The sequence below is a fragment of the Schistocerca serialis genome, chromosome 9 (assembly GCF_023864345.2).
Source record: "Schistocerca serialis cubense isolate TAMUIC-IGC-003099 chromosome 9, iqSchSeri2.2, whole genome shotgun sequence".
NCBI lineage: Eukaryota > Metazoa > Arthropoda > Insecta > Orthoptera > Acrididae > Schistocerca > Schistocerca serialis.
The window spans coordinates 209,442,277-209,514,365 of record NC_064646.1 but is presented as its reverse complement, the minus strand read 5'-3'; the positions used below and the strand labels follow the sequence as shown (position 1 = coordinate 209,514,365).

Below are 72,089 nucleotides of genomic sequence, written 5' to 3'. Positions count from 1 at the left end.
GGTGTTGACGGGACTAGGCGAGGCGTAAAGTTTTGTGTCGTGCACACATAAAGGGTACAGGAGTGGGCCTTCTTGCTCAGAATGACCATATCGATGATCGTTGAATCGGTCACTAACTGACACTTGTTGACGGCCAAGCATGTGCCGAATGATGCACTTCTCTTGCTTGAACGATTCTCTTCAGTCGTCGTTGGTGCCGTTCCTGCAGGATCTTTTTCCGGGCGCAACGATGTCAGAGATGCATTGTCTTACCAGATTCCTGATATTCACGGTATACTCGTGAAATGGTCGCAAGGGAAATCCCCATTTCATCGCTACCTCGGAGATGCTGCGTCCCATCGCTCGTGCACCAACTATAACACCACATTCAAACACACTTACATCTTGATAACTTGCCGTTGTAGCAGCAGTAACCGATCTAATAACTGTGCCAGACACTTGTTGTCTTATATAGGCGTTTCCTGGCGCAGTGCAGTATTCTGCCTGTTTACATATCTCTGTACTAGAATACGCATGCCTATACTAGTTTCTCTGGCGCTTCAGTATATATCATTCATTCAAATGTCTGGAGTAACATGATGCTTAGATGACCACACAGGAATGAATTAAAGTTTAGGTAGCGTCGACAATTGTAGAACATATATCTTCTTCTTGTAAAGTATCGTTGTAATTCTTCTGGAAGTTACAGGTCGACAAATGAGTCGATGCTGTAAACGTTATTTGTATTTTTCTAACGAATGCTACCCATGTGGGTTCCATGTCCTCTTGCTACATCTAGATTCACAGTTCCGCATTCTCCCGATTTCCACATAGTCTTCGTAATGATTTCCGCATAAACACACCTCGGACTCTCAGAATTCTGAATTTCTTCTGAACTCACTTAAGCAGATATGTATTCGTAAGCGCGCTGTATGGTAGTACTGCTAGGGGGATATTTTTTGTTTATGAAGGTAGCTTGTCTTTTCTTACATGGTTTCAAGTTCAGTCCTTTTCCGTTGGCTGCTGCCTCCATCATTCAGTTATGTCTTCATGCCTCCTGCATTTGCTCCTGGGAGTTTTGTGCATTCCGTCCTTGCAATAGCCGCAACGCCCCCACCAGTGAACCTACCGCCGAGAGACCCAGTAGGGCAGGAATGAGGAAGAGAATAAATCCACTTTACATCTTGGGTATTGGTAGAACATTGGATGTTATTTTGCTGCCCACAAAGCAAAACTCTTCCACTACTTTCAGTGTCCCATTTCCTAATCAATTTCCCTCAGCATCACCTTAACATTTCATTACCGTCGTTCTGCTTTTGTTGATGTTCACCTTACATCCTCCTTTCAGGCACGGTTCATTGCGTTCAACTGCTTCTCCAAATCTTTGCTGTCTCTGACAGATTTACAATGTCGTCGGCAAACCTCAAGGTTTTTATTTCTTCTCTCTGGATGTTAATTCCTACTACAAATTTTTCTTTGGTTTCCTTTACCGCTTGTTAAATGTATAGATTGAATAACATCTAGGAAAGGCTACAATCCTATCTCTCTCCCTTCTCAACCATTGCTTCCCTTTCGTGCCCCTCGACTCTTCTGGTTTCTGTAAAACTACAAAAGACCCTTCCGCTTCTTATTTTTTACCCCTGTCACCCTCAGAATTTAAAACCTGTTTTTGGAATATCTGTCTTACCATAATATTAGTCTGAAACCTTCCATTGTCTGCCAATCTCTTCCATGTATACAATTTTCTTTCATGAATCTTAGACCAAGTATTAGCGATGATTAAGTTACGCTCAGTGCAAAATTCTACCAGGCGGCTTCCTCTTTAATTTCTTACCCCCAGTCCATATTCACCTATTAATTTTTCTTGTCTTCCTTTTCCTACTATCGAATTCCAGTCCCCCATGAGTATTAAATTCGCCTCTCCGTTTGAATAATTTCTTTTAACTCATCATACATTTCTTCAATCTCTTCATCATCTGCGGAACAAGTTGTTGTATAAATATGTATTTCTGTGGTAATAGTGGGTTTTCTTGTCTATTTTGGCCACAATAGTGTGTTCACTAAGCTTTTCGCAGTAGCTTATCCGCGTTTCTTCTTTTCATTATTAAACCTACTCCTGCATTACCAAAATTTGATTTTGTATTTATAACCCTGCATTCACCGGACCAGAGCTCATGTTCCTCTTGCCACTGAACTTCACTAATTCCCACTACATCTAGCTTTACCCTATCCATTTCCCTTTTTAAGTTTTCTAACCTACCTGCCCGATTGAAGGATCTGACATTCCACACTCCGATCCGTAGAACGCCAGTTTTGTTTCTCCTTAGGACGACGTGCTCCTGAGTAATCCCCTCAAGGAGATCCGACTGGGGGACTATTTTACCCAATAGGACGCCATCATTATTTAACCATACAGTAAAGCTTCATGCCCTCAGGAAAAACTACTGCTATAGTATCACCTTACTTAATAATAATAGTTTTATGATCTACTTTCTCTAAAAAAAGGGGCACTAGGAAACAAAATAAGCACAGGAAGGAGAACTGATATAGATGTTTGGATGTAAATAGACATTTCCCATGACAGGAATTGCATACACAATTTTTAACGACTTGGTAACTTGTTTGGTAGAGTAAGTGATTCTGATGCATCACTCTAGTGATAATATGTGACATAGGTAGGCCTATTAGACGTTTACTATCTCTACTGTAATATTTTTTCTGCTTGAGCTTTGTCATGTTTAGGTATAGTTTATTGCTTTTGTTGCTGCTGTTTGCCAGGCATTGTCCTACTGATCTTTACGATGTATTAAGCCAGTTTTACTACTGATTTATTTTCTTGTTGCTGCACATTGGCTCATATTAATTGTAATGCTGCAATTTCTTTGATAATTTACATTTATTGCTGCTTGCTTCGCCACTTTGCATTTTTTCCTCATTCTTGTTTGTGTTAATGTCCGTGCTGCTGCAATGCCTCATCCCTTAGTTTATGCGTCTGAGCTCAGTAAATTTAAGTTAGTTTAAGGGGGGGGATGCTATATAAGAAACTAACTATGGAGAATAGGTAATAAAAGTATTGAGAAGTTATATTTGGGCCAAAATGAGTATTGTACAATGAGGAATAATTATTTTGAAAGAGGATATGAATAGATAAGTAGGGTTTATGGACAACATTGTTAGGTAGGATTTTCTTGAAAACACATAAGGGGGTAATAAATACGTGAAAATACTAATACAGAAATCATGCGTAGATAGAACTTTTTGGGAATATTGATAAACTAAGGGAGACCTCTGAGAAGTAAAGAAAGTTTTGTTTGCAAACGAAATACGATAAATACTGCAGTACCATACGTTATACTGATAACAAACCCTGTCCTTCCCTCTTGTGTTATTTCACTATGTGTTTATGTGTACCCTTGTGTGTCTATGTCCTTCCTGTCTTCACGTGTATATCTGATAAGAGTTATGTTGTAGGATTTTTCTAATACTAAGGTGCATTTACTATGATGAGGAGTACTGTTATCCTCAGATACAACCTTTTCTTTAGTTTGAAAAAATGTTTGGATATTAGTTATTCTGTTATGTTTTCCTTTTTATTTTCATGTATCAATTTGATGTGCACACAAATATTCTCACGTTTTTCAATTACTTACTTATGTCACAATTCCTATAATACTCATGCATATGCTTATTTATATTCTTCTGTAACGCCTGGATTACTACTAATGTTATTTTTATGTTTTTAACTAAGTTTCTTTTGTACCTATGTAATTGTATTATCATGTTATAAAATTATACACCAGTTCTTCAAATTAAGTGTATCGTGGGGTTTCGTTTCACTGCAGACATTTCTGTTAGTCATAGTAGCCTATATGCACAATATGTGAGAAGTTAAAAGAAAACAAAAAGGACTGTTGGTGCTTGCACGTGTGTTGATAATTCAGCAAGGGACTCGTTAACAGCATTGCTGGTTCTAAGAACATTTCAAAAAATTTTTTGGGAATGCTCAAGTGGTGGTTCATGTACTTGCTATATTATCCGCAAGTCTCTTCGTTGGTGATTGCGCACCCGCGCAGTTACAATGGATGGCTGATAGCCATATCTACAAGGACTACAGTGGGTCTGCACCTATGGTGGCCCTCCAACACCATTATCTCTACAAGGACTAACGTGGGTCTACACCTGTGGGGGCCCACAGTACCATAGTCTCTAGCAACACTACAGTGGGTCTGCACCTGTGATGGCTGACTAATACCATTATCTCTCTGTGATGATCTACCTACCAATATTCTTCAAAACTTCGACTGACTCTGCTGTGGGTTTGCCTTGTTGCGGCCCATTACCGGTCTGCATGTCAAGAGTCAGCACTGTCTTTCCGTTGGAAGGACAGCACTACTTCTTCAAGACTGCGTGGAAATACACTAGTTCCATGTGCATTTTCTTTTACTGCTCAGACTTTGTGCATAAGACTGCAGTTACTACTCTGATGAATGATTAGGACTGTCTTTATGGACTGTGAGGACAATTTTTACTTTTGACCAACAGCAAACGAATAAGTGTGTGGATTTGATATATTTTTTATCGTTAATATGAAAAATTTTAGCATATCAGTATTGGCCACTGCACAAAACAATTTGTAAATTTTTTGGGGGGAGCATGGGGCGATGTAAGTAAGCTGTTTAGGTTTTTATGTTGGTGGCGCCTCGTAGTACTCTGTATTACAATCGCTGACTGCGTCTGTCACTGGTTGGACTCACTGTTGGATTATTCGCTAGTGTAGTGTTAGGCAGTTGGATGTGAACAGCCTGTAGCGTTGGGCAGGTGGAGGTGAGCCGCCAGCAGTGATGGATGTGGGGAGAGAGATGCCAGAGTTTTGAGACGTTAATATGAGCAGACGATCTGGACGTGTGTCCGTGAGGAAAAGGAAATTTGTCAAACTGGATGTCACGAATATAATGACTTTTGAACATTATTAAGTTAAATGGTAAATACATTATTTGTTCTCTATCAAAATCTTTCATTTGCTAACTGTATGCCTATCAGTAGTTAGTGCCTTCAGTAGTTAGAACCTTTTATTTAGCTCGCAGTATTGGCGCTCGCTGTATTGCTGTAGTTCGAGTAAAGTAGATTTTGGTGAGGTAAGTGATTCATGAAGGATAGGTTACTGTTAGTCACGGCTATTCTTTTGTAGGGATTATTAAAGTCAGATTGCGTTGCGCTAAAATATTGTCTGTTAGTTTAGCAATGATCAGAATAAGTAAAGAGAAAACTGTCTGCGTACGTTCAGTTTTACTCAGCTGTTTCAGTGTCAAATAACGTAGACGTTTACCAGCACAGTCATTCTTTACATACAAAGGGGAACTTTCAATACTGTCTTGGTCAGTGGGACTGCAAGATTTTCCCTCAGCGTGTCATATAGTTTGCCTACGCACTTACGGTTGGCAGTTACAAGTTTTACTGCTCCTAGGACACTTTACTGTGCATCAACCTAGGGTGGTGATAAACGTTTTCTTTGCGCTTTGGACACTGCTACGTACAGTGTACTATTGGCTCCCTGTACTAAGAGTCCACACATGTGATGCAGTGTGCACTACTTTGAGTGTACAATAATATTTAGCAAATAATATACTTCAACAATATGTTTATGTCAAGCAATGATTTGTACCTATTTTCAGTTATGCAATTGTTTATGTCAAGTAATGATTTGTACCTATTTTCAATTATGCAACTGTTTATGTCAAGTAATGATTCGTACCTATTTTCATTCATGCAGCTGTTTTTGTCAAGCAATGATTTGTGCCTATATTCAGTCATGCAGCTATTAATGTCAAGTAATATTTTGTACTTATTTCCAGATATGAAGCTGTTTATGACCAGCAATAATGTTTACTCACTTTCTGTCATTTACAGTTTTATTATTAATTGTGTACTCGTATTGTATCATTAAACTTTTTTATTCACCTTTCTACATCTCTCTATCAGAATTATGTTTTTGTAAAGTAAAATTTCCCAGTCTCAGTAATGCCACTGAAATCACTTCGCATGTCAAAGTTTGGTCCGCCGGACCGCGAGGTAATGATAAGTGTTATGTATAATTTTTGTATCTGAATTTTTGGTAACTGAATCGATTGTGAGTGAGCAGCGAAGTTGGAAGCTGTATCGCAGAAGTTAAGTATCTTTGAGCAGTGCGAGGGCGCAATGGGGAGCAGACAATGTTTAGCTTTGGTAGAGGGTGCTGTCGAAGTTCATCTGTGTTATGCAAGTTAGGAAGCTACGGCAATATTATGATGTTTCAGTCGACCTGATTATGAGACTGATTTGTAAAGGAAGAAAACTAATGGAATGTCATGTAAATACAATAATAATGTTATGGTTCTTATCACTACTGCTTCGCCACCGAACTAACTTGGTTATTTTAATGAAAGTTGTTAGATTTGGGAGATAGGAAAGCGTATTGTTTGGATGTTGAGAAGTTCATTAAACATAAAATGTGCATTGAGCCCATTTTCTCAAGGTAGTGCCGTAGGCCCTCTGCTGTTCCTGATTTACATAAATGATTTAGGGGATAATCTGGGCAGCCCCCTTAGATTGTTTGCAGATGATGCTGTAATTTAGCATCTAGTGAAATCATCAGACGATCAGTTCCAATGAAAAAATGATGTAGAGAGAATTTCTGTATGGTGCGAAAAGTGGCAAGTGGCACTAAACGAAGAAGATTGCGAGGTCATCCACATGGGTACTAAAAGAAATCCGATAAATTTTGGGTATTTGATAAATCACACAAAACTAAGGGCTGTCAATTCGACTAAATACGTGGGAATTACAATTACGAGCAACTTAAATTGGAAAGACCACATAGATAATATTGTGGGGAAGGCGGAACAAATTCTGCGCTTTGTTGCCAGAACACTTAGAAGATGCGACATACCCTCTAAAGAGACAGCCTACATTACACTTGTCCGTCCTCTGCTGGAATATAGCTGCGCGGTGTGGGATCCTTACCAGGTAGGATTGATGGAGGACATCGAAAAAGTGCAAAGAAGGGCAGCCCGTTTCGTGTTATCGAGTCATAGGGTTGAGAGTGACACAGATATGATACGCGAGTTGGGGTGGCAGTCATTGAAACAAAGACGATTTTCTTCGCGGCGAGATCTATTTACAAAATTTCTACCACCAACTTTCTCTTCCGAATACGAAAATATTTTGTTGAAACCCGCCTACGTAGGGAGAAATGATCATCATCATAAAATAGGAGAAATCAGTGCACCAGCGGAAAGATTTATATGTTCCTTTTTCCCACGCGCCAGTCGAGAGCGGAATGGTAGAAAAGTAGTATGAAAATGGTTCGATGAACCCTCTGCCAGGCACTTAAGTGTGTATTGTTGAGTAACCATGAAGACGTAGATGTAGGTGTAGACAAAAAAAAGAAACACAGAGTTGTAATTTTGCGCATATTTCATTTTTTTACCAACCTTTCTCGTACAATTCTTTTCAATGAATCATCCAGTCCAGCATGTTCGATAAACTGTTCGATTTGCAATTAACAGAGAACTCATGGCACCTCTCGAGTGTCTCTCTGTAGATACAGTAATCTGTAGGTTTAGCATAGCGGTGCACAAGACAGATCAGTAATGCGACGCGTTATCCAGATTTGCGCAGAATAGAGGTAAGGGGAAAATAATATGATTTTTTTTCTTTACTCAATCAGGGCCAACTTAGGTTATTAGGGGACAGTTTTTCTGATCAATTTTGCAAAACCATTTACTCTAGGTTTCATGTCCAAGTTAATTTTTCAGGCAATTTATACTGTTTAAAATTCTTGCAGTCTTGTACAGTGAAGCTTGTCTTTCACATTACGACAGTACAAGTTTCATTACGACAGTTCATTTATTACTACAGCGCTGGCTTACGTTCAGAAACATTGTACTTCCGTCAAATTTTTAGTTTTTTATATACCTTTCCGACATATTTTTATTTATTTACATAACTATCAACCTGTTACTATGCAAAGACATGATACGTAAACATAGTGGGAGTAACGATGAAACCTAGCTAATGGCAGAACTATATCATGTTCATTGTGTTTCCACTGCTCTGCATGATACAATTGTGATCGATTAAAATTTTATTGAGCTACGATTGTTTATGGTTAGTTCGTTATTGTTTAGTTATTGGTTATCGAAATGTAAAATTCGAAAATCAGCAAGGCGAATGGGCAGTTCCCGCTGCCTTTTCCTCAGGCGGCAGTGAGAAACGAAATTTCCGAAAGATTTACGAAAGTTAGGTAATTCAGAGTGGTCCATGGTGAAGCTGAACCAGCTATGAGTCAGGTTGGGCGAAACGAGAACACTTTACAAATAGGGATACTGCAATGATTCGTAGTATTTTTTCTGTGCAGTGGTGAAAACTATAAAACACATATGTCGATGTTCATTTAGCGTCTTGTCTTACAGTGAGGAGGGGTTCCTGATTCTGTTAGAAGGCCGATTGATATTCTCCATCCCGTGATATATTAAACAGTGTAGTTTGATCAGTTTTGTGTATCTCACAATAAAAATTACGAATCTATACAGATAAGCTCGTGTATAATTTTTTTGTGTTTTACAGTTTTCTCAAGCTTCTACTGTGCCTAGGTTTCACAATTACAGCTGCAATCAAACAGATTATTCTGTTTAAGGACGAACAGTGGTTTCAGTTGTGTTTGTTACAGAACAAGACTGCTTGGACATTATGATAAACTAAAACTGTTAGTCAATGCGTTTTTCTGTAAACTTTTCTGGTATTTTACGCTGTTCCTTCAGTTGTGGATATTATCTGAGTTAATATTCAGATAAAGCTTTACTACGTTAAACAGCGATCCGTCACTCAGGGAACTAGACAACATATGCTCTCTTAAGAATAATGTTTCCTACCTATAAGTTAAAACCTATAAGGTTTCAGTGAAAGATTAAAGAAAAATTTTATTGAAAACAACATATGGCACTGCGCTAAACATTTACTGTTACTTTTTTCTTGTTTGTATGACACTTTCCAACAAAGTTACACTACTAAAGTAACAGTTATAGTTCTTAAACCAATTTTTCAAATAATAATGAACCAAGCTGATGTATTACCTTTCCAAAGTGTAACTTTGTCGTAGTTGGAAGTATATTGATCCATGCCTTTAAAACTGTAGTATTTATATGTACTATTAGCAGTAGTAATAGTTAAATTCATCTGCAGCTTACTATTACTGAGATTTAGGACAATCGTAGTATTACTACTTAAGAAACACAAAAGTGACATAATTCATATGTTACATATTTACAGTTTTAGTTTGACAGGGGCGCCACATGTACTCAGCCCTGTGGTTACACTATGAACCAACCCAGCATTTGCCTGAGGTATTACGGGAAACCACAGAAAAGCTAAATCAGGGGAGTGGAATCTTCATCTTCCTGAACATAAATCCAATCTATCTGAAACAATCCTACCTCATTCGGTTTATGCCTAATGTACAGTACTGTTGTGCAAAGAAGTTATTTATTGATGTAAGAGACAGGTACTACGCTGTTCATTTCTCATTCCCAGTCACTGTACTCATTGCATATACTACACACACTTAACGGAATACTATACACACCATCAGTTGACATCAGAACTGTTGTATTGTTGTCTGGTATCTGTTTTGCTAACACAACTTCATGCTAACCCGAATAATTTAATCATCGTTACTGTGTAATGAATAAGATGCTGTGCTGAAATAGCAGGAAAGGTGTCAGTATTATAAATTGTATTGCTTTGGGGATGAGGTTTCCAGAAAGGAAAAGGAGCATAGTGTGAAAATGTTATATGAATTGACACACGTTATAGTGATCGTTTTTTATGTTATTTTATAGTTTTACACTTTTTTTATCAAACTACTACTCCGCTTTGCCTAGGCTATCCTTTAGTCTTCAGAACGTTTTGCTTAACACTTACTTCTTAACACTGTTCTTAAATAACTTTCTTTCACTGATCTCTATAATCTCCTTGGTCAATTTATTGTAAAATTTCATAACTTTGTAGAAAATGCAGTTTTGAGTTTTACGTTTATTCTTTCTTGGTAAATACAAGTTCAGTCAAGATTTTGTTGCAGGTATTGGAGAGAGCTGTCTCTGTAGTAATTATCAGATTTTTACGATGAACTCTATCAGTATTTTTGGTTATGGTTCTTATGGCCCTCTGCGTTGATTGGACATTTTGTTCATATTTTCTGCATTTGCTCCCCGCAAAAAGAGTTATATATATGAGACATGACTGTTCAAATGAACTCTATCTACTTAAAAAACACACTGGCTGTTACACACTGATGAAATGCGAATACAACTTCTTATCAAACACTGCTATAAACACTAAGTTTACACTTTTTTTGTGCAGAACGTTAATTGCGGTCTGTATCAAAAATTGATCTAACACTACATCTACACCTATATCTACATGGATACTCCATATATCACATTAAATGCCTGCCAGAGTGCTCGTCGAACCCCCTTCACTACAATTTTCTATTATTCCACTCTCGAACAGTTCGCGGAAAAAACGAAAATCTGTTTATTTCCGTGTGAGTTCTGATTTCCTTTATTTAATTATGATGATCATGATTGATGACGTAGGCCGGCGTCAACGAAATAGTTCCGCGTTCGGAGGAAAAAGTTGATGATCAAAATTTCGTGATGTACACCACGGACCCTGTGTCGCTTTCGTGACAAGTTCTCTCATATTTCTCGATAACACAAAACGTGCTTTACTTCCTTGAAATTTCTCGATATATTCCTTTAACCCCATGTGGTAAGGATTCCACGCTGCGCAGCAGAAATCCAAAAGAGGGAGAACAGGCGTAGTGTAAGCACTCTCTGTAGTAGATAAGTTATATTTTATAATTGTTCTATCAATGAAAAACGGACTTCGGTTTGGCTTCCCCACAACATTTTCTTTGTATTCTTTCCAAATTAAGTTGTTCGTAATTGTAATTCTTAGGTATTTAATTGAATTTATGAACTTTAGATTTGACTAGTTTATTGCATAACCGAAGTTTAACGGATTCGTTTCAGCACTCATTTGGATGACATCACACTTTTCATTATTTAGGGTCAGTTGCCAATTTTAGCGCAATACATATATCGTTTTGCAATTTGTTTTAATCTTCTGATGACTTTACAACCTAAGACGGCTGCTCAGATTGTGTCCTAAATCGTTTATATAGATCAGGAACAGCAGAGGGCCTATAACAAAACCTCGTCATTCCTGTTTTACTCGATAAATTTCCGTCAGTTACAACAAAATTGGATCTCTCTGATAGAAAATCACGCATTTGTTCGCTTAATTGAGACGATATTCCATAAGCACACAATTTGATTACAAGCCGTTTATGATATACGGTGTCGAAAGCCTTCGGGGAATCTAGAAACACGGATCAATTTGCAATCCCTTGTCGATAGCACTCAACAATGTCCGTGAGTAAAGTTCTAGTTGTCCTCCACATTAACGATGTTTTCTAAATGAAAGATGACTTTGTGATAATATAGTGTTCCCTTCGAGCTGATTCATAATGTTCGAAAACAATATATGTTCCAAAACCCTGCTGCATATCAACTTTAATAGCATGGTCCCGTAGTTAGTGAATTACGCTTATTGCTTTTCTTGAATATTGGTGTGACCTGTGCAACTTTCCAGTATTTGGGTACGGAGCTTTCATCTAGCGAGTGACTGTGTATGATTGTTAGGTATGGAGCTATTTTATCAGCACATTCTGACAGGAACTTAATTGGTATAGAGTGTGGACTGGAAGACTTATTTAAGTTGCATCACTACTCCGAGTATACATACTTCTAGTTACTCATATTGGCAGCTTTTCTTAACTCGAATTCCAAAATATTAACTTCTTCTTCATTGGCAAAGGAATTTCGGAAGGCTTTAGCAGCGCTGTCATCCATAGTATTTACATTGCTATCGTGCAGAGAAGGCATTGTTTGTGACTTGATGCTAGCATACTTTCCATCAGAATCTCTTTGGATTTTCTGCAAAGTTTCGAGCACGGTTTCGTTGTGGAAACTATTATAAGCATTTCGGTTTGAAGTCCATGCAAAATTTCGAACCTCTGTAAAAGATCGCCAATCGATGGGATTTTGCGTTCGTTTAAATTTGTTTTTCGTTGTTCTTGCAGTAGCATGTTAACCAGTTTTGTGTATCACGAGGGATGAGCTCTGTCGTCTGTTAATTTTTTTGGTGCAAAACTATCGATTGCTATCAATACTAGAATTAAAATCACATCTTGTCTACTCTTACACTGTTAATTTGGAAGGAATGGAGATTGTCTTCCAGGATGGCGTCAGGTGAATTTCTATCTGATTTTTGAACAGATGTAATATCGTCTATTTCTGGAGGGTTTCAGAATTACGCTACGACTATTCTATGTTCACTAATCCCCGTCTCCGTTTTGATGTTCGTTATTAGCTCAGGATTATTTGTTGCTAAGTTGTCAGTGTGTTTTGACAACCATGTATTATTAAGATAGGCTTGTGATCTAATTGTTAAAAATAGTTTTCAGAGAATGAGTTTAGTACAATTTAGGATGGTGTTTTATGCGAACCTCCGGATTTAAATACATATTTTTGCCAACGTATCGAGGGTAAATTAAAGTCACCATCAAATTCTAGGATATGTGTACATGTTTGAAATCATATTCAAGTTTTCTTTGATCATTTCAACAATTTTATCATATGATTTGGCTGATCCGTGAAAGTATCCAGTTATTATATTGTTTTGGCTGTCAGGAATGACATCCACCCATAATAACTCACAGGAACTATATATCCCAATTTCCGTGCAAGAGAAACTACCGTACTTCTAATGGCACCGCCAAAATTTGGTCAACTCAAGAAAACAATTTTAGTTATTCTCCCTGACACACTATCAGCTTGAATAGAACATTTTTAATCTTCAGTAGCAGACCACACTATATATCTGCAATATTCAATACCAGAGGCTCCTAATGTATCTGACTGAAAATCATAGCAAAGCACAAAAATATCTGTTGCTTAATTTGAAAATGACGTAACAAGCCCACATGCACTCTGTGAGAAAATAGCTAGAGGTTACTGAATACAGTATAAGACAACATAATCGAATGAAAAAGTGAACACTTGACGTAGAGTTACTCGTTTTAAGAAGAACATTATCGCAAATTACGTGCAGCAATCACTATAGTCAGCCCTTCCGCTCGTGATTACTTGATTGCATCTGAAGATATTCTACGCCTATAATAATAGGTTTTGTTTGTGAAAATTATTACATAAATGAGGATAACGGATAACATTTCTTTCTGAAAATGGTAGACCTACGACCACAGCTTTTTATTCTCTTATTTTTCTTTTCTTTCTGTTTCATTCGGTTTGAATCTCTTTCTCTGGTACTCTCAGTATGTTACACTTTCTATGATTACTTTCCAGTATTAATATGAGGAGTAGTTTATTTCGGGGTACATAGCTAAATAAGTGTTTTCCTAGAAACAGCAGTGCCAGAGTTATAATTTATTTATGATTTACATTTCTTGGCACAAAGCAAATATATATAGGAATGTGAAGTGTAGCTCTGGAGGTACAACCAGGAAAGCCTTATCATCTATAGGAAGATAGCACTCTATTAACTTCGAATCTACAAAGAATCTTGAATCTAGTTACCATTTAGTTTAAAATTAAAGTAACTGGCGTTGAAACAATATAATAGTAAATTGTAAAAATTGAATACATATTTTATTCAAAAAAGTCTCTCACATTTACAATTGTTTCTATGTTTTCAACAAAAAATGTAAATGAAATATTGAGAACAATAAGTAAAGTTAATTGAGTGATTAATTGGCTACTCAGCGTGAAACATATTACCTCACTTGGTATTATGTAAATCTGATCCTGATGTAAAGCAATGATAGCAGGGAAAGCAAACAGTTAAAAGCGTGAAAAAACTCAAAAGAAAGATATTCATGTTTACCTTCCTTCAAAAAATATATTTCTCATTTCCAATGTATAGGACAATCAAAAGATTTGTATGTATTTCTAGACATATTTGGTCCTCTGTCTTAAAACTCTGGAAACGTGTGGGAAATACAAAATTATTTGATAAAAGGATTAATAACTATTTGTGAATCATAACCGACATTCATCATCCATGTAAAGGTAAAAGTATGTATCTGTAGTGCCACAGCAATTCCAGTATTAGAGGAAACATTTTGAATACTACGAATAGGCTACACAACACAGCCTTTCGTTCCATTACACAGGTTTAAATTATTCTGTGTTCTTTGTTGTTTTCTCATGGTTTTATTATTTTACATATAAATTCTTCATATTTACTAATTACAGTAACGTAAGCATACTACTTAGTAACTGACGTTTTTTCTAAACATGCTACATTAGGAAAATGGGCTGCTAAAACTCGTAACAATTCGAGGAAAATATGGATATTAATATCCATGGCTCCTCAGTTTGTAGGGCGCTTGTTCATTTGACCCAACAGTGCGTAGTACGTATAGGAGGCATTCACCAGCTGCAAGGAATGAGACAACAATTAGAAAACAGTCAAAGAAAATCCATAATAAGTATAAACAATTTTCATGACATATCAAGTGGCAAGTCAGTGTCACTGGTTATGTAGACGTAATAGTCACTGACATGAACATTAGTTGTATATCAAAACATCAGTTACAAAATATTAAAAAGAAAGGTATTGGTTAATTTGTAATGTTATTTTGCTGTATTTATCAAGTCCGAACCATATTGAGAGATAGATTACAGAAATGTTACACATGCATTTTGCGTCTTTTACGCAATCACCAGTACTATGCATGCTGTGGCGATAACAATAGTAGTGGGGTTAACAAGGTATGTAATTATCTAAACGGCCGAATGATATGTGAACAAGGTATAATCTAAATGGGTGTTATACTGTTTTCGTAACTAAAATGAATCTGTTTCGGCGAACACTTGCTTGTTATAGAATTGTAAGTATTTGCGTTTGTTAAGAATATTACCAGTATGTGTAAGAGCCAATATTAAGCTATCTTTTTTAAGGTGAGAGGTCTTCATTGTATTTAAATGTGTGTGAATTTCTTTAGGGTTTTGAGACTAGTAGCTGAGGCTAGACAGTGTGTTAGAATAATTTAATAATGAGTATGAGTGTGGAGATCTAAGCAGAAGGGGAAACCCCTTTCTGAGGCGCAGAGTCTAGTATGGAATTGCTTCACAGAACGATATCTAAATGACTGCTTTGTTCCATCCTGAGATTTATGGGGAATTACGAAGCACGATTAATCGCACCAATATCCAACGCTCCAGACCGGTGAAAGAAGCTGAAAGTGCCTGAAACAAAGTTCATTCAGCCGCTTGAGGCCAAGAAAGAAGTATTTAGGAGAAAATAAACAGCAACATTGATACCCGAACCACTGAAGCGGCATACAATCGGAAGGCTTCCACCGAACAGAGAGCTAAATCACCATAGAATTTTAAAAAAAGTGGGTACTTAGAAGGAGATTATTGTCAACGAACGATTGTGACATTTAAGCTCTGAGTACGAGACGTGGACTAAAATCTGCGCTGTTCAACCACACGGGTTCATCAACGAATTCCTTCGAAAGAATGTTTCAAGCCGTTTGGGAGTCTGTGCAATTGGTAGAGAGAAATCTAGAGGTAGAAGGCTAGTGTGAATTCTGTTTGTTTCCTGTTATATGTTTGTCTGTTCGACACATCGATCCGCTGCTGTTGAGCATTTTCCTTTGCATTATTTTGCATTTTAATTCAACATTCGGGATCATGAGGCTCAGCAGTTTGTATGAAATTTCAGAAAAGACTTGTTATTTCAAGAAACACTTCAAACTGTGTTACAAACATTGTCGTTCGATTATTTTGGCCTTAGCCCGCAATCATTAAAACAGATTATCTCTCTAGCATGGATTTTCGTTACTTCTAGGGTTATTAAGTACAAGGTATCTTTACCATAGATACGTTTTCTTTGTAACAAGGATTCTGGTAAGTTGACAGTGTAATGTTACATGTATTTACGCGAGCTAATCTGCTGCTCAGTACTGGTATGGGGTAATATGAATTTCTTAAGCATTGGCGGCCGAAGACTTCCGGCATAAGAAGTCAGCATCATTCTGCCAACGGCTTTGTCAAAGAGGGCGGAGGAGCGGATAGAGGTTCAGGGCACTCTCTTGTCCTAGGGGTGGGAAATTGCCCCTAAAGGCGGAAGAATCAGCAATGATCAACGACATGAGGATGCAGAAGGCAATGGAAACCACTGCATTAAAGACACGTAACGTGTATCCACAGGACATGTGGCCTGTAATTGAAGATGTGTCATGATGATCTCTCCATTGGCAAAAGATTCCGGAATAGTCCCCCATTCGGATCTCCGGGAGGGGACTGCCAAGGGGGAGGTTACCATGAGAAAAAGATTGAATAATCAACGAAAGGATAACGTTCTACGAGTGGGGCCGTGGAATGTCAGAAGCTTGAACGTGGTAGGGAAACTAGAAAATCTGAAAAGGGAAATGCAAAGGCTGAATCTAGATATAGTAGGGGTCAGTGAAGTGAAGTGGAAGGAAGACAAGGATTTCTGGTCAGATGAGTATCGGGTAATATCAACAGCAGCAGAAAATGGTATAACAGGTGTAGGATTCGTTATGAATAGGAAGGTAGGGCAGAGGGTGTGTTACTGTGAATAGTTCAGTGACCGGGTTGTTCTAATCAGAATCGACAGCAGACCAACACCGACAGCGATAGTTCAGGTATACATGCCGGCGTCGCAAGCTGAAGATGAACAGATAGAGAAAGTATATGAGGATATTGAAAGGGTAATGCAGTGTGTAAAGGGGGACGAAAATCTAATAGTCATGGGCGACTGGAATGCAGTTGTAGGGGAAGGAGTAGAAGAAAAGGTTACAGGAGAATATGGGCTTGGGACAAGGAATGAAAGAGGAGAAAGACTAATTGAGTTCTGTAACAAGTTTCAGCTAGTAATAGCGAATACCCTGTTCAAGAATCACAATAGGAGGTATACTTGGAAAAGGCCGGGAGATACGGAAAGATTTCAGTTAGATTACATCATGGTCAGACAGAGATTCCGAAATCAGATACTGGATTGTAAGGCGTACCCAGGAGCAGATATAGACTCAGATCACAATATAGTAGTGATGAAGAGTAGGCTGAAGTTCAAGACATTAGTCAGGAAGAATCAATACGCAAAGAAGTGGGATACGGAAGTACTAAGGAATGACGAGATACGTTTTAAGTTCTCTAACGATATAAATACAGCAATAAGGAATAGCGCAGTAGGTAGTACAGTTGAAGAGGAATGGATGGTTCAAATGGCTCTGAGCACTATGGGACTTAACATCTATGGTCATCAGTCCCCTAGAACTTAGAACTACTTAAACCTAACTAACCTAAGGACATCACACAACACCCAGCCATCACGAGGCAGAGAAAATCCCTGACCCCGCCGGGAATCGAACCCGGGAACCCGGGCGTGGGAAGCGAGAACGCTACCGCACGACCACGAGATGCGGGCAAGAGGAATGGACATCTCTAAAAAGGGCCATCACAGAAGTTGGGAAGGAAAACATACGTACAAAGAAGGTAGCTGCGAATAAACCATGGGTAACAGAAGAAATACTTAAGTTGATTGATGATAGGAGGAAGTACAAACATGTTCCGGGAAAATCAGGAATACAGAAATACAAGTCGCTGAGGAACGAAATATATAGGAAGTGCAGGGAAGCTAAGACGAAATGGCTGCAGAAAAAATGTGAAGATATCGAAAAAGATATGATTGTCGGAAGGACAGACTCAGCATACAGGAAAGTCAAAACAACATTTGGTGACATTAAAAGCAACGGTGGTAACATTAAGAGTGCAACGGGAATTCCACTGTTAAATGCAGAGGAGAGAGCAGATAGGTGGAAAGAACACATTGAAAGCCTCTATGAGGGTGAAGATTTGTCTGATGTGATAGAAGAAGAAACAGGAGTCGATATAGAAGAGATAGGGGATGAGTCTGGCGATATACCATCTGACTTTCGGAAAAGCATCATCCACACAATTCCGAAGACGGCAAGAGCTGACAAGTGCGAGAATTATCGCACAATCAGCTTAACGGCTCATGCATCGAAGCTGCTTACAAGAATAATATACAGAAGAATGGAAAAGAAAATTGAGAATGCGCTAGGTGACGATCAGTTTGGCTTTAGGAAAAGTAAAGGGACGAGAGAGGCAATTCTGACGTTACGGCTAATAATGGAAGCAAGGCTAAAGAAAAATCAAGACACTTTCATAGGATTTGTCGACCTCGAAAAAGCGTTCGACATTATAAAATGGTGCAAGCTGTTCGAGATGATGAAAAAAGTAGGGGTAAGCTATAGGGAGAGACGGGTCATATACAATATGTACAGCAACCAAGAGGGAATAATAAGAGTGGACGATCACGAACGAAGTGCTCGTATTAAGAAGGGTGTAAGACAAGGCTGTAGCCTTTCGCCCCTACTCTTCAATCAGTACATCGAGGAAGCAATGATGGAAATAAAAGAAAGGTTCAGGAGTGGAATTAAAATACAAGGTGAAAGGATATCAATGATACGATTCGCTGATGACATTGCTATCCTGAGTGAAAGTGAAGAAGAATTAAATGATCTGCTGAATGGAATGGACAGTCTAATGAGTACACAGTATGGTTTGAGAGTAAATCGGAGAAAGACGAACGTAATGAGAAGTAGTAGAAATGAGAACAGCGAGAAACGTAACATCAGGATTGATGGTCATGAAGTCAAATTTTGAATGCTCTGAATAACCGAACACCACCCATTGGGATTTTTTGTGATCTCTCAAAGGCTTTTGATTGTGTAAATCATGAAATTCTGCTAGACAAGCTCAAGTATTGTGGCATGAGTGGGACAGTGCACAAATGGTTTAATTCGTACCTAACTGGAAGAGTGCAGAAAGTTGAAATAAGTAGTTCTCGTAACACGCAAAGATCAGCACATTCCTCAAACTGGGGAACTATCAAGAATGGGGTTCCACAAGGGTCAGTCTTGGGTCCTTTGTTATTCTTATTATATATTAATGACTTGCCATTCTATATTCATGAAGAGGCAAAGTTAGTTCTCTTCGCTGATGATACAAGCATAGTAATCACACCTGAGAAACAAGAATTAACTGAGGAAATTGTCAATACTGTCTTTCAGAAAATTACTAAGTGGTTCCTTGTAAACGGACTCTCACTGAATTTTGATAAGACACAGTACATACAGTTCCGTACAGTGAATGGTATGACGCCATTAATAAATATAGACCTTAATCAGAAGCATATAGCTAAGGTAGAATATTCCAAATTTTTAGGTATGTCCATTGATGAGAGATTAAATTGGAAGAAACACATTGATGATCTGCTGAAACGTTTGAGTTCAGCTACTTATGCAATAAGGGTCATTGCAAATTTTGGTGATAAACATCTTAGTAAATTAGCTTACTACGCCTATTTTCACTCATTGCTTTCATATGGCATTATATTTTGGGGTAATTCATCACTGAGGAATAAAGTATTTATTGCACAAAAGCGTGTAATCAGAATAATAGCTGGAGTCCACCCAAGATCATCCTGCAGACATTTATTTAAGGATCTAGGGATATTCACAGTAGCTTCTCAGTATATATACTCTCTTATGAAATTTGTTATTAACAACCAAACCCAATTCAAAAGTAATAGCAGTGTGCATAACTACAATACTAGGAGAAAGGACGATCTTCACTATTCAAGATTAAATCTAACTTTGGCACAGAAAGGGGTGAATTATACTGGCACTAAAGTCTTTGGTCACTTACCAAATAGTATCAAAAGTCTGACAGATAACCAACAAGTATTTAAGAAGAAATTAAAAGAATTTCTGAATGACAACTCCTTCTACTCCATAGAGGAATTTTTAGATATAAATTAAGAAAAAAAACCAAAAATATTAAAAAAATAAAAAATAAAATAAAAAATAAATAAAAATAAATAAAGAAAAACACAAAAAAATAAAGTTGTTATATTAACTTAAGTATGTTGTTAAATTAACCTAATTATGTCATGTATTGGAAAATTCGACTCGTTCCACATCATTACGAAATATCGTATTCATGATCCATGGAACTAGTATTAATCTAATCTAATCTAATCTAATCTGGGAATTCTGCTACCTAGGCAGTAAAATAACCAATGATGGACGGAGCAAGGAGGACATCAAAAGCAGACTAGCTATGGCAAAAAAGGCATATCTGGCCAAGAGAAGTCTACTATTATCAAATACCGACCTTAATTTGAGGCAGAAATTTCTAAGGATGTACGTCTGGAGTACAGCATTGTATGGTGGTGAAACATGGACTGTGGGAAAACCGGAACAGAAGAGAATCGAAGCATTTGAGATGTGGTGCTATAGACGAATGCTGATAAATTAGGTGGACTGATGAAGTAAGGAATGAGGAGGGTCTACGCAGAATCGGAGAGGAAAGGAATATGTGGAAAACACTGATAAGGAGAAGGGACAGGATGATAGGACATCTGCTAAAACATGAGGGAATGACTTCCATGGTACCACAGGGAGCTGTAGAGGGTAAAAACTGTAGAGGAAGACAGAGATTGGAATACGTCAAGCAAATAATTGAGGACGTAGGTTGCAAGTGCTACTCTGAGATGAAGAGGTTAGCACAGGAAAGGAATTCGTGGCTCGTGGCGGGCCGCATCAAACCAGTCAGTAGACTGATGACCAAAAAAAAAGAAAAAAGCTAGAGGTCCCAGGTCTCAGGGCGTACCGCTTTTGGCTTCCCGATAGGTGGCCGGCACGAGCGAGTCCAGGTGCAGAAGACAAGGAGCGCATGGCCGGAAATGGGGAAAATCCCTAAGCTGGAAATTTGGATAGCTGTTACTCACATGGCCGTTCTGAAGGATTTGCTCCAAGGAATGGCGAAGTGTCAGACAATCTTAAAGATGACTAAGTTACAGCTCTTTGAAATTCGACAGTAACTCAAATCAAATATTAATAAAAATTTGATTAGATCGGGGATTTCAGAAAATCTCTGAATGCTGCATATATGAATTTATTTCATTTATTGATTTCAGGTGTCTTTATATCTGTTCCAGTATGCAAAATTTGTCAGAACATCATTCTGGCCACAACTACACAGTAAATGAACACAGCATCGGTATCTCATATTGTCCTAATTGTGTAGTTATTTAATGAACAGATTACTATTCTGCCAGTATGTTGATTGCAAGTATTGTGAAGAAAGTGTGCTAATTTAAAAGTGGTCAGTCCCATGTGTTGGCAGACACTGCAGTTGAAAAGAGAACGAAAAGAGACTTCTGTCAAGAAGGTATGAATATATGTTTAAATTATACTTTGAGACAATCTGTTGTAATTTATGAAGAGCACACCTGCGCAAGAATGCTAGCTTATTTCTTTACGAACCAATTATTACTTGAATTTATTGCAAATGTCTTGAGTGTAACCAAATCTTTATGACATTTCCTTTTTTAAATATTGTTGTAATACATTAGTGTAATCTGGGAAGTGGTCGGCTTCAATCAGATCGTGTATGCAGAGCATGAAGACCTAATTCTGTATTTTTAGTGGGGATGTCCTTCATTCAACTGAAAAGCAGATAGTGTCGGAACACTAGAGCGGTCAAGTGGAGACTGGGACTCAAGGGAGCGATTCTGCACAGTTTCGTGCGAGTTCTGGAAGAAGGCACACCTGTCCAGAGTAACGGGATGGTCTCTTCGTCAAAGTGATAGATTCTGGGCAGTGAACAGCCGCTACCATTCTTTAACTTCGGAAGGGACGTCATATTTCGAGAGTTCTGACTGTGCTTCAGAACAGGCCTCTACTTTCGCTTGTATTACGGAATTGGGTACAGACAGAGTGTGAGTTACTATTCTGTACATCGTGTGTGTTAATTTGTGAATCATCTTGTTGAACTCTGAAGAGTTTTGAGCTGGTGAATATTTTGTGTACAGTGATTACGAAATGAAGTTAATTTTCACGTATCTTTTATGACTATTTAGTATGGGATTTGGCTACAATTTTCTTAACGCTGTCAACGTAACTTTACTGCAGTTGACAAGGCTATTTTCTACGTAGATTTTAATTTGATATCGTAGGATCACTTCCAGTTACCTGAGATGTCATTTCCTGAATAAAGATTATTCAGTGTAATTCTGTCAACGAAGTCAGTTGTAGACGTTATAATAAAACCATTTTTATTACATTATTCATTTATCTTTTCCTTTATATTTATTCTTTCTTCTTTTTTTAAAATTCGCAATTCTATCCAATGTATAGACTATTTGACAATGAGGGATGACAGCTACAGCCTATTATTTTTTAGCGAATTAGCTGCAGGGCATGAAACCGGACTTGTGCAGCTCGACCGTATGATTACTTCAACCTAATCCTGCATAGCTCAAGTACCTAAAGTACGAATAACCAAAGGTATAGACACAACTAGCTCGCTGCGATGTTATTTGGAAGACGGACTACTCAACAGCGGTATCTGTTAGGCACCGTCGCAGTTGAGGGCTCGTCAGGGATATGAACCTAATCCCTGTAGAACTGTATTTGTAATTCTGACATGTCACAATATTCCGTGTTCCAGGTCCCAAATCTATTGCGTGAAAGGCAGTTTGCGTGGTGGCTCTGACCAGAGGATTTTGCAGCAATCGAGTGCTTGAGAATCGGTAGCAAAAGCTAGGGGTGCGGAAGTTCGCCACAGAACTTCAAGAAAAAAGAAGAAGGATATGTAGAGCCGTCCTGGGTTCAAGTCTGCAGCAGGCAGCTGCAGCGGTGGTCTCGACGGCGGCATAGTGGCAATAGCGGCCACGGCAACAAGGACCACGGTGGTGACTTCGAGTTCTTCAGCATCGACACTTCGGGCAGCATCAATACAGCAGAAGAACCCATGTGTGAACCCACAGAGTTATAGTCAGTAGTGGACTCTGAATGAGTAAGCTGTCACTCAGTGCATGTGGTTCAGACAACGTGAGTTGTCCACTCAGACCTAAACCTAAACGTGGTAGTGTTGATAGAGGCGATACTAGTGGAACAGAGAAGGAATATCTAATTGTGAAAGCTTCAATGGCATGGTTAAAGGAAATTCTGACAAATTTGAACTCTAAAAACGGTGGTATTGGATGCAGAGATAGGTTCGATATAAACGGAGATAGTTCAGTAGAGATAAGTCTCACAGAAACAGAACAAGGTGAGGTGGAGAAAATTGAATCTCACATACAAGGAATGACGTACTCTAAATTAGATGCTATAATCGCAGAAGTAAAAATTTCTGAGGAGGTGGGCCTCGATAACACCAGAGTTGACAGTGTAGAAAAAGATTTTTTGGACAAGTTGGAAAAGATCCTTTATGAGCTGCATGGCGAGGTGAAAATTTTTGTGTGCAAAGTCAAGATGCACTTGAAGACGTGACCAATATGCTAACAATTAGTCAGGTAGGTTAGCAGAATGTGAAAAGAAGGTGCTTAAAAATAGAGGACATTATGAACACGATTAAATAAAGAAGGTGTGCAGCATGTACAGTAATTTAAACACATGAGGTCAGAATTAAATTCTTTAGCAGCAAATCAGGCTACTACTATTACAGATGTTCCACGGGTTAATTGTGTGACGATAAAGTGTTCTGTAAAAGATGGAAAATGCCATACAGTTGATGTTCTTGCTTCGTGTAGAGATGATTTTGTGACAGGAATGTTGAAAGAGGCAAAAATTAAATTAGTTAAAAGTCATCATGAAGACAATGCACAGTCATGGGCAAATTTAATGAGTGCTTCATTTACTGTCTGTGAAGTGTTTGAGAGTGGTTTCTTGTATAAATTAAAGACTGAAGCGAAACAAACGCCACTTCAGAATGAGTTTATAAACGGACCAGGTTTCTGACACGGAAGTGGGTAATGCGGAATTTTTCTGTACGTGAAGTAGCTAAATTGAAGCGTATAAATCATCTGCTGGAAGTGAGATTACGTCGCTCCAGAGACGACTACCGTAATTTTTAGAATGTTATCTTTTCGGCAGTCCGACAAATTCAGTTGAAGAGTTTTTAGATTTTATTGAGAAACTTGAACTGGTGGTGAATGTAGGTGAAAATACGATGCGTAATGTTTCAGATTTCGATGTACAATGGGATAGGAATGATGATGGAAATAGGATCACATTTGAGGAAGTGGAGAAAATGGTCAATAGATTGCAGTGCAATAAAGTAGCTGGGGTGGATGAAATTAAGTCGGAACTCATCAAATACAGTGGAATGTCAGGTCTTAAATGGCTACACAGGATAATTGAAATGGCCTGGGAGTCGGGACAGGTTCCATCAGACTGGACAAAAGCAGTAATCACACCAATATTTAAACATGGAAACAGAAAAGATTGTAACAACTACAGAGGTATCTCTTTAATCAGCGTTGTGGGTAAAATCTTCTCAGGTATTGTTGAAAGGAAAGTGCGAGTATTAGTTGAGAACAAATTGGATGAAAATCAGTGTGGGTTTAGGCTTCTTAGAGGTTGTCAGGACCAGATCTTTAGCTTACCGAAAATAATGGAGAAGTGTTACGAGTGGAACAGGGAATTGTATCTCTTCTTTATAGATCTAGAAAAGGCATATGACCGGGTTCCTAGAAGGAAGTTATTGCCTGTTCTACGAGATTATGGAATAGGAGGCAAACTTTTGCTAGCAATTAAAGGTCTTTACATAGATAGTCAGGCAGCAGTTAGAGTTGACGTTAAACTGAGTTCATGGTTCAGAGTAGTTTCAGGGGTAAGACAAGGCTGCAACCTGTCTCCACTGTTGTTCATATTATTTATGGATCATATATTGAAAACAATAAACTGGCTGGGTGAGATTAAGATATGTGAACACAAAATAAGCAGTCTCGCATATGCAGATGACTGAGTTGTGATGGCAGATTCGATTGAAAGTTTGCAAATTAATGTTTCAGAGCTAGATCAGAAATGTAAGGACTATGGTATGAAGATTAACATCTCCAAAACGAAAGTAATGGCAGCGGGAAAGAGATATAAACGAATTGAGTGCCAAATAGGAGGAACAAAGTTAGAACAGGTGGACCGTTTCAAGTACTTAGGATGCATATTCTCACAGGATGGCAACATAGTGAAAGAACTGGAAGCGAGGTGTAGCAAAGCTAATGCAGTGAGCGCTCAGCTACGATCTACTCTCTTCTGCACGAAGTCAGTACCAAGACTAAGTTATCTGTGCACCGTTCAATCTTTCGACCAACTTCGTTGTGTGGGAGCGAAAGCTGGGTGGATTCAGGTTACCTTATCAATAAGGTTGAGGTTACGGATATGAAAGTAGCTAGGATGATTGCAAGTACTAGTAGATGGGAACAATGTCAGGATGGTGTCCACAATGAGGAAATAAAAAAAAAACTGGGAATGAACTCTATGGATGTAGCAGTCAGGGCGAACAGGCTCAGATGGTGGGGTCATGTTAAACGCATGGGAGAAGCAAGGTTACCGAAGAGACTCATGGGTTCAGCAGTAGAGGGTAGGAGGAGTCGGGGTAGACGAAGGAGAAGATACCTGGATTCAGTTAAGAATGATTTTGAAGTAATAGGCTTAACACCAGTAGAGGCATCAATGTTAGCACTGAATAGGGTATCATGGAGAAATTTTATAAGGGGGACTATGCTCCAGACTGAACGCTGAAAGTCATAATCAGTCTTAAATGATGATGATGGTGAAATTCAAGCCTCGTAATGGGGACAATAGACAGAGAAATGGGTACCAGAATGGCGACAACAGTAACATCCACAATAACTGCAATGATCATAACAGAAATAATTGTCGCCGTAATAATAATATACAAAGGGCAAATAGTAGAGGGAACTTTCATAATAGAAATCAAAAACAGCAACAAAGATACGATAGGAAGGAGCCTCATTAAATAGAACACCAGAATAAGAAATCGGGACGCTAGAGATCCCCGCATCTCAGGTCCAGACGTTGCGAAATAAAACAGCACTGAAAAGGGCACGTCATTTTCAAAATTTTGTATGTGTCCAAAATTCGGCAAATAAGCCACAAACGTTTGAGATGGAGGTTATAAGAGATAAAAACTAAAATGGGGAATAATGTTAAGCAGCGCAACCATAATGTGGGCGTAGGAAATATTGTAAAGTGTGTGCTCGATAAGAACGATATGGGTCTGGAGAATTTATTTGGTGAAAGGGAAGTGATTGATGGATTGAATGAATGTTTGTTGAGAGAGTCTATGACCAGAAGAGAATCAGTAGTGTATCAGAATTTGGTGGAGGTGGAATGTATGATGAATTCTAATGAGGCACTAGTCAGTAGCAACAATTGTAGTAATGCATGTAAATGTAATGAATTATAGCGGAGAAGTTGAGTGATTCTCGCTTCCCGCGCCCGGGTTCCCTGGTTCGATTCCCGGCGGGGTCAGGAATTTTCTCTGCCTCGTGATGACTGGGTGTTGTGTGATGTCCTTAGGTTAGTTAGGTTTAAGTAGTTCTGGGGGACTGATGACCATAGATGTTAAGTCCCATACTGCTCAGACTCATTTGAACCAAATTGAGTGAAAGTGTTTATGAAGGTAGCGTAGCAATAGTCTTCTCAGATGGTGATGAATTTCATTTGAATTTTGTTATGTATCGGCGTAAGTTGGTGATTTATTGTTATAGCAATGGAAAGGTGATGTTTTAGAGGCTGAAGCTGCAGAAGTTGAGGCTACTGATTTAGATATCTCAGAGGAAGGAATCTGTGCGTTTATTTCTGTTGATGGAAGTGAACTGATACCTCTTGATGAAAGCATGAATTACGAGTGCATGTGGAGGAAGAATGTGAAAGTAAAGTGTTAGATGGTAGAAAAGAATCTGAGAAAAGAAAATGTAAACGAGAAAGGGTTATATTCGTGTTTGGCAGAATTCATGTGTGCTGCTCATTTTAGTGTGGAACGATGTAGTAGCGGTTATTTATATGGTGTATCGGCGAAGGTTGACGGAGTTACTGGTAGTGAATGGAATTAACTGTGATAACGTTTGTAGTGATTCAGTGGACGTAAGTGACATTTTGTGTAAAGGAGACGATGTTTTAAGTAGTGTGATTTATTGTCTGAATGTACTGCGGCTGATATCGTTAATTTGGAGGAAGGGGAAAGTATATTTGATTCTGAAGAGGACGATGAAACAGACAGCGAATTCAGCAACAGGTTTAGATGCTAGAGATGGTTTGAAGGTGGATCAGGAGAATCTAGGAACGGGCAGTGAATTGCGGGTTGGTCTGAAATTATAATATGTGTTACAAATACGGAGAAAATGGAAGGAATGCTGGAAATGATCCTTCCAGAGCTAAGTACTTATAGAGGGTGAAACTAAAAACTTGGAGCGTGTAGATGAAATGAATGATGTGGGTGAAGAAAATAAGTGTGTTCTCAGATTTAATAATGGTGTCATAGCGGTAGTCACAAATATTATGTATAAACACAGGATTCCATGCTAACTAGGAAAGAAGGCTCGAATATGAGCAGGTGGAAAAATGCAAAAAGTTGAAATTTAAGAGATACTCATACTGGTAAGAAAAATACCGTAAGAGGCAGCAGCGGCAGAGTTTCATCTTGTGAATGAAGAAAAGTTGTGTAAAAATATACATATGTAGGTGTCATTTCATGTGTACCAACTAAGAATTTTTTTTTGGGGGGGGGGGAGGGGTTTTTATTTCTGTTTTGTGTAAGCGTCCACTTGCTAAAATTAAGATGTATGTAACAAACTACGGACGCAGAACATAGTGCAAGAAGGGAGTAAGTATTAGCCTCGTGACTCTTGGTGCGCGGATGTCGGCAGGCAGTAATTAGTTGTGTAAGTGAGGAATGTAATTTGTAATGTAGATAAGATTTGAGAGAAATGACAAGGGGTTATTTGAATGCGTTACTTGTATTATTTTCGATTGGCTTTACGTGTAATATGTGTAGTTTATTCGTACTGTTCGCACAAAATTTGGTGCGTGGAGGTCATCAGACCTATTAAAAATTTTGTTTGCTAGTGGCAGTAGAATATGGCACTATGTGCAAAGCATGAGTTAAGTTTAGGGAGTATATTATGTAGTTTATTTATATAATCTATGTAATTCTGCAAGTGTTTTGAATAGATTTATTTTTGAAATTTTGGAGACAGCTCCGTAATATGATTAAGAGAATAATTTTAGCGATACGCGTTTTATTATACAAATAGGGTATTGATGAACTTATAATACAGCTCTCTGCGGGGTTGAAAGGAAAGTTACATGGGAGATATCTGTATAGGGTAGTATTAGTTTTAAAGCTCGTATATTTTTTTTTTTTTTTTTTTGAGTCATCACTTTTCTGACTGATCTGATGCGGCCCGCCACGAGTTTGTCTCCTGTGCCAATGTCTTCATCTCGGAGTGACACTTGCAAACAACGTCCTCAATTACTTGCCGGATATATTCGAATCTCTTTCTTCCTCTACACTTTTTGCCCTCTACAGTTCCCTCTAGTACCATGAAAGTTATTCCCTTATGTTTTAACTGATGTCTTGTCGTCCTGTCCCCTCTCCTAATCAGTCGCAACAAGGAATATCGGCAGCAGGGGGTTAATCTGACTGGGTGGCATAACAGGAACGTGTGTGGCTGCTAGTGGCGCGATCCAGCTAAAACGAGGAAACTATCTGTGTAAACTGAACTAATATGGCAAGCCGTTTGACAGTGACTACTGATAAATGGTCCATGAACGTTAAAATTTAAATTAATACCCAAATGAAGTTTCGCAAGCGATGTGGCCACAAATTGTTTACTTGCAGCCAAAAAAATGCACAATGAAGACGAATACAAGCAGCACGAAGACAATGAATAAGGTGTGAGAGACTAGGTGTAAGTAGTGTGGCTGATGCATTTATTAGAGATGACAAAATTCGGAAATTGAAATGAACAAATGGAACAGCTTTCGAAAGATATTGACCATGTTAGTGAAAGGGTCGAAATTTAATGGAAGTCATTCGGTGACTGGCAGTAACAGCAAAAATAATTTATTGACGGGTATCAGTGACGAAACAGTGCAACGGTGTCAGCAGTTTGAAGGTGTGTGCACTGAGTTTTATTCTTTCTTTCAGATAGTTATAATACCGTGGCTTCAGTCCTTTAGTGTAAAATGTTTTGTGAAAAATAGGAAGTGACATCTAGTTAATTTTTTCATTGCTTACAAAGAAGGATGTCAAGTGAAACGAAAGTTAAGTTCGTAAAATGGCGTAATCCTGGGCAAATGTAATAAATGATATGTTTACTAGGTATGAAGTATTCAAAAGTTATTCCGTACGTAAGTTCCAGAGAGAGAGACGAAGTAAACTTCAAAACAAATTTTTAAATGTATGGGGACTGGGAAATATGGTGCTCATAAATGGGCCTTTTGGTGTGTTGACTGACATTATAGTGCTCGAAAGACGATTGTCAGATCATCTATAACGAAATACTGTGCTTAGTCGACCACCACCTTGACGTACGAAATTTTAGATTTATAGAAAAACTTAACAGGAAGGCAGGGTAGAAAGTGAGCGACTGTGTACAGGTTAGTGGTAGGGTTGTTCTCATCAGATTCGCCAGCAAACCGGCTTCGGCAACGATAATTCGGGTACAGGCGACAAGGTCGCAAGCAGCATATAAAGAGATCGAGAAAATATATGACGATGTCGAAAGGGTAATTCAGCATGTAAAGGGAGATGAAAATCTAATAGCCAGGCGAGATTCGTACGCAGTTTGAGGGGAAGAAATCGAAAAGACGGTTACTGGAGTATATGGGTTTGGCAGTACCAGTGAGAGAACAGAAGGGATAATCGAATTCTGCAGTAAATTTAAGATGGTAATAGCGAATGCTCTGTTGAAGAATCGCTAGAGGAGGAGATATATTTCGACGTGACCGGGATATACGGGAGGCTCTAGCTGAATTACTGTATGGTCAAACACAGATTCGGAAATCAGATATTGGGTTATAAAGCCTACCCATGTACAGATCTAGACTCATATCACAATTTACTAATGATGAACAATAGATTGAAGTTTAAGAGAATCGTCAGAAAGAGTCAGTGTGGAAGAAAGTGGGATACTGAAATACATAGGAATGACGAGACGTGTTTGAAGTTCGATAAGGATGCGGTAAGGAAAACCAGAGTTGGCATCTCAGTTGAAGAGGTGTGCACAACTCTGAAAAGAGCAATCTCAGATGTCGGACAGGCAAAAAAGGTACAAGGAAGGTAACTCTGAGGAAACCTTGGATAACTCATGAAATATTGCATTCGGTCGACGAATGAAGTTAAGTAAAAAAATGTAGAGGAAGCGCCAGAAATACAGGAATATAAATCTTTTAGGAATGCAGGGTAGCCATGGTGAAATGGCTGCAGGAAGTATGTGAGGAAATTGAAAAAGAACTGATCGTCAGGAGGACTGATCCATCGCATAGAAAGGCCAAAACATATTTCGGTGAAACCAAAAACAGGTGTGGTAATATTAAAAGTGCTATGTGAATTCCACTATTAAACGCAGGCAATAAAGGAAATAGGAGGAAAGAGTACACTTAAGGCATCTACCAGAGGAGAACTTGTCTGACGACAAGTTAGAGATCAAATATTACTGCCAGAATTTAAAAGAGCTCTGGATGACTTTAGATCAAATAAGGAAGATTCCACTAGAATTACTAAAATCATTGAAGGAAGTGGCAAGCAAACGACTATTCAGGAAGAACCGATGAGACTGACGATGTACCATGAGATTTTCGTAAAAATATCAGCCACACAATTGAAAGATAACAAGGCCAGATAGGTTTGAAAGCCATGGCACAATGAGGTTAACAGCTGAAGCATCCAAACTCTTGACAAGAATAATACGCAGAAGAATGGAAAACGATAGTGAAGAACAGTTAGACGACGATCAGTCGGTTCTAGGATATTCGATGGTACCAGAGGCAGTTCTCACGTTGTTTCTGGTAATGGAAGCAAGGTTGAAGAAAAATAAAAATATGCTGATAGCATCGGTCGATGAAGAAAAAGCGTTAGATAGTGTAGAGTGATGCAAGTTGTTCGAAATTCTGAGATAAAATGGAGTAAGCTATAGGGGAAGGTAGGTAATATAAAATATATACTAGAACCAAGAGGGGACAATATGATTAGAAGGCAAGGTAGGATGTACACTTTCGCTCCTACTGCTCAGACTAGAAATCGAAGAAACAACGATGGAAGTAAAATAAAGGTTCAAAAATAGGATTTGAACCCAGGGTGAAGGAATGTCAATGATAAGATTCGCTGATTACATTGCTGTCCTCAGTTAATGTGACGAAGAGTTATATAATCTGTTGAATGGAATGAACAGTCCAATGAGTCACGTAAAAGACAAAGGTAATGATATGCAACAGCTGTGAGAATAACGAGGTTCGGCGCAGAGAGGATGGCACTTTGGGACATGAAGTGTATCGGAAGCCGACGCACACGGATTTGTATTTACGTGCAAATACTTGCCACTATCCTGCCCAGAAGATGAGTGTTCTTCGGACTTTGACCCATAGAGCGCATATTATCACTGACTAAAGCAGTCTGCAAGATGAACTTTCCCACTTACAGTGTTTGAAGACAATCGGTACTCCCCACAGCAAATACAGAAGGCGCCGAAAATGAAACCGAAAGAGGCCACAAAGATAGCAGAAGAAGAAGAAGAAACCTTTAAATCGATGGCCTTCCTGCCATATGTGGGTAGCCTCTCATCAGAAGTAGTACGGATTCTCAGCAGACACTAAGTAAAGGTGTTTTTTCGTTCTCCACTCAAGACAGCTGCAGTCGTGGGCTCCATCAAAGATGATTTGCTGCTCCGAAAATCTAGAGTTTATAAAATTCCATGTGAATGTGGCCTTTTTTACAGTGGACAAAAAACTCGTACTGTCCAAGAAAGATGTACAGAACACAGGACGTTCACACGACTTTTACAAGCCAACAAGTCGACAGTGGCAGAGCACTGTTTGACATTGGTCACAGTATGTTGTATGACAACATCTTTTTGGGACTCGATAGTGAAGGAGGCAATTGAAATTCGCTTGACGACGAATTTAATTAATAGAGGTAGTGGTTTCAACCTTGATAAATCATGGAATCCGGCACTCACAAAGACGTCGTCACAGTGCAGCTCACAATGATATATCGACATACCAACACAGATCGACTGCCGAGTCATAAACGTTTCTCACGCATTGTGCAAGTCTCTGCTGCCGACCAACGTCTCTGGCACATTTGCATCTGCGGCCGCATGCGCAGTTGCGCGGTACACTAGTATAAAGGGACGAAGTGAGCACTGGAGCGGCAATCTTGCGGCTCACTCTGAAGATGGCCGAACGTTATACAGCCGAAATATTAGAAGAAGAAGGAGAATTATTGCGGCTGCACACCCGAAACTTAATGGAACAGTCTTTACGCCGCCAAAACCTGAAGATTCACAGTACTGCTCGTGTTTAGCAAAGCACTCAGACCTTGTAAGAAACTACGGAAGTAAAGCCATGAGGACGGGCCGATTCGTACATGGATACATCAATCGCTACAGCACTTACCCCCGAAACGTAAAGGTCCCGCGTTCGAGTCTTGGTCCGACACAGAGTTTTAAACTGCCACGAAGTTTCGTACTAGTGCACACTCCGCTGCAAAGTGAAAATTTCACTCTGGAGACGGCGTCATTTTTGGAGTGATCACTGTGAAGAGGTGTAAGACAGATTAGCACCTGATGGAGTTTGAGAAGTTCTCATTGTTGTTTTCTATTTCGGCAGCTGGTCGAATAGTGTAATGTCCATATATTTTGAGCATTCGGATGTAATAATGAAGGGTAGGGATACTAACCGTCAACGTTCCAGTCGACCTGCTATGACCTCCAGAAGGAGCATATTGTGCACCAAGAAAATCGTAACTGCTTTACATCTGCAGCTTTCATCCGAGAACAATTAAGAGTCTCCCTTCAACATTACCGCCCAACGCGTAGGCTGCCATTAACACCACAACACGAACAGCTGCATTTGGAGTGGTGCCAACACTATGGGGCATGGAATACCGATGGATGGCATTGTGTTGTGTTCAGCTATGAATTGCGGTTGTGCGCTACTCTGGATGGCCGCCATAGGCATATAATTATGTCGTTAACCTAGGGAGAGATCCTATTATTGAAATGTTTCGGAGAGGCACAGCAAGTGCTCAAGCACGACTCACTACCCCTCCTCACTGCTTTTCACTGCCAGGCCTGGGAACTTCACTAAACACTCTGGTGACTGTTCTGCTTGCCACAGAGGTTGCAACTCTAATCGTTTTCATATCTGCCAATAATGTGTACGTGTACGAAGTTACACTGACAGCCGGCTGGAATGGCCGAGCGGTTCTAGGCGCTTCAGTATGGAACAGCGGGGCCCCTACGGTCGCAGGTTCGAATCCTGCTTCGGGCATGGATGTGTGTGATGTCCTTAGGTTAGTTAGGTTTAAGTAGTTCTAAGTTCTAGGGGACTGATGACCTCAGATGTTAAGTCCCATAGTGCTCAGAGCCATTTGAACCATTATACTGACATCCGCCCATGCATTGTGCGCGGTTCTCTTTCTTTCAGGCTTTGTAATCTGATCTTTTCGTACAATATTCATAGTTATCTATACATACCGATAACTTATAATTTGCATTGAGGTCTAGGTCAGCTGACTGTATAAGGCATTATGCTTTTGCCTAGTAGTAACAACCAAGTAAAGAGAAACTGTCGTTAATATAGTGCATTATTACAAAAGGCATTTGTACAATGCAGTAGTAGCATGATTACGTACTGACCGAAAGAAAGGCTTCCCTGTTGATCGGGTACAGATGTCCGGCAGTGAGGATCAGCGGCTTCTGGACGCGACTGATGAGGATCCTCAAGACACGCTTGAAGCCCTCACTTGCGTCCACCCACGAGCAACTGTACGCCGCACCCGAAACTGCCGCTGCCTGTTGACACCGAAATCACAGTGCTCACAATTGTAGTCACGGTTCCCATGTTATTTCTCCTGCTTTAGAAACTGTTTCCTTTCCTACAGATGGTCATTAAAATATCCAACCCACCTTGCTGACAAAAATCTAGAAACACCGCTAAGTCAGGGCTCATAGAAAGGAGGGGATGTGCTTACTGGCGCTTTATGATTTGAGTCGTGAATACGTCGCCATCATCGGACAATGGACGGCGGTATGTACTGAACTGAGTCTGTTCTGGAGATAACAAGTGTTATTCTCTTACAGGGGAGTAAGTCCCAATAGCCATACCCATATAGCGAGGTAGATTTTGTGTAGTAGAGCTCACTATTTGCATCTGTTTTTTGTTGAGCAATAAATGCCTTTTGGAGAGTCTTTTTCGAGTAAATCACAGTATCACCTCTTTCACTTTTCACTCGTACTTGGTTGCGTGATGTCACACCTTCATCAAAGGGGTGCCCTATATTTTACAAAAAGGAAATTGAGCCGTGGCGCTCAATGAAAGGGGACGCTTTCCTTCGGCAAGATCTGTGTAAGGATTTCGAGAGGATGAGTAGAGAAACTAGCCGCGAGACGTCGGGGTTGTGGCGCGAACGAGGAGACCTTGCGGACGATGCTTGCGAGAAGGAGTTGCGGGAGTTAAGTACTGTTGTTGTTGTGACTGGCTCCTAGTCAGTCGGCTACTGCTGCCATGGTCGGCTACGGTTGTCTTTCGCTGATGGAGTCTGAGGAGCTGTGAAGTGGTGGCCTCTTGTCTTTTGATACCACTGTGCACGCCGCCTGATGGGACCAATGCCGGGGATTGAAAACAGAGAGCCCTGCTGCACTTCGAATAGATCTGACTGAAACGAATTTTTGTAAAGTGGCGAATTGTGCAAAAAGTTGGTTGTGAATGTTTCTCATGAACCGAGATTAATGCTTGGAGCTGTGTACAATGATTAAGGGTGTCACAAGTGTAGTGGGCTCAAGCAAATGTCGGGCTTGCTTTAATTACATACATTAGTGCAGGCCGGCAGTAGCTTAGTACACTCACGCTTCGTTCTTGTCAGGTAATGGCGTCTGACCTTGTGTCAATGTTGATATGTCGAGCATCCATTTAAACAATATAAGCTTTCGATGTGGGTGACTATTGCTCCTTAGTAATATTATAAACTGAATCTGTTGTAGCGTACTGATCCTCAGGTACTGAAATTGGTCGCCTTTCACTTCCTGTTGTTGGGTAAGGGATTCAAGGTTTTTTTTTTTTTTTTTCATCAGTCATATCTCTGGTTTGATGCGGCCGCCATGCATTCATTTCCTGTGCCAACCTCTTCATCACAGAGTTGCACTTGTAACCTACGTTCTCAATTACTTGGTGGATATATTCCAATCTTTGTATTCCTCTACAGTTTTTGCTCTCTACAGCTCTCTTTATTACCATGGAAGTCATTGGATTGGATTGTTTGGGGAAAGAGACCCAACAGCGAGGTCATCAGTCTCATCGGATTAGGGAAAGACGGGGAAGGAAGTCGGCCATCCCCCTTCAAAGGAACCATCCCTGCATTTGCCTGGAGCGATTTAGGGAAATCACGGAAAACCTAAATCAGGAGTCCAGTGTGCTTACCACTGCGCCACCTCGGTCGGTGGAAGTCATTCTCTGATGTCTTAACAGATGTCCTGTCAACCTATCCCCTCTTCTTGTCACTGTTTTCCACAGATTCCTTTCCACTCCGATTCTGTGCAGAACTTCCTCATTCCTTACCTTATTAGTCAACCTAAGTTTCAGCATTCGTCTGTATCACCACATCTCAAATGCTTAGTTTCTTTTCTGTTCCGGTTTTCCCACAATCCATGCTTCACTACCATACAATGCTGTGCTCCAAATATACATTCTCAGAAATTTCATCCTCAAATTAAGGTCTATGTTTGATACTAGTAGACTATTCTTGGCCAGGAATGCCCTTTTTGCCAGTGCTAGTCTGCTTTTAATGTCCTTCTTGCTCTGTCCGTCATGGGTTATTTTGCTGCCTAGGTACCAGTGTTCCTTGATTTCATCTACTTTGTGACTCACCAGTCGTGATGTTAAGTTTCTCGTTGTTGTCATTTCTGCTAGTTCTCATTACTTTCGCCTTCCTTCGTTTTACTCTCAATCCATACTCTGTACTCGGTAGGTTGTTCATTCCATTCAGAAGATCATGTAAATCTTCAGTGTCACTCAGGATAGCACAGTGATCAGCTAATTGTATCACTGACATCCTTTCACCTTGTTGCTTACGGCGGTTTAAATAGCCTGGACCTATCAGCTGATGGAGAAAGGAAACTGTCCAAAGCAGTAATCGTATTTTTAATATTGTTGTGACGAAGAGAACAGGTTGGCGCCTTGACCTTGTATTATTATGGACTAAGTTATGTACGTAACAGCTGTGTTAAAGTTATTATGTGTAAAGGTTTCTGTTAATGCACCTCTTATTCTACTTGCTATTTGGAAACTGAACTGTACATAAGTGTGTGGATAGCAGCATTTTCTTACATCCTTTGCGAGATTACTAGGGAGTTATTGCAGTCTGATTTTACTATTTTAGCCACTTGTGTCTTGAGAAATGATTGTTTCTGAAAATGCGGAACTAACGGTCTTGTTCTTGATGTTATAAATTGAATCAGTCATTTTCTTAGCCAGTATTTATTAGGCTTACGTTTTGGCTCGAATTCAGAGAGTTGCTTATAGTTAAAGATGTTCATTGCCTAATAATTGCAACATATGCCAAGCAAACATCTTGTTTAAAGTAGCATTATTGTGAATATTTTCTTGCGATCTGTTAAAGCTGTTTATGATATTGGGTGATTAAAAAAATTTTTCTTCTTTAAGGAGATCATTATTTTTACCGTATTTTTTATTTTACAGATCTTTATTCTAAGTATATCTTATATTGTTCAAGCTGAGAGAGACCCGTAAAAATATTTTTCTCCTTCTTAACACGTCATTATCATAAACAGATACTATTAGTTAAGGTTGCTATATGAAATTAAGCTTACCAATTGTTAAATAAATTTTCTGTTAAAGACTTTTAACTGTGGATGGTGTTGCTGTTGTTACCCTTGGGTGTCCCTTCCACTCAACGACCTTGGGCTGGCCTTTACCTTCCCCTTAGTAGTACCCATTTCAGAAACGTCGATAAGAACAATTTACATGTATTCTTATCCACTTATTAGTACATTTTATCCTACTACTGATTTTTACGAAATGGGAAATACTAATTCTTTTTGCTTCGTCAATCCGATTAACAATGTCGGTGCCATAAAATTGTAGTGGAGACGATCAGCACGATCTCAGTGAACCAAGTATGTCCAAAGAGGAAGTTCTGGTAAATACCAAGACCATTTATTGTTAATAAATTAATAACTTTAAAATTTTTGTAAGTAACTGTTGCAAGGAATCGTGAGAAGATTTTAGTAAGCAATACATTTTGCTGTATTATCCTACTTACACCACTCGAGCTGTAGTTTCCTTAAATACAACTTTCTTGTGCTAGTGGGTGAGTTATTATCCATTTAGTCACATGCAGAAATTAAAAATTAACAAAATTCGTCACTTTCAAACAGGTGATTCCATGACTATGTTACAAACTCATGGTGGTGAAGGGTAAAAGTATCAATTTCAGGCAAGTGACCATGATCCAGAGACGACCTAGTCGAAAGTTACGAACGAAAATCGTTCTATTAACAATGACAGTCAAGTAGATGTACTGGTATTTTGTTGCAAAATTGTAGGGTAGGCACCTTTCAGAGGTGGTACTGTGGACCAAAACTAGAAAAAAAACGGCGTAGTAAACATGGGCTCTAAAATTCATACTTCAAGAGTTATGAACACTTGTTCATCTTCGATACTGTGAAACGCATCTCTTCTATTACAAACTCTTTTGTTTTCATATTTCTGGAAGAGGTAATTAGGACCAAAACAAGAAAAAAGTACCAGTAGGGGCTCTACAATGCATACCTTAAGACATATTAGCATTTGTTCAGATTCGCTACTGTGAAACAAATCTCTTCTAATGAACAAGTGCCAATAGTTCTTAAAGTACGCGTGTTAGAGCCCGTATTTATTTATTTATTTTTTTCCTTACAACCACCTCTGAAAGTTACGTACTATATAATCTTGGCAACTACAGTGCCGGGACTGTCAGAGGTATTTCTAATTTTCAACTTGACCGTTTCTGAACTTGGATATTGTACCTCAAACTGATGCGTTTACCCTTGTCACTCATCCATGAAAGTTTGTAACGTAATAACCGAATCACCATGTACACAGAAGGAAAAAAAGTGGCAACATCAGAAAATAATTAATGTAGAGTAATGAAATGTCATGAATACATTTTTTTCTGGGTAACATACTTAAGTGATTAACGTGCAAGATCGCAGGTTAATGCAAGCATAAGATAAGCCATTGCAAATGTGATATGCTGATATATCAATAACCGGTGTAGCCACCAGAATGTTGAATGCAAAGATGTAAACGTGCATGTATTATGTTGTGCAGGTGCCGGAAGACAGTTTGCGCGATGGGGTTGCATTCCCGATGCACTTTGTCGGTCGATACAGGGAGGGTTAATGTTGTTTGTGGATGCTGTTGGAGATGTGCTCGATCGAAGACAGATCTGGTTATCGAGCAGGCCAAGGCAACATGCCGTCACCCAGTAGAACGCGTTGGGTTACAACAGCGGAGTGTGGGCGAGCGCCAACTTGTTGGAAGAACACTCCTTTGAATACTGTTCAGGAATGGCAGCAGAACGAGTCTAACCCCCAGCTTGACGAACAAATGTGAAGTCTGTGTCATACTAAATTGCGTCCACATTCCACGTGTAGGTCCAGTGTGTCTAGCATGCAAACAGTTTGGATGCTGGACCTCAACTGCCTCCTTCTAACCAATGCCACCAAGGCAGAACCAGCATTCATCAGGAAACACCAACTGACCTCCACCTTGCCCTCCAATGCGCTCTCACCTGACACTGAAGTCGCAAATGACAGTGGTTTGGTGTCAGTGGAATGTACTCTACAGAGCGTCTGGCTACGAGATGTTTTTTAACTAATCTGTTTGTAACAGTTCGTTGTGTCACTATGGTGCGAGCTGCAGGTCAAACCACTGCTGCAGATGCCGCACTATACCAGAGCCATACTCCCAGCACGGTGGTCTTCCCTCTCGGTAGTGCCAAGTGGCCTCCTGGATCCCGATCTTCTTGTGATTGTACATTCTCGTGACGACCGCTGTCGGCATTCATGTACAGTTATTACATTCCTGGCAAGTCTTACTGCAGTATCGCAGAAGGAACATTCAGCTTCTCACAGTCCTATTACACGACCTCACTGAAACTTAGTGAGGTGTCGATAATGGCATCTGTGCCATCTGAAGGGTTTTTGTTACTACCACATCTCAGTACGTCCGATCTCAAAGGTAACTAACTCTCATGACCATTACAGCGTGTACTTAAAGCAAACCTGATTTGCAACCTCATAGTGGCACTGTTATGCGACAGCAGCGAAATTTGAATAGACATAATCTTTCGGATGTAGAAACACGCCTTTCAGCATTCGTTTATGTCGCACGACTCCTTTTTGGTGTTGCAACTTTTTTCCGTCGGTGTAACACGAAGCAATCAAATTGAAATAGTTCTCACCTGTTCTGTTACGTGATGAGCAGCCCAACAATAAAGGTAAACCTGACCTCCCGGTATGGGAAGAAAAGAGATGCATCTGATAACTCCAGTGATGTCTGAGCCCTGTAAAAAGAAAACACGGGAATTCCACATCAGAAGAAATATATTTTCACTCTGGTAAGCTGCCGTATCTACGAAATTCAATTGCATGTACAGTCACAAACGGGATTCGATAGTAAGAAAGTACCTACATTAAACGAGTCCAAGCGACGCGAAGGGGCATTTTTGAGGAACAACTGTTTTCATTGTGTTTGTTTTAGGTCTATTAATGCAGAACTCGTCATCGTACCGAAAGCCGATTCCTAACAATACGTAATCGTTTCACTTTTTCGGAGAGCTTAGTTGGCAAGTCGGTAAGTGGTAGTATACAAAGAAGCATTAATTTCCTGTAGATTAGCAACCATAACATTTTCTACCTTAAGCAAGCATAACTAACATTTTTGGAAACGCTAGTAATATACAATCCACAGCTATTGGAAAGGAGAAGAGGGAACTATCGCTAGGTAATGTCTGGAGTAAACATTTTCGCTGAAGTAACTGTGTGATGTGCGATATGTTAATGCAAAGATACTCGTACAGTGAAGCTGTACTCCATTATGCCATGCATGTTTTTGAAGAGAAAACGTGACTTTGGGCCTGAATTTTTTGTGTCATTTTGAAAAATTGCAACTTTAGGAAATTCATATTTTGTTTTACAAATTTTCTTAAAAAACCGCACCACTCTGTTAAGAAATACGTTTGTGATCGCCATAACCAAATACACATCTCGCACCACCACTAGCCAAAAATCGTTTTCGATTCTTAAGTTTCTGAACTGAGGTGCGTTCGCTGGTCCTGCAGAACTGTATTAGTAATCCTTGAAATAAAGGTAACATGAACAGTTGCAGAATGGTCAGTCCCCGTCACGGCAGTTTTCAACCCTCTGACGAAATTACAATGTTAAACAAATATATAAGACTGAATTACTTACAGAATGACATTGGCAGATACTGAAATGGAGAGACACAGAGTACAAAGCTTGAAAGTTGTGTGTTACAATTTGCCAACTTCCGTGAGTTATGTTTTGTGCGTCTGCTACTCGCGAGCTATCTTTGCTGTTACATCTGCAACCACTGAATAATTTTCTATATATGCACTGCTGTCTACTACAATACTTTGTCTTGTCTAAGATCTTTGAAGAAAGAACAGCTTTAGGCAATGGGTATTGAGGGCACAAAATTTGCTTACACGACTTGCTGGTTTGTAGCGGAACAAAGTTTCTTCTTGGTCTGATTCCGTTCGACTCTGTTCTGGAGTCAAGTTGAACTTTCGCTTGTGTGTGATGTGGTGTGCTAATGGGACTGATTGCAAAATGGCTCTGAGCACTATGGGACTTTTCTTCTGAGGGCATCAGTCCCCTAGAACTTAGAACGACTTACACCTAACTAACCTAAGGACATTATGCACATACATGCCCGAGGCAGGATTCGAACCTGCGACCGTAGCGGTCGCGCGGTTCCAGATTGTAGCGCCTAGAACCGCTCGGCCACCACGGCTGGCGCCTGATTGCACTGAGTTATACTGAGAAAGAAGATAAGCGATGAACGAAAGCAGCTTAGGGTTTGCATTCATAACGTTATACTGAGAATTGTCCGTAACATTCATTGAAGCGCCAAAGAAACTGATGTGGGCATGCATATTTAAATAGAGACATATGTAAATAGGCAGAAGTCGGCGCTCCAGTCGGCAACGCCTATGTAAGAGAACAAGTATGTGGCGTAGTTGTTAGATTGGACACTGGTGCCACAATGACACGTTATCAAGGTTTAATAAAGTCTGAACGTGGTGTTATAGTCAGTGCACGTGTGAATGGACACGGAAAAGATTTAATTGAGTCTGAACGTGGTGTTATAGTCAGTGCACGTGTGATGGGACACGGCATCTCTGAGGGAGCGTTTAAGTGGGAACTTTTCCGTGCGACCATTTCACGATTGTACCCTGAATATCAGGAATACGGTAAAACATCAAATCTCCAACATACCTGTGGGCGGAGAAAGATCCTGCAAGAACGGGACCAACGACGACTGAAGAGAATCGTTCAACGTGACAGAAGTGCAACCCTTCCGCAAATTGCTGCAGATTTTAGTGCTGCGCCATCAACAAGTATGAGTGTGTGAATCATTCGACAAAATGTAAACGGAGGCTTCCGCGGCCATTGTCACATCAGTAAAAATCTTCTGGGTTTGAGGCCACATTTTCAGCTACAGAGAGTCCGACGTTGCGCGACTCTAGCAAGACCCCTTCCTCAGGGTCTACTGCTAACTGCTAAATGTGCAGTAGTTTGGTTACTTATATACCATGGAGGAGTGCTGTCATTGGATTTGAGGGTGAGGAGGATGGGTATTAGATGTTCTTTTATTGGTCTTTGCATTGAGTGTTGTCACTGGCGGAAATAGGCGTTTTCCCTAGGTGTTTGCTTTATTGGTTGCCATTAGCGGAAGTCGGCGAATAGGAACTGCGCAGCGACTGCAGCGCAGCGTTGTTTACTAACTGCATAGTATCGACTAGGGTGTGTCAGCACTCTGTGTACCCTCCACCGCTGTGGCCTACCGCGTGCCTGTTGCTTTGCCAGACTGTCCTTCCGCAAAGCTGTCACTGCTGGCAGCCAAGACGCTGGAAGTTGGTACCCGTCTTCTGTATTCATGTTACCAGTACGATTGTCTATTTCTATTTCCGCCAATGACAACACTCAATGGAAAGACCAATAAAAGAACACCTAATACCCTTCCCCCTTACCTTCATATCCAACGACAGTACTCCTCCATAGTATAAAAGTAACCAAAATGGTGGTCACTCAGCAGTTAGCAATACACCCTGAGGAAGGCTTCTTGCAACAGTCGCCGAAACGTCGGAATTTTGTAGTTGACAATGCGGCCTCAAATCCAGGAGAATTTTATTGAACATTCAACAAATCATCATCGATATGGGCATATGGGCTTTCAGAGCATGCAAGGTGTCAGACAAATAACACACCTTCCACTGAATTCCTCAAGCAATTCCGGTTAAATCGATGTGGCACACGACATAGTTACAGGAAAATGTAGAATTTTAATGCTTGGCAAATCGAATAAATAAGCTGACATTTCGTGAATATAAACCATTAACACTCACACTATTAATCGCATGCAAGTGATTTCCCAGCCCAAGCTATGAGGTGCAGTTCTGATGAAAGTAGAATTTTACGATGGCAACGTCCCGTCCCATGTTTGGCCAAAACCTTCAAAGCAGGACACCTACTGGACACAATGTGACGAAGTTGGCACTGCGCAGGCTGACAGTGAAAGCCGCCCTTGTCTATGGTTCAAAAATGGTTCAAATGGCTCTGAGCACTATTGGACTTAACATCTGAGGTCATCAGTCCCCTAGAACTTAGAACTACTTAAACCTAACTAACCTAAGGACATCACACACATCCATGCCCGAGGCAGGATTCAAACCTGCGACCGTAGCGGTCGCGCGGTTCCAGACTGAAGCGTCTAGAACCGCTCGGCCACACAGGCAGGCCCCTTGTCTATGGAAAACACCCAATAAATCTAGGTTTTGACAACGACCCTTCGGAAAGCTTTTCTGCAGGAACACTGCTGCAAATGGCAGATAGGTGTCCAGAAAAAAAACCCACTCAAGACATTGGTGACTCACTGTAGCCACCTGCGCAATATCCCACGTGGAAAAAAGCTGTTTGTCTCAGTATTACGTAGCAAAAGTTAAACTCTTTTTTACGAAAGAAACGGTGCCTTTGGTAGGCTACTGAAACTCTAGTAGGTGTAGTTATAACAAGTACAAAAGCTCTGATTAGCCAGAAAGAAAAAGCGTGGCCACCAGCTTTGATATAGGAAAAATGTAGACAGAAAAATTTACTCTTCTCTTGCAATAAATCGTCGTGCGTCTGAGCAAGGCGACTCGCGCTGAGCTGAGACGATTGCGAGAGTAATTATGTGGACACTTGTTCACTGGATCGTTACAACTCTTAAGGAGCTGAACTGCCAAGTCTCCTGGTATAGGGAATTGAACAGATCACTGACAGTTAACGCTTGCGAGCGATTTGAAGGCAGCGACGTATGCGCTATTCCAACCACTTAGCTTGTACCATGCCAATAAATTTAGCTAGGAGTCTCGGCTTCACCGAAGTCATAGGAAATGTACCAGAATGGTGTTCAACGGTCGAGTGAGATTCAGAACAGATTCTCACGTTCACAGTTCACGCCAACAGCAGCCACTGCCGCCTCCAACGAAAGGTAAACACGCGTGCTCACACTACGCCAGCAAGTGATACTCAGTTGACACTGAGAATTGTGGTCGTCTCTGTCTCTCTAATTTTTTTCGTACATTCAAACATGATTTGCGGTTAAACATATCCACGACTGTCGAACTTAATTAAAAGGAAAACGCCAGATATATCCGTTCTAGCAAAAAAGATTGATCAGCCACTGGAGAGCTCTTTATACTCTGAAGTCACTGAACTGTTTTACTTGTGCATTTATACCTGCAATTATATTTGTTTACTCCATACAAACCACATTCATTTTTGGATACTTTCATCGTGCACTTTAGCTTAATTGATATTTCTGGCCACAATTGTATTTAATTTTTTTTCTATTTAATCGACCCCCAGACATGCCCATTAACCATCTTACTATCAAAGAACCTTAGAATAGTTAGCAATTTCGCTTCACAGTTGTAAATACCCAATACCAATATTTTACCATCCAGTACATATTATAATTATGATTGCTATGTCATGAAATCATACTTAAAGTAAAAATAAATCTTAATAACGAAAATATAAGATATTCATTTTTGCTAACATATGGTTACGCCTGAGCCCGTACGTTAACTTTTGTTAGCGATAACATTTATTTTACAGAGAGTGCAGTGGAATCGACTTGAGATCACTATCTGATTACAGCACGGTCCGTACTACTTGCACTCTTCTCAACTCCGCATGGTGAGCTGGTGTCTTCATACCTTGCAGCCCGTAGGTTCAACACAAATTCCTTAAACACTCACAGAGCGTCCTTGCGCAACTGTGGTAGAAGATAGATCACTTCAGTCTCACACATGTCAGAAGCTGAAGTCCCACTCGTGTGCCATTGATGACTGCACGACACTAAGCCTTACGTCTTGCCTGGGCCCATCAACAGAGGCATTGAGCTGTTGATGCCTGGAAACATGTTGCCTGGTCACACGAGATTCGTTTAAAATTATATCTAGTCAAGGGATGTGAACAGGTATGGAGAAAACCTCATGAATCCATGGACCCTGCATGCCAGCAGGGGTCTGTTCAAACCGGTGGAGGCTCTGTAATGGCGTAGGAGAGAGGGGCGGGGAGGAAGGAATAATATGGGACCCCTGAGACGTCTACATACGACTGTGACATGTGACACGCACGTAAGCATAATGTCTGATCGCCTGTGTCCAGTCATGTCCATTGCGCATTCCGACCGGCTTGGGCAATACCAGCAGGACAATGCGACAATGCACATGAACAGAATTGTTACAGAGCAGCTCTAGGAACACCCTCCGCTGGCCAGCGAATTCCCTGAACATGAACATTATTGAGCCTCTCTGGGATGCTTTGCAACGTGCTCTTCAGATGAGATCTCCAGCTCCTTGTACTCTTACGGATTTATGGACAGCCCTGCAGGATTCATGGTCTCAGTTCCCTCTAGCCCTACTCCAGACATTAGTCGAGACCGTACCACGTCGTGTTGCAGCTCCTCTGCGTGCTCGGGGGGACAGTATACGGTATTAGGCAGATGTACCAGTTTCTTTGGCTCTTCAGTGTATCTCCGTGTTTCTGCTCTAGAAGACAAGGTAATGTTTCCTATAATTACAGACTTGGCGAGTCGTTTTGATAAGCAATATTCCTTAGGTATGGTAACAGAATGAATACCAGAGTGGTACTTGTGACTAGGATTCAAATGGCTCTAAGCACTATGGGACTTAACATCTGACGTCATATGTCCCCTAGACTTAGAACTACTTAAACCTAACTAACCTAAGGACATCACACACATATGGATGTGGCAGAATTCGAACCTGCGACCGTAGCAGCAACGCGGTTCCGGACTGAAGCGCCTAGAACCGCTCGGCCACAGCGGCCGGCGACGAGGATTGATGTAGCAGAGTTTTCATTCTGTTTACATGCTGTATGTGACTCTTAATCGAGTTTAGCAAACCGATATTTCCTTCATGAAAGGTTCCTCGCACTATTGTGTATTTCATGACTACCAAAGAGAATAGGTCTTTGCATGAAAGTGACGCGTGCGGATAGAAAAATTTCAATTTCTTTACATTTTTTTTTTCCAGATTGCAGAAGGTAAGTTTGCCTCGATAACTGGAGACCAGCACTTGTCCACTGGTTTGATCCAATGTTATGTGGGACGATGTATTACCAAATACAAACAGCCAACTATTGTATGCCGTAGTCCTACTTGGAAGAATGTAGATGATGCTTAAGAGATGTTGGGTTAGATCAGATGTTGAGAAATGTTTCCAGTTAACAATAGAAAACCGTATCAGATACCAAAGGATATCCATTTTTATAAGTACGAATATATGTCTTTATAGAATCATACCTGAACGGAAGTCTGGATGCGTAATTTTACTATACTTCTAGGCATTTGTCAGTAAGGAAATCATCTTTAACGGAGGCGATGTTACATGTAGAGGCACCATACAACTCAAGAATCCGAACTGTAGTACATGCACTGAATTATGTGACAGAGAAATTTCCCCGAGATAACTTTATTTAGCGACAAATCAGTCGGCGGCTGTTGTCGCGGGAGAGGATACTGCCAGAATGAGAAGGTACCGGCTTCCACAAGTATAGTCAGTATGTGTGGACGTCCTGGGATATTCATAAGAAAAACAGTGAGTTTATGAGTAAAAAATGATTTGTATTCTGTAATACGAGGTATAATGAACATAAGGGCGTTAGAACAATTCTGAATAAAGCTAAAGATGGGAATACAAAGAAAGGTAGGACGATGTTTCTGTTTAGCCCGAGCGATAAGGAACTGACTTCAGTTTACCTGAAAGGTGAATATTTCATGTGGGCCACTGACAGTGAAGAGCATCCATGAATAAAGCTCAAGAACATTTTACAATACACGTTGCACTTGTAGGTGCCGACCGAAGTCGTCAGGGACGGAAAACCCAAACGTCGCTAGACAATCGTGTTAGGAAGTTGCTACGAAAGCAAAGAGAGCTACACTACAAAATTCAAAATAGCCAGAGCCTCACACAGAAACAAAAACTAAACGAATTCAAAATTAGCATAAGATGCGTCATGCGTGAAGTGCTCAACGAAATCGAAAGTAGAAATTCTTCTACCGATTTGACAGAAATTCCCAAGAAGTTTTAGTCTTATGTAAAATCAGCTAACGGATGGATGACATAACATATGTCCAGACACACTGTAACTGTAATGGCTTTGAAAAGAAGCATAACACAGAAAGGGCTGGAATGCTAAACGTGTTTTTCCAAATCTATTTCACAGACGATAATCGCACTGTAGTTCCTCATTTAAATCGTCTCAAGAACTCCAAAATAACAGATATAAAAAAAAAACGATCGTGGGATAGGAAAGCAAATGAAATCGCTCGATAGAATAAAACCTCAGTGACTTTTCGAGATCGATTCGATTCTTCGTAGATTATGCCACAGAAATTGCCCCGCTTCTGGCAGCAGCGTACCGTAGCTCTCTGGAGGAACGAATTGTCCCTAATGATTCAAAAAAGCACAGGTGATTACAGTTTTCGAAAATGGTAGTCGAACGAATGCATAAAACTGTATGTCTGTACTTCTGGCGACGGCCTGTTGTAGAATTTCGGAGCGTGTTTTATCACCACAATTTTTGACTTCTGTTCGTCTACAATATGCAGAAAGCACTAGATATAGGCGTCCAGGTAGCTGCAGTGCTCCTTGGCCTCGGGGAGGCATTCCATAAACTTCCGTCCTGCGACCGAAAGAACAAAATGCGAGCGCACGGAATATGAGACTAACAGAATGGTTGTACTGAAGAGTTTCTAGATTTTTTGGAACATGTTTTATGCTCGCGTACTGTGACATTTCTAGAGAGCGAATATCTTTTCTATGGGAATCAACATCGGTTCCGAAAACAACGATTTGTGAAACCTAACTGTTCTGTTCATCCACGAGACCTAGAAATCGGTAGATGTTGTCACCCAGATAGGTGTCGCGTTGCTTGAGATCCGAAAGGCTTTCAGTAAAGTTTCGCACTACCACCTAATTAACAAAATACGGCCGTACTGAATATCGGACCGACAGTATGGTTGGATTGAAGAGTTTCTAGCAAACAGAGCACAGCACGTCATTATCAACGGAGAGAAGTCTTCAGACCTAAGCGAGTGTTATAGGACCATTACTTTTCACCATATATACAAATGACCTAGTACATGACATCGGAGTTTGAGGCTTTTCGCGGATGGTACTGTTGTGCACAGACAAGTCGCATTGCTAGAAAACTGTAGCGAAATAGAGGAAGAACTACAGTGGATCAAGTCTTGTTACTGGGAGTGCTAGCTGATCCTCAGCATAAACGACTGGAAAGATGTTGGCCGTAAGAATATGGAAAGGCGCATTGTTGTATGATTACACTACTACGGAACAATCACTGGAAGAAGTTATTTTCAAATACACTATGTGACCAAAAATATCCGGACACCCCAAAAACATACGTTTCTCACATTAGGTGCATTGTGCTCCTACCTAAGGCCAGGTACTCCATATCAGCGACTTAAGTAGTAATTAGACATCATGAGAGAGCAGAATGGTGCGCTCCATGGAACTCACGGACTTCGAACGTGGTCAGGTGATTGGGTGTCTCTTGTGTCGTACGTCTGTACGCGATATTTTCACACTCCTAAATATCCCTACGTCCACTTTTTTCGATGTGATAATGCAGTGGAAACGTGAAGGGACACACACAGCACAAAAGCGTACAGGCCGACCTCGTTGTTGACTGACGGAGATTGTCGACAGTTGAAGAGGGTCGTAATGTGTAATAGGTGGACATCTATCCAGACCATCACACAGGAATTCCAAACTGCATCAGGATCCACTGCAAATACTATGATAGTTAGGCGAGAGGTGAGAAAACTTGGATTTTACGGTCGAGCGGCTGCTCATAAGCCACACATCACGCCGGTAAATGCCAGACGACTCTTCGCTTGGTGTAAGGAGCGTAAACATAGGACGATTGAACAGTGGAAAAACGTTATGTGGAGTGAAGAATCACGGTACACAACGTGGCGATCCGATGGCAGGGTGTTGGTATGGCGAATGTCCGGTGAACGTCATCTGCCAGCGTAAGCAACGCCAACGGTAAAATTCAGAGGCGGTGGTGTTATGGTGTGGTCTTTTTTAGATGGAGGGGGCTTGCACCCATTTTTGTTTTGCTTGGCACTATCATAACGCAGGCCTACATTCATGTTTTATGCACCTTCTTTCTTCAAACTGTTTCGACACGATCGAGCACCTGTTCATAATGCAGGGCCTGTGGCGGAGTGGTTACCCGACGATAACATCCCCGTAATGGACTGGCCTGCACAGAGTCCTGACCTGAGAATCATGTAGAACACCTTTGGGATGTTTTGGAACGTCGACTTCATGCCAGGCCTCACCGACCGACATCGATACCCCTCTTCAATGCAGCACTCCGTGAGGAATGGGCTGCCATTACCCAAGAAACCTTCCAGCACCTGATTGGACGTATGCCTGCAAGAGTGGAAGCTGTCATCAAGGCTAAGAGGGGGCCAACGTCATATTGAATTCCAGTATTGCCGATGGAGGACCCCACGAACTTGTAACTCATTTTCATCCAGACGTCCGGATACTTTTGATCACATAGTGTAAATATATAGCAGTATGTGCACGAAGAGATTTGAAGTGGAACGACCGCTCAAAATTAATTTTTTGTGTGGCATATGTCAGAGTGAGATTCATTGGAAAATCTGAGGAAATGTAGTACATCAGCAAAGGACGTAGTTCGCAAAAGACTCGACATTGTTTTCAGATTGCTATCCGTTCCAGATAGTATTGATAAAAGAAATACAAAAGATCAACGAAGAGCAGCACGTCTCGTTACATTTATTAAGCGCGAAAGCACTAGGAGATGCTAAGCCAACTCCAATGCAGACGCTGTGAGAGTGGCGCTCTGTATCACGGTGTTGTTTACTGTTGGTTTCCAGAGAAGAGTCACACAATAACCTGCTTCCTCCAACGAATATGACGCAAGAAGACCATGGTGATAGAATTAGAGAGATACGATCCCACTGGAAGGGTTACCAACAATCGTTCATCCGGCCAGCCATCCGCGACTGAAACAGGATAAGGGGGAAAAGGGGGAAATGACAAAGCAGTCTTCGCCACACACCATAGGACGGATTGAGGAATAGAGCTGTCTACACAGATATAAAGTGCCCATGTTTGACGGTGGTTGATGGACCACATATTGAAAATCAGTAGGTAGCTTTCTTCTCAACCAACTCTCTGCTCGGAACCTTGCAGCCAGCTTCTGATCCTTCCCCTCTCATCTTACTGGCAGAGGGGAGAATACCGACGTAGTGCCTGTGAAGAAAGATTGTCGAATTATTAATAAATTAGTTGTGATGCCCATAGACTAATTGTGGATAGAATAGTAAACCAGTATGTTGCATAGTACAGGATACGCCCATCACCTTATGATTTTCAGTTTTTAATGACAAGCGAAAATTACTGAAATGTTTTGTCTCTGTGACCTACAGAAATTTATGTCATGATCACGTTGATCATATCACGACATTTTAATACTTATCAGATATGTTAACAGTTGTTTATTCGTTAATTAGCAATGTATCAGCTTGTTGACTACGATGGTTCATTACATTTGGTCGTAAATTTACGGTTCCTCTTTGCTGGATGCATCTAGACTTCTAATACTATAATGTATATCATTTTTTTCCGTATAGATAGTAATAAATATTATGCATTATGCAACTTGAATGTTTTCATACTTGTTTTACTTAATGGTATTAGCAATCTCTGGGAATCTGCAAAGAAATGTAAGAGATAAGTCAAACTAAAAACATTTTGTAGTGAGATATTAAGTATTTCCTGGAAGCATATTAAGGTTATCTAACTGTTTAGATTACTGTGCACTGGACCTCACCACGCGACTGCGTTGATTGTTGGGTCATGGGGATCGTAAAAGATGAGAAAGGTGGTCGGTGGGGGTGGGAGTGGGGGTGGGGATGGGTGATAAGATGTGGAATTCAGTCTTTGTGTGTGTCCTTTTTAGATACATAAAATAGTATTAATTATCCTGAGGTAAAATATGTACGCCAGATTCGGTTGATTCTGTAGTTGTTCGACTGATTTTTATTGTTAAATAATTATCTCTTTTATTTCTTCGTGGACAGCTGTAAATCTCCAATACTATTTGGTGATAAACGTTGATGTAAATAAATTTTAGTGGCATAAAACGGATAGTACTTATATTTCCCTACATCATAAACGTAAGTATATTGTAGTTGTAAAATTCTAGAATCAGAACCTTACTATCCAACACTTAAGATACTCTGACGCAGACGTGGATTTGGTACTGGGCACTTCACGTGCTGCTGTGTCTAGAGTGTTGGATACACAGGCCCCTGCCCTCAAACTAGTCACCAGCGCAGTGACAGATAGCGATCTGTCAGCACATAACAATAAAGATACACGTATTCAATAATGGGTACAGGAGACACTGTTCCCTATGTCACAAAACAAGGCGTTGCAGTGGTAAAACACTAGGTTCGTGTTCGCAAAGACCGCGGGTCAAATCCTCGGCCAGCCAGCCATATTCAGGCTTTGGACGATTTCCATAAATCACTTAGCACGAGTCCCGGGATCGTTCCTTTGAAAGGGGACGGCAGATTTTCTTTTCTATAGTTCCCACTCCGAGCTTGTGCTCCATCTATAATACTGCCCTCGACGACAGTACGTCGAACTCGAGTCTACCTTCCGTCTAGTTTCACATCTACACTTTTATGCCTCACAATTTCACGCCACAGAGATTAACATCACGTCAGGAATCCACCATTAAGAGCATGTTGAACGGTAGTTTCGGCTAAAGACTCAAGTAGATGACGGTTCACGCTTTTGGTGGGATACGAGTACGTCGGAAGCCACGTTAGAAGATTCCCCCCACCAGTTAAAAGGGATCCGTTCTGGAAAGTGAATGAAGTGATCTCATGTGCTGGGATGGCTGGAGAACATTACTGCCCCCCTCCCCCCAGCACCAAGCGACATATCATTTCCACCCCATCCACCCTCCTCCTCCCATCTCACCATTGCTTCGTCTCCTCTCCATCAGACATACGTTACCTTTCCTCGGGTTCTTGGTAACACCCATTAAAATACGTAAATCTATCTCTAATGATGGTGGAAGTTTTTTTCTTTCAAAAAAATGCTAAATAGTATTGTTTTCTTCATGGTTGTTTTTGTGGTCCTTAGCCCGAAGATTTGTTTGATACAGCTACCCATGCTAGTCTATCCTGTTCAAGACTCTTTATCCCCAGATAAGTGCCGCACCTACATCCATTTGAATCGGCTTAGTGTATTCAAGCCTTTATTTCCTTCTACAGTTTTCGTCCATCACTTCCTTCCAATACCTAATGGACAATTCCTTGATCCCTCGTGAACTCCCCTATCAATCTATCCCTTATTTTAGATAAGTTGTGCCACACATTTCCTTTTACCTGAGTTCGATTTAGTATCTCATTTGTCATTCGATGCACCCACTTCAGCATTCTTCTGTAACAACAGCACATCTGCAAACGTTCAATTTCTTCGTTCTTAAGTTTAAATTCCATATGACTACAATCTAGACAATACCATTAGAAAATACTGCCTAACACTTAAATTTATACTTGATGTGAACAAATTCCTCTTTTTCAGAACCGCTTTTATTCATATGTACTCTAATTTGGCCATGATCAGTTATTTTACTGATGTTAATTTTATAATCTCTTTTTGAAGGACTTATCCATTCCGTTCACCTGCTGTTCCATCTCCTTAACCGTCTCTGACTCAATAGCAATGTCATCGGAAAACCGCTAAGCTTTTATTTCTTCTCCCTGACGTTTAATTCCTTTTCCAAACTTCCCCTTAGTTTTCTTCACCGAATGCTCAGACTGAATAACGTCTCACACGCTTCTGTACAACTTCCTCCTGTGACTCTTATAACTGCGTTCTCTGCAAGTTGTAAATAATTTTTCGCTCGCTCTATTTTATTCCTGCTTCCTTTTAAATTCCACATAAGTGTAGTGCAGTTATTATATAGTTCCTGATGTCTGAGGGTATTTCACCGGTCTCATTTCTCTTGCCCATAACATGGATTACTTTTTTTCGCCATTAGTCTCCAAAGGATCTCGATAATTCTGTGGAATGTAGTTTACTCCTTTTTATCGCAGTATCGTATCTGCTATTACCTCTTCACCCGCTTCCTCCTCTCTATCAATAATATTGTCCTCAAATCTGATTCTCTTTCATAGACTCTCTATGCATTCCTTCCAACATACAGGTTTCCCTTCTTTGCCTAGTTGAGGCTAACTGTCTGAGCTCATGTCCATTCAGCTGCTTCTCATTTCTCCGAAGATCTCTTTACCTTTCCTAAAGGTAACAACTGTTCTTTTAACCTAGTTACATATCTTTATATAGCCTTGCAGTTGTCCTGGTAACATTACTACTTAGCCATTTTATACATTCCATGAGTCTCATTTTATAGCCGTGTGTATTCCCTTTGGCCTGCTTCATTTGCTGAATTCTTATATTTTCTCCTTTCAGCATTTTAATTCGATATCTCTTGTGATAGCTAAGGTTTTATATTAGGCATTGTCTCTTTAACTATTTGATCTTCGGCCACATTCACTATTATCTATTCATCTTCAACAGTATTTCTTTCCCCTTCTTGAACCAGTTTTTGTGCTTGAGTCAACTTTTACCTCAGGATTCTTTCAACTTGCCGAATCCCATTCCCTTAATTTCTATCTTTTTTGCAATTTCGGCAGTTTTAATTCACTATTCAAAATTAATAAATTATGGTCATAGTCCAAACTTGCCGCTGGAAATGTCTTACAGGTTAAAATCTGGCTCCAAAATCTTTCGGAGGTCTGGATGGGGTACAATTTTACTTCAGTAGTATATTACCAAAGAGGACGTCGTCATCATTAAGGCATGCAGTAGAATTCGAGACCATGGGAAAAAAATAACGGTAGTTGTTTCCCCTTTCTTTCAACTGTTCGGAATACCAGCGCAGCGAAGCCATGTTGGCTAACGTTGCACGGTGAGAGCAGTCAATTATCGGTACTATTCTCCTTGCAACTACTGAAAGGGCTGCTACCCCTCTTCAGCAACTACGGATAAGTTTGATCTCTATACAGATACTCTCCTTTGTGGCTACAGCCATGGCACAGCAGTCTGTATCGCTGAGGTACGCAATCCGTCCTTCTTTGGCAGGGACCGTAATTCCTCTGTAACTCTGTAACGGAAATACATTTATAAATCTCATTCCTTCTGCGAAATAACTCCGAAATTGTGATTACAAGCCACCATTAACTTCAGCATAAAATATTGTCCTGTACCAGTGGAATTGAAATTTAAACTTTACGATTGAGTCCCCATTAACAGAGCTAAAACTTCACCCGTGTCGTAGATTACTTTGTGTGACGTTATAGACTGTGCTATATGCATGATGGGACACAGGCCTATTTTGCTGTTGACACAAAACGGTCCAAGGCGGTTAGGTCAAACAGAACTTGTGCTATGGCCTTAAAGTCACCTGACATCAATCCTTTGGGTTGATTGAAGAACTTGATCACTGAAATTTACAAGCTAATCCGAGGGTGTTTGAAAATATTCGAAAATCACTGCTGACACGAAAGCAATATTTCCTTTCAATGTAAGGACGATAGGTTGATCTCCTCCTTCAACTGGTATGAGTTATAGCAAACCAAGAACTACCGCAACCTCCTTCGTTTACCGAAATTTCCGACAGTACCTTCTTTCCAGTAATGTTTACCCTGATTTTCAACTAACAAGTATGAGATTCATGTTTCTCAGTGGTGCGTTGTGCACTGCTGCATCTGCGAAATCTTCCCTCGTTCCAAATTTGTCCATAAGCTAATAATAAATTTTTATATTTATGTGAGATAATGTTGTGCTACGAAAAACGTTATCCTACAGATCCAATTGTACATGAGTTACAAAAAGTGCCACGTATATCTGATATTTTTGAAGTATTTTTTACGTAATTGTTCACGAAATTTATTTATTAACATAATAGAAAATTTCTGTGTTTCAGAAAAATACTTAACTTCACTTAAATACGGCCACGTTGTAGAAATACCTAAATATTTACTATCTTATGAACGTGGCAAATTTGAAAATTTAGAAAGTTGTGTTTCGTGATTGTTTGGAACAATCTGTGTTACTGATATTATCCTTACTTTTTTATAAACTTCAAATACGCCGTTTTGTTTAAATTGTTCCTTACTTGAAAACAGAAAATCATTGTAAATGTTAGTTAGAACCATAACCGTTTCTAGAACATACTAGATGGGTTCAGATGGCTCTGAGCACTATGGGATTTAACAGCTGTGGTCATCAGTCCCCTAGAACTTAAAACTACTTAAACCTAACTAACCTAAGGACATCACACACATCCATGCCCGAGGCAGGATTCGAACATACTAGAGGTTTGTATTCTAAGATACAGGAATGAATCCAAGCCCTGAGAAAGGAGTGCTTATAGAGAAGTTCCGTTTAGCATAAAAAAGAGGGTCTATCGCAAATCTTCATCGTTGTAACAACGAACAGAAACGTACAGTAAAACACTGCGTAGTGTAAATGTGAAAAAGCTTATGAGTATAAAATTTTATTCATGTTACCATTTTTCTGTGAATTTCATGTGGCCAATCTATTATCAGTTTAAATATATCGTGCACTGGCTGTGTTCGTAACTGGAAGAGTGATTGTTAGGTAAAAGAATGAAAGGGCAACAATATGGAGTGTACAGTAATTTACAACATGTAACTTGTTAAAGTACTACTGTATATTTTGTTAAGGTATCTACTGGGTGATGTTTTTAGCTCAGTTACCTCAGACTCAGCCGCTTGTGTCGCTTTGGACTCAAACTGGCCCTCTTGACATGAAATAAAAATGTCACTTGTCTGCTGTTATCAAAACCCGCTGAATCATACTGGCACCTACTGTTCGAGCATGTTTATCTATTTTTTCACCTGTAACAATCTGCTGTGTACCTGTGCCTTCCCTACGACAATTCTTCATCCCATCCTTCTGAAAATGCAATGATTGTGTGACAATGTTGCCCAAGAGGCCACCGTCTGGGGAAGCTCGGACCCCGGGTGCAAGTTTAATTTCAGGTGACGCCATACGGGGCGACTTGCGGCTCAGTGATGATGGGGACAACATGACACTCATTCCACGATCAGAGAAGATCTCCAACCCGTCCGGAAATCGAACCCGAGTCCGCTGCATGGCAGGCAAGCACGTAACCAATCAGCTTTTTTCTTTTTCTTTTCTTTTTGCATTTTGTTCGTTGTTCATCGTTGTGTTTGGTCGTTGCGGACGTCACATGACATCCGTTCAAGTTCTTTCGTTGATCCTTCCACTCAGTTTTTTTTTATTACAGAGGCCAATCAGCTCTCTGACCGAACACGCTGAGCTACCGTGCCGGCATATAAATAGGCGAACATCTTTCTGGAATCTTACCGCGATAGTTTAGAGAAAAACTCCATGTACCTGTTCAAATTATACTAAGAGAGTATATGTCAAAGAAATTGTTCAAGTAACTTGCGGGAATGTTGTCAGGCGTCGTAGTCAACAACCGTAGATGTTTCAACAGAAACACACCTTGTCATTTTGAAGGGACAACTTGGCAGGTGTGTGATTGTCGACGACGTCACTTGGCAGCTTTCCCGTCGAATTATTTGAACATTGTTTACGTCCCAAGTAACTCAAGTCTCACACTGTCAGTGCTTGGTTGACCCTGCGGGTCTACTGACCTCAACCCCATTGAGCACCTCCGGGACTCCATTAAGCGAGATGTGTGCATTCTGGACCCAGCTCCGGCCTACCTCCGTCGGTTGTGGGCAGTGGTTAGGCACTCGAGCATCAGGTGACTTCCCAGCGCTTACGGTGAACCATGGAACACGTTGCACGACGCGCCGCAGCCGTTATCAGGGAAAAGGGGGGCGCTCCTGACTACTAATTATATCTATGGGAGTTGCTTATGAGTGTTGCTATAAATATGTATAATGTTAATGAAAGGCCTTACGTATGTCGCTTGGAATAGCGCCACACATGCGACGAGGACACTGAAGACAAACTGCGTCATTGCTATTGGGCTCATGGTGTCGTTTAGGTGCCTCACGAACCTGTAATACGAGAAGGAATTCAGTGACTGGCAAGTTTGTCATATTTATTTGATATCGCTCTTTATACGAAAACAAAATTAACTTCTAGACTGGAAAACCTCTTATCTAAACGAAATTGTTAATTAGTTTAAAAAGTTGTCTCAAATGTTCCAACACAGTTCTTCTAAAAGTGTACAACTTTTGTTTCTGCAGTTATTATATTTAAGACTAGCTGAGACTCACGATTTTTATTCGTTTCTTGATATTGCAAAGTCATCAGTCTTTTAGCATTTCTGGTGTGTTCAGAAAGACAATACAGTTTTCTAGGAACTTTATTTGTAAACAAAACAAAAATCAATGTAATGAGTAGGCACCCAAATCACAAAGAAAATTCAATAAATTCGTTTTTCCTAGCAAAGAATATAAATGAAACCGATCCAAAGATGCAAAGCAGTGTCGTAAGTTTTTAATGCAGAACACTGAATCAGTAATTCGTTATATGTTAGCTAAGTGAATTCTCTGTTAGCTAGCCGGCCGGTGTGGCCGAACAGTTCTAGGCGCTACAGTCTGGAACCGCGCGACCGGAACGGTCGCAGATTCGAATCCTGCCTCGGGCATGGGTGTGTGTGATGTCCTTAGGTTAGTTAGGTTTAAGTAGTTCTAAGTTCTAGGGGACTGATGACCTCAGAAGTTAAGTCCCATAGTGCTCAGAGCCATTTTTTTCTCTGTTAGCTTGTATTTGTAAACATACGTCACTGATGAAAATTTCCGAAAGTACATCCGTCACTGAGTTAAAAAACAATAACAATGACATCTATCGGTCCTTTGGGGCACTACTAAACTAACAGCGGTATCATTTGGTTCTTTGGTGTGTTACACGGTGATGATTTAACATCCGAACTACTTAGCTGAGCAGCTGATTTTAAGGAAAAATTTAAATTACGTTCTCTCTCTTTCTATAATCAACTGGAACAAATACCTCATCAGCGCAGCAGAATGTTGACGAGTGTTATCTAACAAAGCACAACACCCCTGTACAATATTCGCTGCTTGGATTGAGCGGTGCGGCGTAGTCGGTGAAGGTTCTTCTGACAAGGGAACCTCCTCATCGCACCCCCCTGAGATTTAATTATAAGTTGGCACAGTGGATAGGCCTTGAAAAACTGAACACAGATCAATCGAGAAAACAGGAAGAAGTTGTGTGGAACTATGAAAAAATAAGCAAAATATACAAACTGAGTAGTCTATGTGCAATATAGGCAACATCATGGATGATCTGAGCCGAGGAGCGCCGTGGTCCTGTGGTTAGCGTGAGCTGCTGCTGCATGAGAGGTCCTTGGTTCAAGTCTTCCCTCGTGTGAAAATTTTACTTTCCTTATTTTCGCAAGGTTATGATCTGTCCGTTCGTTCATTGACGTCTCTGTTCACTGTAATAAGTTTAGTGTCTGTGTTTTGCGACCGCACCGCAAAACGGTGCGATTAGTAGACGAAAGGACGTGCCTCTCCAATGGGAACCGAAAACATTTGATCGCAAGGTCATAGGTCAACCGTTTCCTCCACAGGAAAACACGTCTGAGATATTCTATACGACACTGGTGACGGCATGTGCGTCACATGACAGGAATATGTTGTCGACCCACCTAACTTGTACACTTGGCGAGTGGGTAAAAAGGTTTAGGTTTTCTTGTGGATGTGATAATTACTCCCAAAAAAGTGATGAAAACATAAGAATTTGTCACATAAACTGAAAATAAAAAATTAAGCTTTTCACTCGAGGGAAGTCTTGAACCAAGGACCCCTCGTTCCACAGCTGCTCACGCCAACCAAGGGACCACAACGCTCCTAAATTCATATTATCCTTGATGTTGCCTATGTTGCTTGTAGACTACTCTGTATATTTTGCTTATTTTTTCATAGTTCCACACAACTTCTTCCTCTTTTCTCGATTGATCTGTGTTCAGTTTTTCAAGGCCTGTCCACTGTACCAACTTATAACTAAATTTGAGGGGGGTGCGATGGGGAGGTTCCCTTGTGCGAGCAGGCCGTGCGCCGGTGCATTTATGGTCACTCCTGTGAGCACAAAGACGGTGAATAGTACGTCATTTCGATCCCAAGACACTTTGACCGTAACCTCTTCAGGTGCTCAAATTTATTTTGCTTGTATATCTTCGCTGGAGGTTGTAAATGATGCTAGTGCATTGACTAGCGCTTTCTTTCTGGACTTAAATGCGAAGTACGATTAACAGTGTGGCTCAAAAACTCTTCGCCATCCTTGTCGTACCGAGTGAGAAAAGTCAGTGCAGCTCTGATTTTTTGTGTTTTCTCGGTACATCCGCATGGTACACGTCGCGGAACTCACATGGTACGTATTTTTTGTTCCTGAAGTCACCACTAACATTTTCTTAAAGAACTGCTCTTGAAATTTCAGCCAAGAACAAACTCAATCCGTGAAAAGGGAAAGTCTGTCTTGTTGAATTTTTTCCTCATTCCTTGATTTCAGTTCTTCAGTCGCAACTAAAGATTGCCCTAATAGTTGTTAATGATAAAAATTCGTTCTTCCGCCAGTAAGTGAGTTGAACCATCTTCGAGTTTAAGCCTCATTCAGTACGTTTCCACAAACGGTTATCTGTTTGTAAATTTCGATAGGAAAGACTTTTTTGCATTCAGAAACCCTATTACGCTACGATCATCACTTTTTCGGGGATCAGTTTTTTCACTCGCTTTAAAATCGCACAAGTAAACAATGAACGACCGTCCGTGCTCGCTGTTAGCGTCATACTGGAGCCATGGAGTGGGAAAGTGTATTTCACAACGACTGTAGTGGGATGGGGGTTTGTGGTAGCGTGAAGGGAAGGGGGAGGTATAAATACGCGGCTCGACAGATCAAAACATTTTTTTCTTACTATATTACTCTCGTGGAATGAAAGTGAAAGTTCCAAGTTAACTTACATTAGCACTTTATCTAACGAACAACTTCGGTCCGACTCAGAAATGTCGGAAGCAATTTCGCAGACCATACTTTCCTGAAGCCTTTTAATAACTTGACGTAATACGACCACAGTATTTCATTGTGCTCAGTCAGTAAAACTGAAAGGAAATGGTAATTTAGTTAAACAGAAATCAGTTATTAAACACGTGGTAACATTCACTGCCTGCAGGTAGCGCTACTGTATTTGAGCACGAATGGAACCTGTGCAATGTTCACAATGCGTTGCAAGTGACAGTCGTGGCCAGGACAATGATGTGTGTAGTTTTGGGTGCATTATGACTGAGCACAGTGAATTCGAACGTAGGAAAATTGTTGGTGCTCCTATGGTGGGCACATCCGTAACAAATGTGGCCGAGGTGATTGGTGTTTCAAGAGCTATTGTACAGAAGATTTATACCGCATGCAACGAACGCGGGAAATAATCATCCGCTAAGTCACAAGGCGGATAAAATTCTGTGTTGATAGGTCGTAACAGACGGTCATTGAAGAGGATTAAGGCTATAATTGGTCGATGACAGCTGCAAAAGTCACCGCAGAACTGCTGAAGCTATAAAAGCAGGATTACGGAGTAATAGAAAAAAGTCATTTGGAGTATTGTTTCACACTGTTTCCAACTTCGTACGAGACGTGAAATATGGCTGGAGATCGGTGATGATTTTGGCAGCCATATCATGGTATTCCATGTGTCCTATGGTTTCCATGCAAGTTTGTGTTGTTACGAAGGAGTGTGCGACCATTTTGACCGATAGTTCCATCCCACGAAACAATCAGTGTTCGTTCTGGATCGGTGATGTTATGTTCCAAGCGATAGGGCACCTATTGACACAGCTCGCATCGTCCAGACCGCTCGAGTGAGCACGAGGATGAACTATGGCATCTCCCTTGGCCAAAACAGTCACTAGATCTCAATATAATTTAGCCTTTGTTGTCTACTTTTAGAGAGAAGAATGCGTGATGTATCCAGCTCCATCAGCGTTAACTGAACTTTTTCAGGGAGGGAGAATGGTATAAGATCCCTTGAAAAAATAGGAAAAAATTATCGGACTGTATCTATCCTTTCGGAGACGTCTGTAAGCTGTTTTCAGAGCCAACGGTTTTTCTACACCGTAGTAGGCATGATAACGTTTTGTGCTTCTGCGTTTTCACGCTTCTTTCCACCATTTGAAAGGCATGTATAAAAACCAAGAGGGAAAAATAAGATAGGAAGAACAAGAACTAAGTTCTTGGATTAAACAGGACGTAAGGCAATGGTGGAGTCTTTCGCTCCTGCTATTCAATCTATACGTCGAAGAACCAGTGGCGTAATTAAATGAGGGGTTCAAGTGTGCGACTAGAATTCAGGGTGACAGTATATCAATGATGAAATTCGGTTCAAATGATTCAAATGCCTCTGAGCACTATGTGACTTAGCTTCTGAGGTCATCAGTCGCCTAGAACTTAGAACGAATTAAACCTAACTAACCTAAGGACTTCACACACATCCATGCCCGAGGCAGGATTCGAACCTGCGACCGTAGCGGTCGCTCTGCTCCAGTTTGTAGCGCCTAGAACCGCACGGCCACTCCGGCCGGCTAAAATTTGGTAGTGAAATGGCTATCTCAGGAAAAGTGAAGCATAATTATAGAATCTGTTGAATATAATGAGCAGTTTAATGACGATAGAATATGGGTTGTGAGTAATCCGAAGAACGGCGATGAATGGAATGAACAGTCTTATGATTACGCAATATGGATACAGAGTAAACCGAAGAGCGCCAAAGTAGCGAAGAGCAGCAGAAAAGAGAATAACGAGAAACTTACCATTAAACCTGCTGATTACGAAGCAGATGAAGTTAAGGAATTCTACTACCTAGGAATGTAAAATAATCCGTTATGAACGAAGTAGGGAGGACATAAGAAGCAGGCTAGCTCCTATAAAATGGGCTTTACCGGCGAAGAAAAGTCTACTAGTTTCAAACCTTAATTTCAAGGTGAAATTTCCCAGAATGTTCAGTTTGAGCACAGCATTGCACAGTAAGAAATCATGGTCAGAATGTTGAACATTAGATTCACTAATATGGTAAGGAATGACGAGGTTCTCCGCAGAATCGATGAAGAAAGGGACATATGGAAAACACAGATAAGAAGAAGAGACAGGATGAATGGATATGCTTTAAGATTTAAGACACCCAGGAATTGTTTCCACAGTACTAATAACTGTAGAGGGAGCAAGAGATTGAGATACTTACCTCTGTATATAAAATGCAATGTCGCCAAACCAACAGGAATAGGAACCTGAAATCTGCGGATGGTGATGTTACACTGTAGTCGTCGTTTAAGAAGGGATTTTTTTTTTAAATTACAGCTCCAAGGGGATAAAATAAGGGATGAAATGTTTTCTTCAAATATGTCACTATTAGAACGATTTTGAAGCAGGATCTACGAAAAGTAGTTTTTGGTTTCTCGGTCACAAATAAAAAAATGTTTCAGCATTTTTCGAAATTTAACCCCTTATCGGGTGAAATAGTGGCTGAATTTTTTTGAAATAAATCATTATTAAGGAACCACTAAAGCATTTTTAAAGTTACATCCATGAAAATTGCTATTTGGCTTCTCAGTTAGAAACCAAAAAAAAAAAACGTATTTCAGTGGTTTTGGAAATTCAACCCCAAAGGGATGAAATGTTTAATGAAAATATTTCATTATGAAAGGATTTTTAAAGCTAGATCTATTAAAATTTGAATTTGCCTTCTAGATTAGAAATAAAAAGTACTTAAATAGATGGAAGTACCTCCACGAAAAACATACGTTTCGCTGACTTCGGAAATTCAACTCAAGTGTGGGTGAAAAAGGGAATGAATGTTTTCATGGAATTATTTTGTTATGCAAGCATTATGAGGCGAAATTTTATAAATTTGGACCACGCTCCTCTATTAGAAATTAAGAAAGTACGCATTTCACTGGCTTTGGGAATTCAACACCTAAAGGGGAATAATAGGGGGTGAAATGTTTTATGAAAATATTTCATTATGACCGCACTTTTAAAGTTAAATCATTGAAAACTGATATTTGGCTTATTGGTTAGAAATGAAAAAATACATGGTTCACTGTTTTCTGAAACACAGTTCCCAAGAGGGTGAAATAGGGACAGATTGGTTCAGCGACTCACCACTGCCTAGACGAAACTGCTAGGGGTAGAAACTTGAAATTCTGAGAAAGTGTAGATTTTAAAATGTCCGCATCTTATAGGAAGGGATTGTTCGAAATTCTACTGTTAAGGGGATGATGAAAGTATTTTAGAAAATATGGCGTTACTGAGACAATTTTGCAGCTAGGCCTACAAAATTTTAAATTTGGTTTCTCTGTCATTAATAAAAAAATACTTTTTTCAGCATTTTTCCCCACTAAGGCGATAAAATAGTGATTGAAAGATTTTTTAAAAATAAGACATTTTTAAAGAAGTACTAAAGCCTTTTTAAAGTTACATCTACGAAAATTGGTTTTTGACTTCCCTGTTAGAAATAAAAAAAATTATGTATTTCTGTGCTTTTGGGAATTCAACCGCCTGAGGAAGTGAAACCTGGGAATTATGACAGACTTTTGAAAGCAAAGCGTATGACTATTATTTTGTATTTGGCAACTCTGTTAGAAATTTAAAAAAATACGCGTTTCACTGTTTTTGGGAATTCAACCCCCAAAGGATGAAAAAGGGGTAAATGTTTTTAAGAAAATATTTCTTGATATTATATAAAACAAAAGCCAAGAAAATTGGTATTTCACTTCTCTGTCAGAAATAGATAAACGTGTATTATGGGATAACAGTTTCTATGGATATGTCACCAAAAGAATGCAAAAGCTATGATTAACATAAACCTTGGACCTCAGTTATCAGAATCGCCTTTTGTTCAGAAGTACGTTCGGAAAATACCGTGCTGTAGAAGCCTTAATTTGCATGAAATGTTTAGAAGATGTTGAAATTTGTGAATTAAGTCGAAGAAAGGTATTTAACACTCAAAACTGTGTTGAAAAGGAAACGGTTCATTAATACATTAATTTTTCGGTAAGCTTAATATATGGTAGTAGAACAATTTTTGATGTAATTACTAAGCGTACCTGAGTTAAGTAGCGGGCGGTAAGCTAGTAACAAATATTTGAGGACATATGTTTCAAGTACCGCTCTGTGCTGAAAAGGTTGACGCAGAAGAGAAATTTGTGGCGCACTGCATCAAACCAATCAGAAGACTCAAAACGAGAGAGAGACATCAGGTACACAAATCTTCCTCGTAAATCATTATATTTATTTGTGCAAATAATATCAAAATTCCTACAGTAGTTCCTGAAATTGGTCAAAACACACACACAGAACAGCAACAATTTATATATGTGTATAGATACCTCTAGAGACCTGTCTGAGTAAATTGCAGAGAGTTTTAACCTGTAGGGATATTATTGCTCAAAACAGCGATCAAATGCTTGTTGTGTAGAAAAAGTAATTGTGTCTCCTGTTGGCTGTGCAACACGTGTTACGGTACATACATAGATGTGCCTCCTACGGGTCGGCAGGCGCTTTTTCCCTGATGTTTCGGAAGATATTTTCACTTCCGCTTTTGCAATGAGCACCAGGAATCCGCCCAAAGACATACTGACGATCATACCCTATAGTTCGGTCAAGCTCAGATAGAAAGCGTCGATTTGTTACTTCTACAAACAAAACGATTTTTAACCCTTTCCGTAATGGCGTCCTCGTATAAGGACATACTAAATAAATACTCAGTATATTAAAATTCGTTACATGTTACCATTTGTAATTGTTGTCCTCATACGGTCACAATCAGAGCGTTAATTTGAGAGCAGTGTCGACATCTCCTGTCAATCTGTGGTACCACAAAACTAAAATTTAAGGTGTGCACTCACATGGTCGCTTCCCAGTAATCTTTGTACCTCCAATCAGTGGGTTAATATCTTCTGAGTCCAGGTAAAAAAAAGTATACTTTTGCGTAGAAAGATGCATTCTTGAAGGTGAAAAGTAGAGGTGTCTTTTAGCCGGCCGGTGTGGCCGAGCGGTTCTAGGCGGTTCAGTTTGGAACCGCGCGATCACTACGGTCGCAGGTTCGAATCCTGCCTCGGGCATGGCGTGTGTGAAGTCCTTAGGTTAGTTAGGTTTAAGTAGTTCTAAGTCTAGGGGACTGATGACCTCAGATGTTAAGTCCCATAATGCTCAGAACCAAAGGTGTCTTTCAGAACAAAAGGTGTCATATTTATAACTTTATACATATCCCCAAATGAGGACATTGTGATTGAAAGGTTATAATAGCATAGAAATTCAGGCCATTATTTCGATGTCTTACTGTGACTTCACAATGCCCCATGTCCAAGATAGACGAAGGCTACTTACAGAACATGTTACAGAGCTCCTTAATTCCTCTGAAATTGACAATCTATCCGATGATTCTGGCGATAATTTTGAACAAGAAGACAATGACGGAGGACACGTTAGACGTTTTATATCGTACGGTATATTGGAAAATGAGTAGCCTAGACGGAAAGCCCGCTAACTGCACGATAAGCAACATTGAGGTAATCACGAAAAACTCGTCGCATCCAAACGAGAATGCCCTGCCTACGTAAGGAAAATATCCATTCTAATCTTAACAGACTGAAAGGTAGCTTTGGATGTACGGATTGGGAAGTCTGATGTCTGTTCACGTGCTTTGCATTCGGACATGGCACGGTGACAGCCACGCTTATTGGGCAGTTAGCAGGCATTGCACACGAAGACAACATGCAGTTATCTACTTTTGAAAATGAACATCGTTTTAGACGGTTCATAGCTGGTTTTGCAACCTGAGAACGAGCGCATGTTTGCTTATGCAATTGATACTTCATGTGTAAATGCATGAGTACAAGAAAAACGCATCAGTATTAGTTGCTCCTAAAAATAAGACCCTTGATTTGTTTCACTTTAGGGTAAGTGTAGCCAAAGTATTGACGAAAATAGATTAGCCAGATGCCAGGAAAAGGAGGTGTCCCACTAATGAGAGTCTAAGTATTTCAAAACGAGTCAGTGTGTAAGTTCGTCCAGAAACTGGTTAGTTTGGACAAATTGGGCATCTACCAGTGGTCAATGGCAAAAAATCATTTGACAGGTGCAAGAAACCGGGTTGCAAAGGCCAAACAAAATTATATCATGTAAAACGTAACATTCACTTACGTCTTTACAGTAAAAATGTTTCTTTGGTTATGATTCTCCACAAGTGCAAAACCATATAATTATTAAGTAAGCTTTGTGTAATTTATGTATGTTGGTGAAATTAAATCAAACAAAATACTTTGACCCTTCGACTTGTACTGCACCCACTTGAACACAATGTTCTCATTTGGGGACGCATCGTATCCCCCTTGGGGGGCATGTCGGAATATTTTATACATCTGAAAAATCATAATTTAATTCGAAGAACTGGATAGGAAAGCCATGATTTTGTTATCAGGAAAAAAAATTCATGACCGAAAGGGATAAAGCGAAATTGTGAGTGTCTATTAGATAAAACGGTCCCAAATTAGTCTCTTGCAATATCTGTTTTGTCGATATGTGTCAACAATAACAGTAAAACACGAAGGATAACCGGTACTCTAGCAGCGACTGGGCAGCACTGCTGTGTGGCGGTAGCAGTCAGACGGGACAAGGTGGTTCTGTGGCTGCTGGGTTGCTGGTTATTCATCGTGTATTACTCTCCTGGCAACAAACGTGCTCTAGGAGTAGAGTCTTTGATTAGGAATGAAAACGTCTTGCGTCTTGGTTTCGAACGCTGCCAGTTCTTAAATTTTGAATAAAACTCATCGGCAATGGCACCCTCGCTCTGCCAACGGCCTAGTCAAAGAGGTTGGATAAACGGACAGAGTTTCAAGGCATTCTCTTGCCCTTTGAGTGAGAAACTACCCCTTCAGGCGAAGAGTCAGTGGTGATCAATTGCGTGAGACTGTAGATGGAAATCGAAACCCACATTAAAGACTCATGGCGTGTATTCACTGGACATGTGGCCTGTAACTGACAAAATATTATGATTATCTCTTCATTGGCAAAAGAATCCGGAATAGTCCCCCACTCGGATCTCTGGGAAGGGACTGCCAAGGGGGACGAGACCATGAGAAAAACATTGAATAACCAATGAAAGGATAATGTTCTACCAGCTAGGGAGTGAAGTGTCCAAAGTTTGAACACAGTAGGGAAGCTAGAAAATATGAAAAAGGAAATGCTAAGCCTCAATCTAGATACAGTGGGCGACAGTGAAGTAAAATGGAAAGAAGATAAACATTTCTGTTAAGAAAATGGTGTAACGCAATTTGCATTCAATATGAATTGGAACATGGGGGAGAGAGTGAGTTCCTGTGAACAGTTCAGTGATAGGGTTGAAACTTCCTGGCAGATTAAAACAGTGTGCTGGGCCGAGACTCGAAGTCGGGACCTTAGCCTTTCGCGGGCAAGTGATCTACCAACTGAGCTACCCAAGCAAGACTCACGCCCCGTCCTCACTGCCTTAATTCCGCCAGTACCTCGTCTCCTACCTTCCAAACTTCACAGGAGGTCTCCTGCCTACCTTGCAGAACTAGCACTCCTGGAAGAAAGGATATTGCTGAGACATGGCTTAGCCACACCCTAGGGGATGTTTCCAGATTGAAATTTTCACTCTGCAGCGGAGTGTGCGCTGATATGAAACTTCCTGGCAGATTAAAACTGTGCCGGGCCGAGACTCGAAATCGGGACCTCTGCCTTTCGCGGGCAAGTGCTTGGGTAGATCAGTCCAATGTGTTCAGGATATGGACTGAGAGTAAATGTAAGGAGGATGAAAGTAATGAGAAGTAGCAGAAACGAGAACAGAAAGAAACTTGAGATCAGAATTCATGATCACAAAGGAGATGAAGTTACGGAATGATGCTACCTAGGCAGTAAAATGACCAATGGCAGACAGAGTAGAGAGCACAACAAAACTAAACTAGCACTGGCAAAAAGGCCATTCCAGGCCAACAAAAGTCTACTGGCATCAAATATAGGCCTCTATTTGATGATGAAATATCTGAGAATGTACGTTTTGAGCACAACGTTGTATGGTAGTGAAACGTGGACTGTGGGGAAACTGGTACAGAAGAGAGTCCAAGCATTTGTGATGTGGTGCTACAGACAATTGTTGAAAATTAGGTTGACTGATAAGGTAAGGAATGAGGAGGTTATGCGCAGAATCGGAGAAGAAAGGAATATATGGAAAAAACTACAAGAAGGACAGGATAATAGGACATCTGTTAAGACATCTCGGAATGACTTAGATGGTACTAGACGGAGCTGTAGAGGCTAAAAGTTGTAGAGGGAATAGAGTTTGGAACACATCCAGCAAACAACTGAGGACGTAGGTTGCAAGTGCTATTCTGAGATGAAATGGTTGTTGGCACAGGAGAAGACTACGTAGCGGACCGCATCGAACCAGTCGTAAGACTGTTGACACACACACACACACACACACACACACACACACACAAATATTTCTCTCCTTGTTACTACATACAGACTATCGCACTAGACTAATCTGGGACCTTTCTGTTGAATGGGAACGTAAAATTTTGCTTTATGTATCCATCTACACCCTGAAAAAGCCCACCCGGCTTCCCTGTCGGGAAGGGGTGCCGGTCCCGGCACGAATCCGCCCGCCGGATTAGTGTCGAGGTCCTTTGTGCCGGCCAGCCTGTGGATGGTTTTTAAGGCTGCTTCCCATTTGCCTCGGTGAATGCAGGCTGGTTCCACTTATTCCGCCTCAGTTACACTATGTCGGCGATTGCTGCACAAACAATGTCTCCACGTACACATCTGGGGTACACTCGTCTGGTATGAGACGTTCCCGGCGGGGTTTGGGGGGGGGGGGCTGTCCATTGCTGGGGGCCGAACCGCACAATAACCCTAGGTTCGGTGTGGGGCGGTGGTGGCGTGGATGGAGTGTTGTGGCCTGTTGTGGTGGGGTTGCGAAACACTGAGAGCTTCCGCGGGGCGAAGCCTCTCCATTGTTTCTAGGTCCCCAGTTTAACACACAATATACACAAACACACACGGACATATGATGTAACTGAACACACCAAAGTACTCTATAATAAATGCTTATTTGTCACATCTATGAATCGGTGATATTTTTTTAATATCCTCACTTGCTTACACTTCAGTTGTAGCTTAACCACAAGGTGCCAAATTCAGGTAGAGAGTTGTTACGTAATCTGCGAAATGGCAGTATTTTCTTGTCAAATTATTATTCCAGAAGTTTAGGATTAGAATATTTATTTGTTCGTTGACACATTATTATGACATTGAATTGTACCAGTGATTTGTGCATGTGAAACTCTCGAAGTTGGCCTGTAATTAGTGTAAGACGCTTCACGTCAAACTGTAGGCCATTCCCCCTCATTTACTTGACGAACTGATGTTACAAACAAAATGGGAGTGCGGAAGGGTTTGTAGAGACGTCATTTTGCTAAAAATGAAAAGGATACAGTTCGCAGTATGGTTAGACGTTGAGTTTGCCACAGACCGTGCGACACCGTTGTTCAGTGAGTATGACGAAAGAACAAGCTATTGATATCGAAGGAAGCATTGCTTCATTTACTCGAATTGATGTGGGGAATGATGGAATGTGTGGTATCTGAACCATACTTATGACAAATACAAGTCCTGTATGTTAAACCTCTACGATCCTGGCTCATTTCTTTATCTGAACGGATAAATCATTATGGTACACGAACTATCGACTGAGAACATTGCGTGACACGGGAGTTTTTTTTATGAGTATTAGTACTTCCTACTCTGCAACTTCATCATGTCATTGTTACAGGCTATGGTCTATGCTTCTGTTTCCGCACAGTTATTGTGGGACTTGTGCAATAAATCCAGCTATATAGTTAGTTTCTAAAATCTTCAGCTAGGAAGACTAATTGAATGTTTACGCGATACTTAGAATGGAGTTTCTGTAAAGCTGCACCCGATACATATTTTGTATATTCCATAAGTTTCGTTGTTACTGAACATGATTTATTAGCTTTATTGTTATTGCTTTGAAAACACAAAAATCAAAGTGCCCAATAAGACACTGAACTCAAGGAATTTTTAACGCTCAGTGATGCGTTCATCAGCAGAATATCGAGTATAAGTGAAAACAAGGAGTGAAAGGCTAATGGGAGTCAAAGGAAACATAAAATCAATATGTATCCAACTATTTCTTCATATTTTTAGAGATCAACTGCTTTCAGCATCTTCTGTGTGTTTTAAGATGCTTCTCCACATGATTTTTCCCACATTGGTGCAGTGTGGTTCACGATGTTGAGTCTAAGGGTCTTGACTTCTGTCAGGCTGTTTTACACTTCAGATTCCTTCATGCGTAATGTTATATATCACACAACATTAAAAGTGACAAAACTATCGGCGTCTCATGTTTGAATCGAACATACCTGAGGATTTGCTGATGGCTTTCGATACAAAGGCACAGATCGCTGTACATTTTCTCATGAGCAATAGAAAATGTGCTCAGCGATCGGCAAACTTCATCGGCACCGCTGTCGGCCGCCTTTAGCTTCATGATCCTCAGAGCGAGCACCTCCAGTTGTGCGGCTACCAGTATCATGATCGATGCGAACAGACAATCCAAGCCGAAGCTGATCTCGGCCATCCACAAGCTTGTCACACACTGGAGAGTGTACGACAGCTTGTAGAAGGCAGTGTTGTTGTCCCACAGGTGCTGTGCGAAGGGTAAGCGCCTCTCGCCTGGGTGGGCAATGAGTGGCATCGGGAACCAAATGAGGCCTTGCGATGCCATGAAGAGCAGCATGCCCAATGTGAGGCGGGACGCTTGCCTACGCGACCTCTGGACGATCTTCTCCAGCGCTGGATCTCTGGAGCACGGCTCGCTTTGAGCCAACATCAGCGAGTCGACGCGCCGGACCAACGAGTTGTACAGCCGCCGGTCTCTCGTGAAAAAGGCCAGTTTGACGGTGCCACTGAAAATGGTGAAGGTGTTGGTCAGCACCAGCGTTGTGGCCTCGAGGTCTCGCCAGCTGAAGGAGACGGACACCGAAGCTTCCACGAAGTTCCAGACGCCCAGAGCGAAAACGAAGATGACGTACAGTTCGAAAAGGGGGAAACTACCCAACGGCCACACTCCGTAGAGCCACAGGTGACGTATGTTGAGCTTGAGGACCGATCGTCCGCTGGACGACCAGGAGAAGGGCGTCTCCATATCCACTCGCCGCCCACTGTGCATTGAAGTGATTTTTAAGAATCTACTGCACAGCACCCAACTGCTGCGTCTTCAACTTGTTTGCGTTCGTTGCCAGCCTTGGAGTAAATGAGCACTGACTGAACCGCCTCTTTACCGACAGAACTGAGGAGTGTGGAGAGCGAAACGCAAATGGAAACTCAGATCGCTCCCTCTCCTACTCCAGCCGACTTGAAACAGGCCAGTATATATTTGACGGCGAGTGGCACAATTACAGAATTAGATATGAGATTTAAATTATCCAGCACGACGGGGGCATTCTGTACCTGACTTATTTATTTTACTCCATTTTTACCCTCTCCTGAGTTGCATAACATAAACAAAAGTAGCACGACAGTGGAAATAAGTAATGGGAGCTTCTCAGCATCATTTGTTTCATTTATAAAACGATAAATCGAAGCATTTGAAAACGCATCTCCCTTTTTCGGTTACTTACACTTATTTCCACCTGTTTTTTCTGCGAGATATAACCTAATGAATTAGATGTATGTCTCCAGTACATAAAGAAAATGTAATAATAAAATACACACAGCAGTATTACGTCTAAAAATTTGCTCCTCTCTTTTTTCTTGAAGTTCGCGGCTGCGAAAAATTTCACGATTCAA

At 40.5% G+C, this 72,089-nt stretch overlaps 1 protein-coding gene across 1 annotated transcript; it reads right to left on the bottom strand.

The window, feature by feature from the left end:
• Nucleotides 1-14,407: 14,407 nt before the first annotated feature.
• LOC126419487 (odorant receptor Or2-like) lies at nt 14,408-71,445 on the bottom strand. The gene is made up of 5 exons (XM_050086675.1): nt 70,661-71,445; nt 57,139-57,238; nt 39,720-39,821; nt 33,895-34,050; nt 14,408-14,538 (listed from the first exon to the last, which is right to left on the bottom strand). The coding sequence occupies exons 1-5, from the start codon at nt 71,443-71,445 to the stop codon at nt 14,473-14,475; spliced, it is 1,209 nt and encodes a 402-aa protein (XP_049942632.1). The 3' UTR covers nt 14,408-14,472.
• Nucleotides 71,446-72,089: the final 644 nt, after the last annotated feature.

Coding starts and splice junctions, on each gene's coding strand:
- LOC126419487 (XM_050086675.1), bottom strand. CDS start 71,445: ATGGAGACGCCCTTCTCCTGGTCGTCCAGCGGACGATCGGTCCTCAAG. Junction 34,051..39,719: donor CTCATCACGTAACAGAACAG/GTGAGAACTATT, acceptor CGGTGTCAACAG/GCAGCGGCAGTTTCGGGTGC. Junction 14,539..33,894: donor ACAGGGAAGCCTTTCTTTCG/GTCAGTACGTAA, acceptor CATTCCTTGCAG/CTGGTGAATGCCTCCTATAC.